Here is a 71,657-nt window from a genome sequence, read left to right on the forward strand (position 1 = left end):
TGCGTAAGTGACCCTGCTCTTGCCCCTCCCACGGACTTTTCCCAACACAAAGGAAGCCTGCCACATAATGAACTGATTTCCCAACCTCCAGTAACTTTTAAGGAACAGTTGTGCTGTTTTGTTGTTTTAATATTTTTTTCCGCTGGGCATCACCGCACACGGATGCAGTCACAGCTCCGAATATTTTGCCAGTTCCTCGTTTGGAACGGCCACCAGCGCCAAGAGCACGCTCCGTCAGAAGCCTCACCATGGTTATAAATCTTCACACCGGGAAGGTGTGTTTGATGCTTAAAATCAACCAAAAGTCATCCGAAAACAGAGCCAGGAGATACAGCAGATCAACGCGGCCGATCCTGCTTTGCTTGACAAAATGAGCCTACACAGTACTAAGCCAGTGACCTCACATCGGTCAGAAAGTTCCCCTGGAGCTCGCTCACTCGATGCTTTTTGCTTTTATATTTATTTTCTCTGGGCCAGGATACAAACCCGGAAAGCAACTCCTTGCAAAGTGAACTTGGAAGACGGACCATAGTGACGTGTGCAAAACCTCCAGCACCTCAGAGGAGGAAGGCAGAGGGCAGCCCCGGGGCAGAAGCCAACAGATGGCACAGCCATGTCGGTCTTTGCCATGGCCAATTTCAGGGCCACAGTGTTGGCTGAAATGCTTCTGTGCAGTTACTCTATGATTTCTTAATCATACTTTTTGCTTTGAAGGAGAGAAGCATTTGGTTTTTTTTTTTTAACATTTATTTATTTACTTGAAAGGCAGAGAGAGAGAGAGAGAGAGAGAGAAAGGGAGATCTTCCATCAGCTAGTTTACTCCCCAGATGGCCGCAAAGGTCAGGGCTGGGCAAGGCTGAAGCCAGGAGCCAGGAGCTTCTTTTGGGTCTCCCACGTGGGTGCAGGGACCCAAGGACTTCGGCCATCCTCCACTGCTTTGCCAGGCCATAGCAGAGAGCTGGATCGGAAGTGGAGCAGCCGGGACTCGAACCAGCAATCCTATCCGGGATGCCAGCACCGCAGGCCGCAGCTTAAACTGCAGCGCCATATTCCCGGCCCCTGCACTCAGACTTTTGAAGGAGAGGACGTGAACTTGACTTCACCCCCGAAGTCATCATAGCAGGACCGAACGATACATTGCTCTTGCCCGTGCTTTTTGACGACCTTCCTTGCCTCATAACATACTTTCAGTTACGACCCTGGGGTTTATTTTTAAGCAACAACCTCTTGGCTGCCGTGCACCAAAACCATTTAGGAAATCCCTCGTGACTTCCAAACCGTTCATCTGTTTTTCCTGGAATCCTATGGAGCACATTTATATGCATTTCCCTGCCCCAGGCATCCACGTGAACCCCTGCTTTGCTTAAGGTCCGTCTGCACCATCGACAGCACCAGCTGGCGGCGCTGCAGCAGCTGCCCAACAAGCGCCCTACTGGGAGAGACCCCACACCCTGGCCGGGAGGCAGGGGAGCCCAAGCAGCCATTGCAGGAGCCAAGGCTCAAAGGTAAAATAGGATCGCTCCAGATGGAATCCCCCCCCCCGGCCCCCTCAGAGGCCCGTGACCTCGGCAGTGGAGAGCAACTTGGGGCTTCGGGTGGCGTCCCGTCGATGGAACCTTCTACAAGCCTCTAACGCCGGGGGCTCCTCTGGAGCGTCTGGTGCACGGTGGAAAGTAGCTCCGGAGGCCTTTCCCAGGGACCTGCAGAAGGGGTAATGACCTAAGCCATCTGAGCCGTGGCAGCGGCAGGGGTGGGGACTTGTCATTTTTCATCAAAATCGTCGCTTGAATTTCTAAAGTCAACAGCAGGGAGAAGAAACAAGGAACTAATGGAGGGGCTGTGGAAATCACAGCCTTGCCGGTCGACGGGGTGAAAACTTGCACAGGGCCCCAGCCCTCCTCCCAAAAGCCAGGGCAGCAAAAAGGAATTTTAGTCATGTCAGAATTTCACCTAGACTACTGGTTTATATTTTTCTTTCACTTGCTCTATAAATATTTTACTACAACTTTCAAAGTTTATAGGATCCTTAAGACTTGTTAAAAAAAAAAAAAAAGCTGAGTAACTGGAAACCAGTGATTGATACGCAGCACAGGGGCTTTGAGCAATTTTTTCTTCCTCTCTCAGAGTCCATTGAACAGAATTCCTTCTACCCAGAACCCCTTGAAAGGTGACCTAGCGCTTCTCCCCCAGCTGAAGTTGTGGGTCTGCAGCAGGCTAAAGAAAAATGGCCCCCACCTATCAATCGCAGGTGATCAGTTTCCAGGATCCAGGATGCAAGGCATCCAGGTGGGATGCAAGCGACTGTGGGGGCTTCCTCTTCATCCCACAGACAGCCGGGGCTCCCTCACCCTGCAGCCCTCTGGGAGGGACAGACCGGCCCCTGGTGTTGAAAGCATTTCTGGCCAACTACAAGTTTAAGTGCACGCTTCAGGTATACGCACGATTGTTTTCGGCTCGCCGGTGATCCGAGTTTTATCAGCTGTTGAGCTAGTCCTGATTCTTTCAGGATGTATTCATTTATTTTCCGCTACTTGAACTACACAGCAACAAGGAGAGGGAGAGAGACAGATGGTCCATTTGCTGGTTCACTCCCCCAGATGCCCACAACAGCCAGGGTTGGGCCAGGCCAAAGCCAACAGACCGGAACTCCACCTGGGGCTCCCACAGGAGTGGCAGGGGTTCAAGCCCTTAAGCCATCATCTGCTGCCTCCCAGGTGCACTAACAGGAAGCTGGATTGGAAACAGAGCAGCCAGGACTTGCATTTGGGATGCAGGCACTGCAAGCAGCCAAGTAACTGACCACACAAGACCCGCCCCAAAGGCAGCATGATTTCTGAATCCTGCGTAAGTACACGGTGCTGTGATTCTCAGTCTAAGCAAAATCAATTCCTCTGTCTATGTGAACTTGAATGCGTGTGTTCTGATGACTTAATCGTGGGCATGCCTCTTTCCTTTGATAACTAAAGAATTTATAGATGAAATTTTGGTTCCAAGATGTTAATTTCGAGTCTCATTCACCGGCAAACCCAGGAGCTCACACGTGAAGTGAAGAGGAAAAAGTGAAATGGGACAGCCCCTTTGGTTGGTAAGCTCCCCTGAGGCCCAGCTGTGACTGTCTTCCCCCACGCGTGTCTGTGCCTTCAACACAGCCAAGAAGGAAATCAACACGACGCGGAAATGCACAGAAATTCATCCCCGCAGACCACAGGAACGATTTTCTTTGAAGCCTTTGCTTCTCCTGGTCAAATCCTGAAATGCGTCTTTTAGAAGTCCTTTTGCACACTATAAAGCAGCGGTCTGTGTGAGGTGTCTTTGAAAACTGCGGTTGCCATCCAAGTAAGTCACTCACACACAACTTTCGGAGCGCTTTGCTGCTTGCTTTGGACAAGTAATTCTGTACTGAGGGGGAAAAACACCACCCTCGCCTTGTTTTTGTTTGCATAGGGATATTTGATTACCCACTTGCATATCCTGAGTCCTGATAGCTATCTTACTCTGGAAAATGATTTGATTGTCCTCTCTCCGCTGTTATTTTAGGATCAGAGCTTCCTGAAGCTTTGGATCCAGGCCCATAGAATGTATTTTCTTAAGCTTTGCTGTCATGTTCAGTATTAAATAAAAGACACGGAGCGAGAGGGAGAAGAATCCAGCGCTCTTCTTGCCAAATCCAGGAAGGCTTCTTGGGGGAAATGGTCTTTTCTGCTTTCATTCCCTGCTTCTTATTCTTATGAACATGCCTTCTCTTGTGCATTCTATCAAAGGAGCCTTTCTCTTTTCAAAACTCTGCACTTTTTTTCGACTCCCTCGCTTTATGTGGGTGTAGGGGAAAGATAAGTTTTGAAATATGCCATGGGAAGCGACTTGGGAATGTGACTGGTAATCGTGTTTTGCTGGGTTGATTTTCTTTTTTATGTAGGCAATTCGTTTTGACCTAGCAACTAAGACGTAAATGTCTTCACATGTTTTTCCACTTGAAGTACCAACACTGGACACGGTATGTGGACGGCAGGTGCAGCCTTGCACCCAGGAGGACCTGAGAGGGGAGCCCCGGGGTGTGGCCCAGAGGCAGCCCCAGACTTCGGACCCTGCTGTCCTCTCCCAAGTCCACACAGAGTTTCCTCTGCTTTCCCCTGCCTTCACCACGCTGCCTTTGACAAACGTCCTCCTCCTGGCCCCACTGAATGTGAGCCGGTGATGTAGTGCTTCAAGATCGGCTAGGATTCGGTCATGAACATGAGAGCCGGCCTGGGGGGACAAACTCACTTTCTGTCCCTGGTGGAGCCCAGGCAGGGACGGGTGAGGGGCTGGATGTGTTCTGTGCTGCTCCCTGAGGTGGCGGTACCATCACGGTGAGGCAGAAACAGAACACAAAGATCTTCTGGAATTCAGAGGCAAAACAGTGTCCTTATTTTGTAGAATTTTTTTAAAAAATACCTTTTGCAAGCCTCAACTTTGCATCCTACTACAGCCTTAGAAGGCAAGAGCCACTGGTTGCGTGGTTTCATGGGGACGTTAGGCATTTAGGTCGCAGACATCTCACAATTTTAATCAAAAAAAGATCCCCCGACATTAACATGCCTTTGATGAAATATCTGTTTATTGTTTTTACTTATTTCTCAGTAATCGCACGACGGACTTCGTAGTCATGACTTTTCAAAAGAAAGCAAACATCTCCTCGGAGGCTGGGCCCTCCGTGGCTCTGGCAGGCTCTGGTTTGAAGACTTGCAGCTCCAGCGAGCCGGGCTCCTCATTTATCTTGCTGCCTGTCTTGTTGACGATCTGATACACAGAGGACAGCATCCAAGGTGCCCAGGCTCATCCAAGACTTCAAAAGCGCTCAAGGAGCCAGAGAGAATCTGTCCCAGGATGGTCTCTGTCCCTGACCCACAGACAGGAAAAGCAAAACTCTTGCAAAAGGTGAACACGGGGGCAGGCGTTGCAGGCAGCAGGTAGGCTGTCATTGAGACACTTGCTCCCCGTATCAGAATACCCAGGTTCAAGTTCCTGCTCCACTTCTGACCCAGCTTCCCACTAATGCGCAGCCGGGGAGGCAGCAGCTGATGGGTGCTCAAGTCTTAGGTCCTTGTCATTCATGTGGGAGCCCTAAGTGAGGTCCAGGCTCCTGGCTTTGGCCAGGCCCAGCCCTGGGAGTGAACCAACAGAGAGATGGAAGCTATCTTCACCCCCCACCTCTCTCTCTCTCTTCCTTACAAATAAATAAAAATAAATGAGTAACAATTTTTCTGTACACCCAAAGGCTATAGCACTCAGTGGTGGTAGGGCAGGAGCCCGCCATCAGATACCAATAGTAAGGCAATCAGCTGAGCAGAGCAGTTCTAGTCATTGTCCTTTGCATCTCGGAAATCTACACGCCGTGCCCTGAGAGCCTGGGCGCTGTTCATCCGTGAGTGTTCACGGGTGGGTACTGGATTTCTAGACCGTGAAGCTAAGCTCTAAGTTTCCGCCCCATCATGACCTCGCTTGCCACCACCCTGTCTAAACCCCACCACCTCGGCATCTGTCTACCACATGGCTCAGCTCACTGGCTTCGAATACGCTGGCGCAAAGGCAGGGATGAGACCAAATGACCTTTCACCCTCTCTTCTAGAACACATCCTCCTGTTTTGGTTCGTCTCTAACAAAGAGCAAACACTTAAATAAAACTCAGGCTGAGGTCAGCCCTTACACAAGGGTGCATAGTCCAAACGTGAATTACTCCAGCATTGGAAAAGTTTAACAAACCAATTAGCAAAACTCATGGAGCATTGTTAACCTTCAAAGGAAGAGGAGAGAGTTACATTCTTTTTTCCCAAGAACAAAAAAAAAAAAAAAAAAAAAAAAAAAAGCCCTAATTAGTATCCTGCCCTAATATATACCTTTTATTGAAGGCTGTGGACTTATTTTTAATTGGCTCAGCGAAGGCAAAGGCTCAGCCTTCGCCCTGGTTAGTTGCCTTCCCCAGCTGTGGAATAGTTGTAAGAAATTAGCTCCATGTCTTTGATCCTTGAAGAGCAAGGAATGCAATTTTGCGGGACTAGTGTCACTCGCCAGAGAAGGAAAAGTCTCACTACCGCCTGAAATGCCTTTAAGTAGGAAACAACACCCAGCGTCAGGCAGCGAGCCCCAGGAACAGGAAGGAAAGCACCAACCTGGTCCTCGCTCCTCAAGGGAGGAAGCTCCATGACGCTTCCCCCAAGGGGGAAAAAAAAAAAAAGTTGAAAGATTAGTTTTCTTGGGAAACCATTGACTCTCATTGTGTGCCTACTAATCTTGATCTACTGAACAGACTTAAATCTCTCTCTAAGTGCATATCCCAGGCTGTCCAAGCTGCCTCATTAAAGTGAAATAATAGCGCGATGTAAAAATTTTTGCAATAATTTTTTTCCTGTCCCAGTCAGTGACTTATTTCAAGCTGAGTGCCGTAATGGGACGCTCTGAGGATTGACTTTATTACCTCTTGGCTTGCAATTCCCGCTTTCTTATGCTTTAATTCCCTTTCTGATGTCACTAAAAAGTAAGCTTGTTCATGCATTGCTTTTTTTTTTTAAGATTCATTTCTTTATTTGGAGGCAGAGTGATAGAGAGGGGGGGGGGGGGGAGATCTTCCATCCCCTGTATCACTACCCAGATGACCACAGTAGCTGGGGCTGGTCCAAGCAAACACTGTAATCTGGAACTCCATCCAGGTCTCCCACGTGGATGGTAGAGCCTCAAGCACTTGGGTCATCTTCTGCTGCTTTCCTGGGCTCATTAGCAGGGAGCTGGATCGGAAGCAGAGCAGGTAGGACTTGAACCAGCGCTTCCATATGGGATGCTGGCTTCACAGGCAGCGGCTTAACCCGCTGTGCCACAGCAACCCCCGTGCATTTCTTAATTTACCTACTTTACTGGGTAAAAAATTGCATTAGAATGAGTTTATTTTTAAAGTCTCATCCTCCATTCTTTTCTCTACTCGAGTTTCCTTGTTTTGCTTAAAGTACGCTATCACTGGCTTGGAATGTCTCTTCTGTGATGAGATCCCTTCAAATATAAAGATATGCTTTCATATAATTTAACCTCACAGTTACATTCCAATGGTGCTAACTAAAATCTGAGAATCGCAGCACGTCCCCAGACATTAGGCCTGTCACACCCCTACAGCGGTTTGCTAAACATTTGCTCTGCGTCCTAGGTTTCCGATCTTCTGTGACCCCTGGTTTTCAGCCATATTTCTCCATCATCCTTCCCTCTGCCCTGCACGGGTTCAAAGGTCCCTTTCCCAGAATTCTTCTCCAAGCTGAACCCAGAGATCCAATTTCCACTTCTGCATAATGGGACAATCTTATGCCATCTGTAACTCTCCGTCTCATTATACAATGATATTTTAATTGTGTGTCTTATTTGCAAGATATCTGATCGTGTAGTATTAGCCAAGTTCCTCTATTTACTTTGGAGCAGTAATTCTTTCCTGGGGCTCATTTGGCTGGCTTCACACTCTGGTGTGATAATATATCATACACAAACTCGGAGAAGAAACAGAAGAAATTAGAAAAACAGTCTACTCATAAAAAGGATTTAAGAAGCCTACTGGGTTGGATGCCTTTTACTCCTCGTTGAGATCATTCTCATTTTTTCTTAAAGATGAATCCATAAATTATGTCCCAAGGAAAAACTCTGGAGTGGGCAGAGTGAGCAGCAAATCCCTATTTATGTAGCAGATGTCTCATTACCTGGAGAGAACCATGGCGCTCCTCAATTGGTAGATTCTAGAATGCCCTGCCTATCCATGGCTGGACTTTGCTTTAGGCTTTCTTCCAAATGTAACTGCAAGGACCTTGACTGGCCTCGCCAGAGAGCCCTGTTTTGTTTTCTTTTTTTCTTTAAGACTGGTTTATTTATTTGAAAGGCAGAGTTACAGAGACAGTGAGAGATCTTCCATCCACTGGTTCACTCCCCAAATGGCCACTACACCCAGGACCAAGAGCCTGGAGCTCCCTCCATTCAGGTCTCCCACGTGGGTGGCAGGGGACTAAATCCTCAGGCCATCTCCTACTGCTTTCCCAGGAACATTAACAGGGAGCTCGACTCCCTGGTTTTAATTTATCTGTGCCACTCCTGTCCGCCACCAGAGACTCGGGACGGTCACCGTTCCCGCGGTCCATTTAGAAAACCAATTCCTTTTGAAAACAGTTGGCCAGGAAACTGATGTGTATCTCTGAGTTTACAAAAACAGAATGTGCATCCCTGCAACTCTGGCTCTCACCAAGGAACTCTTGCGACAGTGCCTGTAGGTCAGTGGGCACTGCCTCTGAGTCAGGCAGCCTGAACTTGGTCTTGAAACTGAAGCCGAAGCCTCTTCTGGATCCTCAGCCTCACTTGTTTCGCTTTGCCCCAGTGTTTGTCCTGGGCACAGGCAACAGTGGTGGAACAGGTGGCACCCATGGAAAACGGAGAGTAACAAGTCACGCTGACGGCACCCCTCCCCCATCCCATTTACTCCTGCAGCAGAACAAATCACCCCCAAAATGCAGGGGCTTTTACAACCATTTCTTTATGCTCACAGAGTTGGTGGATTAGAATAGGGGCTGGTGCTGTGATAGAGTGGGTTAAAGCCCCAGCCTGCAGTGCCGGCATCCCATGTGGGTGCCGGTTCGAGTCCCAGCTGCTCTAGTTCTGATCCAGCTCTCTGCTGTGGCCTGGGAAAAGCAGTAGAAGATGGTCCAAGTCCTTGGGCCCCTGCACCCACATGGGAGACCTGGAGGAAGCTCCTGGTTCCTAGCTTCCGCTCAGCCCAGCTCTGGCTGTTGAAGTCATTTGGGGAGTGAACCAGCAGAATGGAGGACCTCTCTCTCTCTCTAAGGCTCAACCTCTGTAACTCTTTCAAATAAAATAATTCTTTAGGAAAGAAAGAAAGAAAGTAATTGGGAAACAGAACACAAGGAAAATTGCTTCTGTGTGCCCAGCAATACCTAGGACCTCAGCTGGAAAAGGTCTACCACGAGGCGGGAACAGAACAGCTGGGGACCGGATCCTCTGTGCCCTGTGGTCAGTGCCATCTCTCCATTCACGCCTCCCCCAGAGCTGGTCTGTGTTCCCTGTCCACATGCCCTGGGCTTCCTCACACAGCCGCCACCTCCCCAGTTCCAGCTGTGCGAAGCCCAGTGAACAAGGCAGAAACCGCATCATCCTTTCTAGGAGTGCCATGACCGTTGTGCAGCCTTGTACTGGCTACAGGCAACTCCCGAATCCACCAATGAGAAGGGACACCGACCACACCTCTCACAGGAAGTGACGTCAAGATATGTATAGTCTCCTTCCTTCCTCCTTTTCCATCTGTTTGAAAGTCAGAGTTACACAGAGAGAAGGAGAGGCAGAGGCTAAGAGAGAGAGAGAGAGAGAGAGAGAGAGAGAGAGGTCTTCCATCTGCTGGTTCACTCCCCAATCGGCCGCAACAGCCGGAGCTGTGCCATTCGGAAGCCAGGAGCTTCTTCCGGGTCTCCCACTTGGGTGCAGGGGCCCAAGACCTTGTGCCATCTTCTACTGCTTTCCCAGCCCATAGCAGAGAGCTGGATCAGAAGCGGAGCAGCTGGGTCTCGAACTGGCGCCCATAGAGGCTAATGGTGCTTCAGGCCAGAGTGTTAACCTACTGCGCCACAGCACCAGCCCTCCAGTGACTTTGTTTGTTTGTTTGTTTGTTTGACAGGCAGAGTGGACAGTGAGAGAGAGAGAGACAGAGAGAAAGGTCTTCCTTTTTCCGTTGGTTCAGCCCCCAATGGCTGCTGCGGCCAGCGCACTGCGCTGATCCGAAGCCAGGAGCCAGGTGTTTCCCCTGGTCTCCCATGCGGGTGCAGGGCCCAAGGATTTGGGCCATCCTCTACTGCACTCCCTGGCCACAGCAGAGAGCTGGCCTGGAAGAGGGGCAACCGGGACAGAATCCGACGCCCCGACCGGGACTAGAACCCGGTGTGCCGGCGCCGCAAGGCGGAGGATTAGCCTAGTGAGCCGCAGTGCTGGCCATCCTCCAGTGACTTTTAAACAATCACATTTAGTGTTTCCAAACCCACTCCTTCCTTAACGTCTTCCCCCACACCCACACAGGCACACCCTATAATGCTCCATACCCCAACTTTTCTCCTTTGTTATACAAAATAGTTTTTAAAAATTGAAACTGAAGGAAACTGAAGCCCAGGAGTGTGGATCCAGACTCAGGAGAACCAGGAGAGGTGGCAGGATCCGGAAACTCTAGGCTGGGCAAGGCAGCGCCCAGCTCAGATCTGCAGAGACAGCCCACTCCCTCTCACTCCCCCACCCCCACCCGACCTGCTCAGGCCTCCCCAGGATTATGTGAACCCCCGCACAGGGAGGACCCTCAGATTCTTCTCCCTCTGCCTGGTCTCCAGTGTTTCACAGGAACTGCAGCCAGGCCCTCCTGGACGGCGCCCCAAGGGATCCTCCCTCCAGGCGAAGTTTGCAGTTTGCTCCGTGCATGGCACTGGCCCTGTGTGCTGTGTGTCCTGCCTCTTCTGCGGCGTGGGGCATAAAACAGCTTCTGCCAGCAACCGGCTCTACAGCAGATTCCTGGAGAAGTGGAAAGTAGCTGCTCCACTTCCCATCCAGCTCTCTGCTATGGCCTGGGAAAGCAGTGGAAGATGGCCCAAGTCCTTGGGCCCCTGCATCCATGTGGGAGACCCGGAAGAAGCTCCTGGCTCCTGACTTCGGCCTGGGCCAACCCTGGTTATTGCAGCCAACTGGGGAGTGAGCCAATAGATGGAATATCTCTCTCTCTCTCTCTCTCTCTCTCTCTCTCATCACTTGACCATTCAAATTAATTAATTAATTAAAAAAAAAAAAGCTCCAGTGCCAAAAGTTCAGTCATTGATGGTTTAAAAAAGAGAGAGAGAGAGAGAGAGAATTTTTTTTGAAGATTTATTTATTTGAAAGAGTTATAGAAAGAGGGAGAGAGAGAGATCTTCCATCTGCTTTTTCTCTCCCTAAATGGTTCAGCAGCCAGGCTGGGTCAGGCCAAAGCCAGGAGCCTGGAACTCCATCCAGGTGTCCCACATGAGTGCTGAGACCCAAGCACTTTAGCCATCCTCTGCTGCTTTCTCAGGTGCATTAGCAGAGAGCTGGTTTAGAAGTGGAGAAGCCGGGCCTTGAACTAGGGCCCATATGGCATGCCATCATCCCAGGCAGTGGCTTAACCCACTGCACCACACGCTGGCCCCAAGATTTTTAAGAACATAACGCTATATAGTACAGTGGCCATATCTGGGGTTGGCCAAGGCCTTAAAGATTACATAAGGAACAGTCCCAATTTACAGGGGCAGCAGCTGAGGCTTGCGGAAGTGAAACACCTTCTCCCAGCTTCTCTCTCACTTGCTGCTCTCCCCACCCCCTCCACAATGCCTCCTTACCATTCAGAACAAATAAAAAAGATCATACAATCTGCATGGACCTCCATCCCGGTACACAGTACACCCTGTTCCAGCACAGAGAGATTCGGGCGTCTTCTGCATTTTCCCCACCTAGAAAAATGTCAAGGTTGCCTTCAGTGGGGGAGAGCCCCAGGCTCCTCTCTGAGTTCCCACCGGTTGTGAAGGGTCATTCAGGCATAGCGGGCTTGCGGCTTACACTCCCCTGGCCTTTACACCCTGCCCCAAGCTTCATTAAGACTTTACTGCTCCAGCAGGCACGGTCCGGGCAGCCGGGTCCAGCAGCCCAGCCTCATAGACTCGATGTCAGTTTGGAGAGCACGAGTGTGAGGCGGAAGCCAAGTTCACTTAGTTCCCTTTACAAAAGTGTCAGCTCCACTCAGGAGCCAAGCATCTCCCCCTGCCAACCAAGGAGCAGAAAGCGCTTTGTCTCATTCACTTCATCACCTCAACCCAGCGGATGGGCTTGACAGCTGCTCCTTGCTAATTACGGGGCCAGCTTCTCAGCGCCCGGTTTGTTGCATCAACAGGCGCCAAGACAATGCAGCCGTTGTTGGGGGGAAGCTTGGGCACTCGAGGTCAAGCACTTGCACGTCCGGCCGGCCGTTAGCCCCGCCGGTTGCCCTGACTTGGAGCTGCGGTGCTGGAATGAAGGGGACAGAACCAGGAGCCGCAGCTGAGATCTGCTGGTTGGCTGGGGAGAAGCTTCCGGCCGCGTCTCTGTGTCTGGCTGTTGAAGGTAAAGAGAGGGTGGGTGCCCTGCATCACACCTGCTCCCAGAAGGTGGCCCAAGGGCTCCCATCTGACAGAGTCCGGAAGTTAGAGAGAAGGGGGGGCACTTCCCAGGGAAATGCGCTTGCGTTTTTGATCTGCTGCTTGTATTTGGGGGGTTTGTCATTTCTGGAAACAGTAGCCAAAAAGTTGCAAAAAAAATGAACTCGTCTTCATTTTTATAACTTTTTTTGGAAGTTAGAGAGGAAGGTAAAAAGAAGGGGGAAGCGGACAGGGGTTTGACTTCACGGTTAAGCTGCACCTTTTTTTTTTTTTAAGAATTATTTTATTTATTTGGAAGACAGAGTTACAGAGAGAAATAGAGCCAGAGAGAGAGAGAGAGAGGGGTCTTCCATCCACTGGTTCATTCCCCAAATGACCACAACGGCCAGAGCTGAGCCGACCCGAAACCAGGAGCCAGGAGCTTCTTCCGGGTCTCCCACGTGGGTGCAGGGGCCCAAGGACTTGAGCCATCTTCTACTGCTTTCTCAGGCCAGAGCAGAGAGCTGGCTTAGAAGAGGAGCAGCAGGACTCGAACCGGCGCCCATATGGGATGCCAGCACTGCAGGCTGGAGCTTTATCCACCATGCCACAGTGCCAGCCCTAAGCTTCACCTTGGGATGTTCGGGTACGCTACCCGAGTGCCTGTTTTGGGGCCCTGCTCTGCCCCCAATTCTAACTTCCTGCTATGTGCACACTGGGAGGCAGCAAGTGATGTCTCAGTTGAATCCCTTCCACCCAACATGGGAGACCTGAATTGAGTATGTGGCTCCAGGTTTGGCCTGGCTGTGGCAGGCATCTGGGAGATGAACCAGTAGATGGAAGATCTCTCACTCACTCACTCACTCTCACTCCCTAATAAATAAAAAAAAAATATTTTTTTAAAGATTTATCTATCCATTTGAAAGAGTTACACAGAGAGATCAGGAGAGGCAGAGAGAGAGAGAGGTAGAGAGAGAGAGACAGAGAGTTCTTCCATCCACAACAGCCAGAGCTAGGCCAATCTGAAGCCAGGAGCCAAGAGCTTTCTCCAGATCTCCCACGCAGGTGCAGGGGCCCAAGCACTTGGGCCATCTTCCACTGCTTTCCCAGGCCATAGAGAGAGCTGGGTCAGAAGTGGAGCTGCAGGGACTCTAACTAGCACCCATATAGGATGCCGGCACTGCAGGCGGCGGCTTTACCCTCCACGTTACAGCACTGGCCCCATTAAAAAAAAAAATTTAAAAGGGTGGGGGAGGGAGATAGAAGAAGAGAAACAAGACACTTTCTATCTGGATATGGGGTCTTGATGATGATTGAAAGGGAAAAATATTGTAGAGAAATCTATTGAAATCCACTTTCCACCTCTTCCTGAGCACAAGACAAGACTACATTTCCCAGCACCCCTTGCAGCTGCACGGAGTCGTCCAGGGTGTGGGCCGGGAGCAGTGCCACCTGTTACACTTCCGGGCGCATGCCTGCTTCATCCCTGCCTTGACCTTCCATATTGGAAAATCAGATGAGCCGATCACCAGCACCCCCCAGGCAGATGGCAGCTTTTCCAGGGATTGAGGCAAATGACGCGGGAGGAACCAATGTCCTTAAACAACCGCGGGACAGAGCAGCCTGCATCTGGAACACGCTCCTGGAAGGGAGGAAGCCTGCAGCCACTGCCCTGTTGGGCATCTTTGTCAGCAGCTGAGCCTGTGCCCTACGTTTTGGGCCAGCGCGGTTTCTCCACGTCCCCTACTCCTTCAGCTGCCCTGCCTTAACCAGAGTTCGCCGCTCTCCCCACTAGCTGCAGCCAAGAGCTGGCCAGTGTGTGGTGCTGAGCAGGGTTGTCCAGCCCACGTCCAAGGGGTGTGAATCTCCCGCCAAGTGTGAATGCAGCAGTCTAGTGCAATCGTTGGAACCAACTGGGGAGTAAACCAGCAGATGGAAGATCCGTCTCTGTCTCTCTGTAACTCTGACTTCCAGACAAATAAAGTGTATGGGAGAAAGTGAGTCGGTTGAGTGCACTGGTTCATGTGAGGGACTTGGGCTTCAGCAGATGTTGGTATTTGCAGGGCTCCTGGAATCAGTCTCCTATAGATCCCAAACAGCCCCTTCACCAGCCTCCTCACCACACCTCCACTCTCGGTCCCACGAGCATCAGAACTCTCTGAGGACTTGACCCCGACACACCCCGGAAGCTGACGGAGAGATGCCCGGCCGGTGTCTTAGAGCCAAATCCCTGCTTTCTCACTGCCAAAGACTTGCAGATGAAAAAGGCAAATAAATCAAAAAACCTTCTTACCACAGGATAAAGACAGATCGATAGGCTCAATTTCCCAGAGCCTTGGGGAAGCCGTGTTTCCTACCTGAACCCAACCTCAAAAGCCATCGCTGGCAAGCACAGGTCGCACAGTGCCGTACAGCACAGGAGGGGTCCAGGGACAGAGAGCTGCAGCAAAGGACCAGCCAGGAGCAAACCGGAAGGGAAGCGGGACGCACAATCAGGCTTTCAACTTATTCATTTAAAAAAAAATTCTTGTAGCTCATGTTTGCACCCTCACCATTGCTATGTACTTTAGAGAAAAGCCTTCTTCTCCCTCCCCGCCCCCCAGGAGTGGCTGGTCACCATAGCCTGGGGAAGCAATGTTGATCCCAGTGGTCACTTGGCCAAGCTTGCATTGGAAATGTTTGCATCATCGGAGTGACACCCAGGGCTGATTAAAAGCAGCAGAGTTGGGAGTGGGCCAGTGGAGTCCCAGGCTCCTGGCTTTGGCCTGGTGAAGCCCTGGCTGTTGTAGCTATGTGGGGAGTGAAATAGTAGATGAAAGATCTCCCTCTCCCCTCTCCCCTCTCCCTCTCCCTCTCCCTCTCCCCTCTCCCCTCTCCCCTCTCCCTTCTCCCCTCTCTCTGTAACTGTGCATTTCAAATAAGTAATCTTTGGAGAGAAAGAATGACAGAGAGAGAAGGAAGAGCAAGCGGATGAAGTAACTTGATTTTCCCTTTTTTCTTGAAAAGAGGTTTCCCTTCATTTGGAGGAAATGAGTTCAGCATGCTTAATTAGACTGCGTAAAATTAACGTCTAGACTAATCCAGAAGCTATTACATAAGAAAATCATTTATTCTAATGGGTTTGTACACACACATACACGCACACACACACAGAGCCACAGCCTTTTCAAGCCACCCCATTTTAGCCATTAGAAACCAAACAATTCAGAATTGGTCCTTGACACAAGCTGAGAGCTTTAAACTCCATGTAGAGATGCAATACACAATTTGATTATTTACCAAAACATTAGTTTATTTAAAAAAAAAAAAAAAAAAAAAAAACAGGGCCGGTGCCGCGGCTCACTAGGCTAATCCTCTGCCTAGCGGCTCCGGCACACCGAGTTCTAGTCCCGGTCAGGGCGCCGGATTCTGTCCCGGTTGCCCCTCTTCCAGGCCAGCTCTCTGCTGTGGCCAGGGAGTGCAGTGGAGGATGGCCCAAGTGCTTGGGCCCTGCACCCCATGGGAGACCAGGAAAAGCACCTGGCTCCTGGCTCCTGCCATCGGATCAGCGCCGTGCGCCGGCCGCAGAGTGCCGGCCGCGGCGGCCATTGGAGGGTGAACCAACGGCAAAGGAAGACCTTTCTCTCTGTCTCTCTCTCTCACTGTCCACTCTGCCTGTCAAAAAATAAATTAATTAATTAATTTAAAAAAAAATCATCCTAAGGGATTTAGAGACTGACCTTTGCAAGGTCATGTTCCTGAACTTCAAAGCTCTGAAAGTCTCCAGACAGGTCCTTGAGACTCACAGGGGCCGTGTTAAGTGCTAGGAGAGGTTTAAGCGAAACACTTATTAACCGAGTTGTTGGCGGGGGGTAGACGCCATTTAAAGGGGCTCCATTTTTGTTATCCGAGTACAGACAAGGAGCACTGTAACTCCTCGGTTTCAGAAGGTAAAAGTGGCTTGCCTGTTTGCTGATGGCATTAAGTGCCCAGGGTCTTGTCAGCTAAGTGCCATTTTCTAAAGACTCAACTCGCTCAGCCTCGGGAGTGTCTCTCATAGCAAAGGATGCGCTGTTTATTTTGTATGTAGTGCGCCTGGTGTGTTTGCAGAGAGTGGAGGGACGGAGGCGGTTTGACCGAACGCCGAGTTCAATGGACACACGCTGTTCATTAACAAGAGCAGAAATCTCCCTGGAGACCGAATCTCGGTTTCAGAAATGTGATTTCTATAATCTCTCCAGCCAAAGCACAGTAGGAACGCGCATCCGTTGATAAGGGAGAAAGCAGATTTGAAATTCAAGGACTTGCCACAAACCGTTCCTGGGGACCGTGCTCAAGACTATATTACAAAGATTCAAACGATGACGGCTTGGAATCGTGTTCTTATCGGGATAGGATATCTGAGAAACATCTGACTTCAAGTGAACATTTCCATGGAAGCTCAACTCCTCTGAATCTAAGTTAACTCTGGACACACTGCTTAAAGAAAGCAGGAAGTTTTGGGAGCGCTGGTTTGAGTTGCCACCCCCTCTTAGGTTCATCCAGCACTGCTTTGTCCAACAGCACACAGAGCATTGAGGGAGGTGTGTGCATCACCCCCTCCAGGAGTTTGCCATTCATAATGGAGAACAGGACAAAGATGGATAACGAAACCTTGGAAAGATGAATGGTGCTCACCGCCCTGAGCCCCGGGAGGGAAGCCAGGATTCTTGCAACTTGTGGAGTATTTGGCACAGCATGGCCGTTAACGCCTCACCTACAACACCAGCATATTGATTGCCTAAATCTGAGTGCCGGCTCCACTCCCAATGCCGGCTTCCTGCTAACGCACACTCTGAGAAGCAGCAGGCGACAGCTCAAGACTTGGGTTCCTGGGGCCAGCGCTGTGCCGTAGCGGGTAAAGCCGCTGCCTGCAGTGCCAGCAGCCCATATGGGCACCGGTTCGAGTCCCGGCTGCTCCACTTTCAATCCGTCTCTCTGCTGTGGTCTGGGAAAGCGGTGGAGGATGGCCCAAGTCCTTGGGCCCCTGCACCCGAGTGGGAGACCCAGAAGAAGCTCCTGGCTCCTGGCTTCAGATTGGCGCAGCTCCAGCTGTTGTGGTCAATTAGGGAGTGAACCAGGAGATGGACGACCTCTCCTCTCTTCTCTCTCTCTCTCTCTCTCTCTCTCTCTCTCTGCCTCTGCCTCTCTGTAACTCTGCCTTTCCTGACACCCATGTGGGAGACCCAGATGGACTTGCTAGCTCCTGGCTTCAGCCTGGCCCCAGCCATAGCAGGCATTTGGGAGTGAACTAATGGATAGGATCTCTCTCTCTCTCTCTCTCTTCCTCTCTCTCTCTCTCAAATTTATAAATTAGCACATTGTTTGACTTTGAAGAAACTTATAGTATCACTGAAAATCACCAAGCCTACACAGCTTATTTCCATACACAGAAAATACACAAACTATTTTCCTAATCATTTAATAATAATATATCAGAAGCTCATCGTCTTGGAGGCATCTGAGAAGTAAGAGGTGTTAGGTTAACCCTTTAGCAAATGGAGCAATCAATATGAGAAGGAAGGAACAAATGTTTAGCGAATGACTACCAGAAATCAGACAGCTTGCTTCCTGCTCATGACAGCTCTGCGTGGTACAGGTGCGGGGACAGGGGACGAGAGAGTAAGGCAAAGCCACCTAACTAAGAAGAGGCAGCACAGAGCGGTCCCTGGCCCTGCCTGGTCCTCTTCCAAACCACACAAGGGCCAGCAAGTCCCAGGCCAAGCCCTTGATCATAACACACTCCTGCCCAGGTCCAGAGGAGGTTGGGTCAGGGAGGTCCTCCTGGGACAGCCGGGATCTAGACACAGCCAGACTGCATGCTGGGAACGAAGCTGACTGTGACCGAGGTCACCCCAGCTTCCGGGACTTCTCTTACCCCTGAAAGTCAAGTCCTCTTGGCACCAAGCCCGAGTCTCATTCTCTGCAGTGTTTTCAGCACCAGGCAGCCCACCCGGGAAGTGGAGCACACAAGAGGTATACGTCCAGCTAACCAGTGCAGAGAGACCAGGGTCTGACCCGAGGCACACCCACAAACTGTGTCTCACCGAACAGCTGGCAAGCTGGAAGCACTAGAAACAGACAGCTCTGTCTAGTGGAGGCATCACTTCTGCTGCCCTCTTGCCCCACCGGGACGGCTGACCCTGACCTTGAATTCTCTGGTCACGCCATCAGCCCGCAGGGTGAGGACTTTTATAATAGCTGTGATTACAGGGGCCGAGGTGGTTCTATATTTGGGGTCAATGTCATCATCTCCCCCACACACACACAGCCCACCCTGCCCAAGAGCTTGCTTTTAAGGACCGTGTTGGATTCAGGTTTACTTTACGTGTGATACCTGTGCTAGGCCGCGACTGGACTATGTGGTGCTGGCCGCAGAATTAGGAAAGGCCCCCTCTCTCTGGGTGGACCATTAGAAAGAAGCCATTTTTCAGACTGGTGCAGGCAGACAGCCAGGGCACCCCAGGGCTGCCGCATTGGGGTCCCTGGCTTGCTGCCTGGACTGAATGCCTTCATATAGGGGATACACCTTCCCTGGGGCGCCTCTTGAGGTGTATGTTAACCACCTCCTTCCCCCTCCTTCCCTCTCTTGTAAGGCACCTCAAGTTTCTGCTCACTGCACTGTCTTTTCTTCCGTCTTTCAAGCCGGTTTTGCTTTCTCATTTGCATATATTTGCATCTCTTCTGCTTCCTGTTGCCAACAGCTGGAGAAACCTCTTTTTTCATGCTTCTTTATTTTTTTTTTAATTAAAAAAAACTTGTTTTACTTATTCAACAGGCATAAAGAGAGAGACAGACACTGCGAGAGAGGGTTTTTGTTGATTGATTTACTCACCAAATGTCTAAAATAGCCTGGCTGAGCTAGGGGCCAAAGCCAGGCGCTGGCACTCAATCCAGGCCTGCAGAAACCCAGCAACTTGAGTCATCACCTCTGCGTGATTGCTAACCACTCTGAAATCTGTTTGTTTCTGGGTTGTGGGTCAGAGGTCATGCACCAAGGGCAAATGGCACCCTGGAGAATGTTCTGGAGAGACTGCAAGACAAACTCTAAGCAAACATGGGAGCCATGAGTGATGTGTGGAAAGCGTGGCTCAGCGTCCAGTGGCCATCTTTAAATCTCTCCAGGGGAAGGGACTTGTTCTCTGGGGGCTTCTTGAATACCACAGACCCAAGAAGATTCAGGAGGAAGAATATATGGGTCCCCAGAAGAAATTATTTAACACAACGATACCCAGAGAGTGGGCTTCCTAAGAGAAGCGAGTATTTATAAACTATCTTCTCGCCTTGGCTTTTGCTGTGTCCACTTCCAGGAATATTCGCCCACGCTTCCTTGGCCCACGTCATCTCTCCTCCCTCTCGGCAAAGAGAAGGGTGTTCCCCACCCCTCCGACGGCAGCTCTGTCATTTTTGCACCATCCTGTCCCTTGCCTCGTTTTCCCCAACTGCTGATTTCTCTTCCTGGTCTGATGCCAGTGTCTGCCAACACAGAGACACAAATGCCATGAGAAACAGCGCCACCTCCACCAGAGGGCTTGTCCTGTCAGTCACGTGTGGGGCCCTCCTGTTGGAGATCACTGGCGGGAGGAGGCACCGGGTGCTGGGAGTTGAGAACTCATCGGAGGGTTCAGAAAGCAGAAAGAAGTAAACGGAACCTCAGACGCTCTCTGCCGGCCCTCGGATGGAGGAAGTAGAAACGCCCAGCGAGGTGGAAGGTGTGCATGTGGGCACAGAGTTATGGGGCTGCGTGAAAGAATTCTTTTTTTTTTTTCTACTTCAAACCTTTCTACTGCTTTGTTGTTGTTGTTGTTTGTCTTCTCACAAGTGGAAAACAAGAACCCTAAAATATCCATCAGAAAATTACTGAGCTTTATATAGAAAACCCAACTTCTTCTAGGCACTCCCTGTCTGCTTATATGATATATGCACAATCAGCTATCCACTGGGGCAAGTACTTGGCTTAGTGGTTGCAATACTGCCTGAGATGCCTACATCCTGGATCAGAGAGCCTGGCTTCCATTCTGAACTCCAGCCTCTGATCCAGCCCCCTGCTAACGCGCACCCTGGAGACAGCAGGTGATGGCTCAAGTACTCGGTTCTCTGCTACCCACACGGGAGACCTGGACTGAGTTCCCAGCTCCGGCTTTGGCCTGGCCCAGCCTTGGCTGTTGAGAGCATTTGGGGTGAGAACCAGCAGATGGGAGTCCTACCTGTTCCTCTCTCTTTCTCTGTCTCTCAAATGGATAAAATAAATCAGAAAACTCTTTGAACATACATTGTAAATTGGAAAGTTTCTGGTGCATAAATGAATACGAATGGAAAACACTAACACAGCACAGTTATCATTTGTTTGGGTTTTAGATTTTTTACCTTTGTTCTTTTTTCTTGAACATGTGTGACTGTGAAATACTGCAGAAATTCAGAAAAAAATAGAAAAATGACAATGACCAAAGGACTCATCCATTGCATCTAAGAAATGTTTATCCTTAGCCACATCTTTGCTTTAGCCATCTTTTGCTTTTTTTAATTAATTAATTTGAAAAACAAAGAGAGAAACTGAGACAGAGTTTCCCCACCCACTGGTTCACTTCCCGAAATGCCTGCAACAGCCAGGGCTGGGCTTGGCCAAAACCAGGACCTGGGAGCTCAATGCAAATCTCCCATGTGGGTGGCAGGGGTCCAGGTATTTGGAGCCACCACTGTGGCCTCCCAAGGGTGCATCAGCAGAGATCTGGAATCAAGACTGGAACCCAGGCACCGGATAAGGAGCATGTGTCCCGAACAGCACGCAGAATCCAGGCCAAATGCCCACCTCCTCCTTTTCTAGTTTTAGAAATAAAATATTTTAGTGCCAGTGGGAGCAACTCTGCCTTATGACTCCGTCATCTCCATCACCAGAAATGAGACCGTGTTCTCGTGTTTTACGTGGATGCAAAAGTGGACCCAGTATGCAGATGTGGAGACTTGCATTAAAGCACGTCCTAATGCAAACCATTCTGCAATGCTGGGGTAGATATTAATCAGCTAAAAATGTATTTTTTCAGTACACTGAATTGGTCTGGTTGACTGATATCTCCTTTATTTACAATCACTGGTATCTGGGTTCACAGTTGACAATGGCCTGTCATTTTTGCTCTGTTTTATTTATTTATTTATTTATTTATTTATTTTTTGACAGGCAGAGTGGACAGTGAGAGAGAGAGACAGAGAGAAAGGTCTTCCTTTGCCGTTGGTTCACCCTCCAATGGCCGCCGCGGCCGGTGCGCTGCGGCCGGCGCACCGCGCTGATCCGATGGCAAGAGCCAGGAGCCAGGAGCCAGGTGCTTTTCCTGGTCTCCCATGGGGTGCAGGGCCCAAGCACCTGGGCCATCCTCCACTGCACTCCCTGGCCACAGCAGAGAGCTGGCCTGGAAGAGGGGCAACCGGGACAGAATCCGGCGCCCCGACCAGGACTAGAACCCGGTGTGCCGGCGCCGCTAGGTGGAGGATTAGCCTAGTGAGCCGCGGTGCCGGCCTTTTTTTTTTTTTTTTTTTTTTTTAAGATTTATTTATTTGAAAGGCAGAGTTACAGAGAGGCAGAGGCAGAGAGAGAGAGAGAGAAAGAGAGATCTTCCATCCGCTAGTTCACTCCCCAGATGGCTACAACAGCTGGAGCTGTGCCTATCTGAAGCCAGGAGCCAGGAGTTTCTTCCTGGTCTCCCACATGGGTGCAGGGGTCCAAGGACTTGGGCCGTCTTCTACTGCTTTCCCAGTCCATAGCAGAGAGATGAATGGGAAGAGGAGCAGCTGGGACTCGAACCGGCACCCATATGGGATGCCTGCCATGCAGGTGGCAGCTTTACCCACTACACCACAGCGCCGGCCCCTTTGCTCTGTTTTAAACCTCACTTGTTCATTTTGGTTGTCAAGGTTAACCATGTAAAATGTTTGGGGGAGCAGCCTTTTTTCTATCTCTTGAAAAAACCTAAACAAAGTCATGTTTATCTGTTCGTTGCAGGTTTTTATAAACTTAGCTGCATCTGGCTTTTCTTAGGATGAGAGAAGACAGTGGATTTCTTACTTAATTCACTTCTTTTATTAATAAGCGCACCTGACTTTTCTGTCTCACCTGTTTCGTCATTGATAACTTCCTAAGGAATTGTCCTGTTTCTCTCTTCGCAACTGTACTGTCAGGAACTTGACCATGGCGTTCTCTTCTAAAATCTAAAATCTCTCGGAGGCTGTGAAATCTCCATCAGTGACAATGTTCAGTCTCCTGTTTGCCTGGCTTTACCCAGCTTTCCAAGGGCAAGCTCTGAGCTTGGTGGGCTTCTGCGTTATGACCTTGTTTTCTAGCTCCTTAATGGCTCCCTTATCTTTACGACTTCCTTCCTTCTCTGCTTGTTTTTCTCCTCTGCTGTGTTGAGTACCTTGGCATGAATTTTACAAGACAGCTATGGAGACTACGGGATGCATTTACAGCAGGAGGTGGACAAACTTTTTTCTGCCCCTGGAACCATTTGGATATTGATGACGTCATTGGCTGGCCACACAAAAGGACCAACTTACAAGTGAGCCTGCTCTAGGTTTATTGACCTTGGAGTCCCACCTGCGGCTGCCTTGGCAGGGCCAGACCAAGTGATTTTGTGGGTCTTGTCCACCACAGCCCCCACCCCTGATTTAAAGTATCATGTAGGCCACACGCTATAGTTTTGTCCCTGTTTGATTTTAATTATTTCATAATACAGGTAGTGATTTATTTTGCTCTTAAGAGTTTTTCATTTTTATTATGCAGCATTGTAAACATACACAAAAGCACGTTGCACCCTTCTAGAATGTTCCTAGTTCAACATCACTGCAAATGGGCTGTTGGTCTTCTCTGGCCAGTTTTATTATAGAAATCTGTGTGTGTGTGTGAGTGAGTGTGTGTCTTACTTCTCTTCCTTGAACACAGAAACCCATCTGACCAGATTCAAAGCAGCCCGTGTTGTCAAAATGCAGCCTTTCTTTCTTAGACAGTTAAAAATAATTTTTAAAACACAATTCCCATTTTCATCACCACAGTTTCCAAATCTGGACACGTACCACGGTTCAGGGAAGCTGAACAAGCACCATTTTAGGAGTTATGAATAAAGCAGCTGCCTAGGGCACCCCCAGCCTGCCACCTCCCCTCTGCCAGCCCAGCCTCATTTCTAGAAAATTCCATGTGGCCTCCCAGGGAAGTTGCCATCCAAGCCACAGCAGCCACAGAGAGGAGCTCAAGAAAAGCAGCAACGGAGCCTCGGCGGGAAACCTAAGTTCTTGCCACACAAAGAAAAAGATTCCAAGGGCCTTAAGGCTCCCCCGCCACTGGCTCCACGGTTTCTAAGAATAGCGTGAGGTACTACGGAAATACCAGCCCCAGACGTCGGTCCTTAAAGGTCTCCAGCCTTCGAAATAGGAGCAAGTGGAACCAGAAGTGCCCCCTGGAAACCCTCCCCGACCTGGCTCGATGGGGGCCAGGCCACAGGGTGCTGATGTGTCTCCCTGGGACATTGGCTCCAGAGGCAAACTGTGCCCGGCGCCACTCCTACTGAGCCTGGTTCCCTCCACAGCCTGGCCTCTCCCAAGGCGGGGAGAGGCTGAGGACCACGGGCCTGGGTCCAAGGGTCCAGGCTTATCCTGAGGAGTCCCAGAGATTCCCCCTGGGTCTCTGGGAGAAACCACCATGGGGTGTGAGGGGTTGCCCTCCTACAAGTTCAAGTTCTTGGTCAGATGGGTCTCTTCCCACTTCATCTTCCTAATCTTCAATTTATTTCTTTTTAAAGATGGTTTTATCATTTATTTGAAAAGCTGAGTTACAGAGAGGGGGAAAGACAGAGAGAGAGAGGTCTTCTATCCACTGAGAGAGGTCTTTTAAAATTATCCTCTGACATGGGGTATGAATACGAGGTTTTCTACCAGCAACAAATTACAAACCTTGAGGATTGCTTCGGAACAGAAATATCTGTGTGTGAAATGTTCAAAGAACCCAGTTTTACATCCCACTCATTCCAATATCTCTTGTTCATTCATTTAATCCATTGGTAGACAAGGCACTTGGCCTGTGGTTAAGACACCAGCTAAGACTGCCACATTCCACATCGTAGTGCCTGGGTTCAAGGACCAGCTCCACTTCTGACTCCAGCTTCCTGCCAGTTGCTCCTTGGGAGGCAGCAGTGGGTGGCTCTGCTACCTGGTCTCCCTCACTACATGGGAGGACTGGATTGAGTTCCTGGCTCCCGGCTTTGATACAGATATTTAGGGAGTGAACCAGCAGATGAGAACTGTCTGCCTCTCTGCCTCTCAAATAAGCAAGAAATTTTTAAAAATTGAAATTAAAAAAAAAAGTGAACCTTAGGGTTCCAAAAATTGATCATTTAGGGAGAATACAGCATAGTTTTCCTGGAAAGATTTTTTTTTGATTTTACATTCTTATTTGGAATTTTCAATCCTGCACTAACAATGCAATGACATGAAGTTAATTGACACAAATTTATTTATTTATTTTAGAAGCAGAAAGACAGAATTCCCACCTGCTGGTTTTCTCTTGCAATGTCCCCACGGCCAGGGCTGGGCTCAGGCGCAGCCAGGAGCCAGGAATGCCATCCATGTCTCCCATGTCAACGCTGCATCCTGGGGCTTGCATTAACAGGAAGCTGGGGTCAGGAGCCAGCGCCAGGAATCGAACCCGGGGACTCCCGTGTGGGATTTGGCTATCTTAAACCACTAGGTGAAACGTCCACTCTCCTGCAAGACTTCCAGCATTTGTGAGATTACTTTCAGTTGGAAACCTAAGGAAAACCAACACCCAAGCTCCTGTCACCTCAATTCCTAGACAAATACATGGATACTATAGCAAAGAGATCTGAGGGCGCCAGAGATCCAGGACAATCCACTCCTAATCTGGCTCACTCTTGACCCAGGAAGGGGGGAGGGGTGGAATGGAGCTCTTTGTATCCTGTGCATAATATCCCATAATATGTAAGTCAGTGACTTCTTCACAGGAAAAAGGATGGGACTTAGCAGCATGACTGACAAGCCCAACAGGGCCCTAAACTATGACCACATGGTCCTCGCAACACAACTCTAGGTTGAGACCGCAGATACAATTGAGGGAATTCCATTGTAGAGATGCATAAAGCCAGATAACTCGAGCCCCAGTATACTCAGGCAGGTTGTCCCTCACCCGTGGAACACTTGACCTTGTCTTGGTTACCGTCATCAACACGTGCAGTCGTTCATCATCGCCCAGCCTCCACCCAGCACAGCTCTGTGAACTGTATCTGCCCACAGCAGGTGACGAGAGCCTGAATAGAGGCTGACCGTGTTTGCCCAAGTTCAACCACCAACCATCAACCAGACTTGCCTCGTGCTAGACTGTTCCTGACTCAGAAACGCTGGAGGATGTAGCGGCACACAAACAAACTGATGTTTGTTGAACTGAATGCAATCTCCATTCTCCACTGGTCTCCATGGGTCAACTCCTTCCCAGCATCCATGGGATCCCTAACATCAGCCATCACCCATCACTTGGTTCTGGTCTTGGACACGCGTTTGTCGACAAGGCTTCTGTCTCGGGACACCAGCCCATCTCACCTTGCAGGCTCTGAGCTTGCTCTGCTCTCCACGGACACGCAGCACAGCCTCTCATGAACTCAGCTCAGCTCTCTCCACTTTCTAGCATCTCTTCATCCATCCGTCCACAGCTGTGACTATGGAAGTGGGATTGAGGAGGAGTAGGGTGGTGACGGAAGAGGTAGGAGCTCTGCTTGTCTGTCCCCTTGTTGTGAACCAGGCACTGGCCCTGGCCCTTGCATATGGTAATCCCTTGTAATTTTAAGGAATGCTGGAGACCAGGGAGATGAAACCTCCACTGTCTGAGCCTTTGGGTCAGGAAATAAATTCGAGCACCAAGCTCCCAAACGTCTTCCCAAATGGAAAGCCCAAACCATGCTTTGAAATGAGTGATCTTTGGCCAGCACCGTGGCTCACTAGGCTAATCCTCTGCCTGCAGCGCCAGCACACCGGGTTCTAGCCCAGGTTGGGGCACCGGATTCTGTCCTGGTTGCCCCTCTTCCAGACCAGCTCTCTGCTGTGGCCAGGGAGTGCAGTGGAGGATGGCCCAGGTGCTTGGGCCCTGCACCCCATGGGAGACCAGGAGAAGAACCTGGCTCCTGGCTTCGGATGGGTGTGCTGCGCTGGCCACAGTGGCCATTGGGGGTTGAACCAACGGAAAAAGGAAGATCTTTCTCTCTGTCTCTCTCTCACTGTCCACTCTGCCTGTCAAAAAAAAAAAAAATGAGTGATCTTTGATTTGCAACTTTAAATTATAAGAATTAATGAATATCGGCCAGCGCCGCGGCTCACCAGGCTAATCCTCCGCCTTTCGGCGCCGGCACACTGGGTTCTAGTCCCAGTCGGGGCGCCGGATTCTGTCCCAGTTGCCCCTCTTCCAGGCCAGCTCTCTGCTATGGGCAGGGAGTGCAGTGGAGGATGGCCCAGGTGCTTGGGCCCTGCACCCCATGGGAGACCAGGAGAAGTACCTGGCTCCTGGCTTTGGATCAGCGCGGTGCACCGGCCGCAGTGCACCAGCCGCGGCGGCCATTGGAGGGTGAACCAACGGCAAAGGAAGACTTTTCTCTCTGTCTCTCTCTCACTGTCCACTCTGCCTGTCAAAAAATAAAAATAAATAAATAAATAAATAAATAAAAAAGAATTAATGAATATCCATAATAAAACTTTTACCCATCCACCACAAAGTGAGAAAAATAAGATTAATAAAATGCATTTTCCATAGTCTACTCAAAGGGCCACCCTTTGTCCGACACAATCGGGGAACCACATCTTAGAAGGCAGTGAAGCCAATTCTTCCAGCAAAAATTGCCTATAATGAAAATTACCTCAAAATCTTTTAAGAAGTTAGTAAAATTAAATGCATTATGCATTCCATTACTTCTCAAAAGTCCAATTACAGCCCATTTTTGATACAGCTTTGAAGTAGATCTGTAGTTAAATGCACCTCATCAAAGACTTGGCTCTTCCTTTAAGAATCATGTCGTAGGAAAAAGCAAACAAAAAGCCTTCTCTTACGGACTGGAGTCATGTCCACTGAAGACGGTAGAACCGTCTGGTGTGTGTGTTCATACAAAGTTGTCATACGGTAGGTTTCAGGGCTGTTGACTTTGCAATTTTTAAATTCATCTCATTAAAATCTATAAAACACACATCATGCTGATTTGTCAATGATCATGAAGACAATTCTCAATCATTCTCCCTTGTTCTTTTACAAGTGGATTTTGTTTATTTGAGAGGCATTGCTAGTCCCCTCGTCAGATGCCTGCAACAGCTAGAGCTGGGTCAAGACTAAAGCAAGGGCCCAGAACTCAGTGCAAGTCTCCCACGAGAGTGGCAGGGACACAAGTAATTGGACCGTCTATCGCTGCCTCCCAGGGTGCGTGTCAGGAGGAAGTTGGATTCAGGAGCAGAGACGGTACTCAAAGCCAAGTGCTCCGGTACGGGGTATGGGTATCCCAAGGGGTATCTTAACTGCTGTGCCAAATATCCCTTCTCACGGCTGAACTTTAACCAATAAACTTGAAATATTTTAAAGATTTATTTATTTATTTGAAAGGCAGAGTTACAGAGAGAGAGAGAGAGACTCTTCCAACAGATGGTTCACTCCCCAAATGGCTACAGCTACAATAGCCAAGACTGTTGGATCAATAGCCAATAGCCAAGCCAGGATCTCCATCCAGGGGGCAGAAGTGGAGCAGACGGGACTCAAACCTGTGCTCACGCGGGATGCCTGCGTCGCAGCAGCGGCTTAACACACTGCGCCACAACACCTGCCCCCACACACTTGAATTTTTGAGCTCTTGAGCTTTAAGCGGTCTCCTCAGTAGGAAGTGCCAAGCAAGCAGCTCCATTGTTTGAAATGTTGCATGCGAAACCAAACCCACTGATTTCAGCTCCCTAACCCTCATCTCGGAATCCATATGTGACTTAGTCGGAGCCTTCGTGAGCTAATAAGGAACGTGTTTGCTCCTTCAGTAACAGGGAGTTGGGGAAATACTATAATACATTTTAAAAATAAATCTAGAAAGCTGTATGAGTTGCTTTTTTTTTTAATATTACAGAGCGAAAAAAAAGTCTTAAATCTTCCTGATTATAGAAGGAATCGCTAGTTGGTAGTGCGTAGAATCTAGGAAATGGGCTGGCACCGCAGCTCACTAGGCTAATCCTCCGCCTTGCAGCGCCGGCACACCGGGTTCTAGTCCCAGCTGGAGCGCCGGATTCTGTCCCGGTTGCCCCTCTTCCAGGCCAGCTCTCTGCTGTGGCCCAGGAGTGCAGTGGAGGATGGCCCAAGTGCTTGGGCCCTGCACCCCATGGGAGACCAGGAGAAGTACCTGGCTCCTGCCATCAGATCAGCGCGGTGCGCCGGCCGCGGCGGCCATTGGAGGGTGAACCAACGGTAAAGGAAGACCTTTCTCTCTGTCTCTCTCTGTCACTGTCCACTCTGCCTAAAAAAAAAAAAAAAAACCACACACACAAAGAATCTAGGAAATGATACAGTAAGAAATAAGAAAGCAGTCACCATTTAATTAGTGATTAAATATGCGACTTCCTTTTCCTTCGATTCATAGTCCCCATGGAAGAGTTTATTAAATTAAGGGACTAATTGTACATTCATTAAGCCTAACTTCCCTTGACCACTTAAGCACACAATTGCTTTGGGTACGTATGTGTGTATACAGAATATGCATATATAATTATTGACAATTTCCAAAAATTTACTTATCCCCATTGCTTCTGCCAGGTTGCATTAAATGCATATATTACGCATGAAGAGATCCCTAATGGTAAATCATTTCTGCTCACAGATGCAACCTCAGTTAGGTTAAAGTAAACAAGAGGGGTTGGTGCTGTGGCAAAGCGGGTTAAGCAGCCGCATGCAGTACCGGCATCCCATATGGGCACCGGTTGGAGTTCTGGCTGCTCCACTTCTAATCCAGCTCTCTGCTATGGCCTGGGAAAGCAGTGGAAGATGGTCCAAGTCCTTGGGCCTCTGCACCCACGTGGGAGACCCGGAAGAAGCTCCTGGCTCCTGGCTTCAGATCGGCACAGCTCCGGCTGTTGTGGCCAACTAGGGAGTGAACTGGCAGATACAGCCCTCCCCCTTTCCCCTTGAACCATGGGTAATTTTCTCCAGCCTTCTGCAACAGAGTCTGCAATCCCAGCCTCACACCACTGAGCAAGCTCACACTGAGTGGTCCGCACAGGGACACAGCTGAGCAACAAAGAAACGCCCGCTGCATGATCATCACTTTGTGTCCATATTCTTGCCTCCTTCTTCCTCTTCTGGGCCACCTCCCGACAGAACACTGGGACAGATCCCCTCTGGTGGGGCTGGCATTGTGGTGCAGCAGGTTAAGCCACTTTCCTGCAATGCCAGCATTCCATAGGCGTGCAGCTTCCAGCCCAGTTCTCTTCTGTGGCCTGGGAAAGCAGCAGATGGCCCAAGTGCTTGGGCCCCTGCACTTGCGTGGGAGACCCGGATGGAGCTCTCAGCTCCAGCTTCAGCCTGGATAGTGAATAAGTGAACGAGCTTTTCTCTCTCTCTCTCTCTCTCCCTCTTTCATTCAGAATTTAGAATGTCTGATATCTGAGTTTCCAATTTTCCCCATCATACTCCTAAGAATGATTTTGCCAGAAACTCGTGTCCACCGTCATAAGATGGCCAAGAAACCGTTGGAAGCTGGAAATCCTAATGTTCTTTCTTCTGCCAACGTAACATACCATCATTATGGTTATTCTAATTGTTCAGATTCATCTCAAGAAAGTCCAATTAGCAATCACTACTCACATGCCAAGCTCTTCCATAGACTAAGCCATTCATTAACGTTTTAAATAATCTTCCAGAAACATTCTAAGTCAGTGGCACTCACTTTTGGACCATGTCCAGGCCACCTGATTCTAATCAGCTTTCAAGATGACTCCCACTTTTAGATCATAAATCTGCACCTAACTTTATGCTCTGAGGTTGAGCTCTAGCGCTTATTGTTAAAAATGAACTGTTCGACCTTGCTAAATAAAAATCCATTGCTTCTGGGGCCAGTGTGGTGGTACAGTGGGTTGGGCATCTACCTGCAGTGGTGGCATCCCAAATGAGTGCTGGTTCTATTCCCAGAGGCTCCACTTCTGACCCAGCTCCCTGCTATTGCACCTGGGAAAATAGCAGAAGATGGCCCAAGGGCTTGAGCCCCTATAACTCGCATGGGAGACCCAGATGGAGTTCCAGACTCCTGGCTTCAGCCTGGCCCAGCTCCTGCCATTATGGCATTTAGAGAGTGAATCAGCAAATTGGAAGCTCTCTTTTCTCTCTCTCTCTCTCTCTCTCTCTCTCTCTCTCTCTCTCTCTTTCTCTCTCCCCCTCTCAGTCTCTCTAACTCTGCTTTTCAAGTAAATAAATAAATATTTAAATACAAGTCTATTGCTTGTATGGGACCACAGCTGAGACTAACCACAAAGAAGAAATATCTGAACTTTTTTATGAGTAGAATAAAACATGTCCCTAAAAATCGCCAGGAGAGCAATAGCTGTTCTTTCCTACAGTCAAACAACCGGAACGCTTTCATATCATTTCACATTTAACAGTGGGAGGTAGCCGGAAGAGTGAACCTCTCACTACAAGTATGTTCAAAGCCTCCTTATAAAACAGGAGCTTGGACTTCACAGCAGAGCCAATGAAGACACTCGTCTGAGCTCCACCACGGTTCTGTCCTGAGTCCCAGTCTATCAGACATGTGGGATGTCATGCGTCTGTCTTCCTATGACTGCTGCAGTCTGGATGGGTGTCAGAGGGACTCCAGCACCGAAGGCCCCCGCGGGTCTCTGCCCAGGCCTCAGAGCCTTGCTGTTGTTGTCCGAGCAGCCGGGCAAGGCCACCGTGACATAAACCGGATTAAACCTGCAAAACAACTCCACCCTCCTTTTGATCCCTGAAGGAACGGCAGCCTAAGTATTTTGAAGTCTTATTTTTATTATCTCGAGGTCAACTTAAAGCAAAATGTGCACTGTTTTGAGAACCGCCCTCCCCAGAGCTTCCCAAGGTCACGGGCGGCCAGGGTCTCCTCGTTTTGTTTTCGTGTGGGGGTCGTTGCTTGGTGCCATGCTTTCATAATGTATCAAGAAAATAATCAGGTGAGAAGGAACCTCCAGGGAGGATCCCAGCCTCTCACGGAGGGCCTGACAAGCCTCTGGAACCTTCCAGAACAATGTCATCTACAGCAGAAATGCACCCGCAGAAAGTCATGGAGGCAGGTATTCGGGGCAGGAGTTAAGACACCGCTTGGGACCTCTGCATCCTATCCTGGAGTTCCTAGGTTCAAGTCCCAGCTCCACACTGACTCCAGCTTCCTACTGATGCCCACCCTAGGAAGCAGCAAATGGTACCCAAGTAGCTGGGTCCCTGTCACCCGTGTGGGAGAGCCAGATGGAGTTCCAGGCTCCTGGCTTCGCCCTGGCCCAGCCCCAGCTGTTGGGGAATGCACCAGCAGATGGGCAATCCCTGTGTGTCTGTCAGTCTGGGTTTCTCTGTGTGTGTGTGTCTCTGTGCCTTCAAATAGATTAAAATGATTTTTTAAAAGAGAAAAGAAAGCATAAACTGACTCCTAGGTAAGATCAAGCCGCATGGTGCAGCAGGTTAAGCCATCACATGCCATGCCAGTATTGCATAGCAGAGTGGCGGTTCAAGTCCTGGCTGCTCCACTTCTGAGCCAGCTCCCTGCTAACGCGCCTGGGAAAGAAGGCAGCAAATGATGCTTGTATTTGCCAACCCCCCGGAACCGCCACCCACGTGGGAGACCCGGATGGAGTTCCAGGCTCCTGGCTTCGGCCTGCCCCAGTGCTGGCCATTGCAGCCATTTCAAACAAATTTTAAAAATCTGAAAAAAATAAAATCAAGCGACCCAGGCACAACCAGGCATCTTTTTCCTTTCCTGATTTCTATGGGAGAGCTGATTGGCAGCAGCCTGGCAGGCAGGGGAGCGTTGTGACCCATTCCAGTGTGCCCATCTAATTGCAGGGGGGTTGCACCTGCTGTGTGGCTCCCATGTTTGCTGTGCTGGGGTCCCGACGGTGGGAGCAGGCCTCTGGGAGGGGCACAGCCACGCAGGCAGGGAAGAGGCGCAGGAGCCTACACTGAGAATGAGAGGAAATGCCTCTGTCTTATGGCTGCCCTCTTTGGGTTCCCTCTTTCCAGGAATCCATGCTTGGGGGTCCTCCCCAAGAGGCAGAATCCAAGATGCGGCATCCACTCTCCCCGGAAGGCAGGAGAAACACTGTGTGGGGAGACAGCCAGGGGGAGTATCCGCAAATGAAACAATATGACTTTATAAACCAGATTACTTAATATCATGTCCCCTCGAGATTCCAGTGTGAGCCTGAGGGTGCCAACGACTCCAGGAGCAAGCTGGCAAATCCTGCCACTTCCAGCTTCAAGAAGGGGCTGCCTTCGAGATGTCCTAGGTTAGCTGGCTGGGCTTGGTATTTCTTGCAGGAGCCAGCGCCATGCTCTCGCTCCTGAGCAGGTGCAGGAAGGGAGGAATACAGGTCAGGGCCACACTGCTCAGGTTCCCCGGGGCCCCCTGCAGACCAGGGGTGTTTGTAGACCCCTGAGCACTGCTGCTAAGCCTGGAGGTGTGTGGGACAGTCCCCACCCCTGGGGAGAAGCTGCTGGGGCTGATAACCCGCAGTGCCAGGCAGCAGCCTTCAGACGGGCTGGCAAACAGTCAAAGGCGAAGAAGGAAACCGTGGTGTGGAGGCTGAGCAGGCTGCAAAGCGAAGGCAGAAAGGTCACGCAGGTCATGGCAGTGGCCCAGACACCCAGCTGCACTGCTGAGGCCGCCCACGGCCAGGGAGGCAGCTTCGGGTGCCTGCAGAGCAGGACAAGGAGCGCAGTCCCGCCCAGCACCACCAGCACAAGGGCGCTTACCTCTCCAGAAAGATTCTCCCGCATTCCAGCGGCGAAGGCAGGCTTCGCGAAGGCAGAGCACACGTTACTTTTCTTTTTCATTTTTTTTTACATTTACTTTCTTTGTAGTTGAAAGGCAAAGAGAGGGCCGGCACCATGGCTTACTTGGCTAATCCTCCACCTGCAGCGCCGGCACACCGGGTTCTAGTCCCGGTTGGGGCACCGGATTCTGTCCCGGTTGCTCCTCTTTCAGTCCAGCTCTCTGCTGTGGCCCGGGAGGGCAGCGGAGGATGGCCCAAGTGCTTGGGTCTCTGTACCCCCATGGGAGACCAGGAGAAGCACCTGGATTGGCGCAGCGCCGGCTGTAGCGGCCATTTGGGGGGTGAACCAATGGAAGGAAGACCTTTCTCTCTGTCTCTCTCTCACTGTCTATAATTCTACCTGTCAAATAAAAGAAAGAAAGAAAGAAAGAAAGAAAGAAAGAAAGAAAGAAAGAAAGAAAGGCAAAGAGACAGAGAGATCCTCCATCTGCAGGTTCATTCCCCAAATGCCTATAACAGCCAAGGCTGGGCCAATCTGAGGGCAAGAGCTGGGAACTTCATCCAGGTCTTCCACATGGGTGGCAGAGACCCACGTACTTGAGCCATCACCTGCTGCCTCCCAGGGCCAGCGTTAGCAGGAAGTCGGATCGGAGGAGGAGGAGCTGGGACTTGAATCACATGGGACGCTCTGGGATGCTCCCATGCCTTCCCCAATGCAGGCATGAGAGAGCTGGTCATAGCACTGTCTTTGTGGCATCCTAGAGTCGTGTTGGGGACAGATCCCTCAATGCTAGCAGCTGGGTGGGTGGTTATCAACAGCACTGGGATTACAGACATTTGCTCTGCTGGTTAAAGCACCGCTTGGGATATTCACATCCCGTATCAGAGTGCCGGGTTCAAGTCCTAGCTCCACTCCCAGATCCAGTTCCCTACTGGAACACACCCTGGTAGGCAACAGATGAGGGCTCAAGTGGTTGGGCCCTGCCACCCACATGGCATGGAGTTCCTGGCTCCTGGCTCCCTCTGACCCATTTTCGGGCACTGGGGGAGTAAACCAGCAGATGGGGACTCTCTCTGTCTTTCTGTTTCTCTTTCTCTTCACCTCTCAAATAAATAGTTTTTAATACCCACACTGGAGAAAGACGAAAGCCAGTTCCTTTACTTCTGCCTGGAGACAGACAGTCAGCTCAGGAACACAGCAGAGGCGAGTGTGGAGACCATGTTGCCTGCTCTTCTCTTCCGGAGGGTCAGACAGACTGAGCCAGTCCTCAAAAAGTTCATGAGAAATGCACGTTATGCAAAACCTTGCGTGGATCTAAAAAACCCTGTATCAAAACAAACTGAGCCGACACCGCGGCTCACTAGGCTAATCCTCCACCTTGCGGCGCCGGCACACCGGGTTCTAGTCCCGGTTGGGGCGCTGGATTCTGTCCCGGTTGCCCCTCTTCCAGGCCGGCTCTCTGCTGTGGCCCGGGTGTGCAGTGGAGGATGGCCCGCGGCGGCCATTGGAGGGTGAACCAACGGCAAAGGAAGACCTTTCCCTCTCTCTCTCTCACTGTCCACTCTGCCTGTCAAAGAATAAATAAATAAATAAAAACTGACCTGCCGCCTGCAGTGCCAGCATCCCATGTGGGCACCGGTTCAAGTCCCAGCTGCTCCACTTCCAATTCAGCTCTCTGTTATAGTCTGGGAAAGCAGCGGAAGATGGCCCAAGTCCTTGGGCCCCTGCACCTGCGTGGGAGACCCGACAAAAGCTCCTGGCTCCTGGCTTCGGATCATCACAGCTCCGGCCGTTGTGGCCAATTGGGGAAAGAACCAGCAGATGGAAGACCTCTCTTTCTCTCTCTCTCTCTGCTTAACACTGACTTTCAAATAAATAAATAAATATTAAAAAAAAAATACCTGACCTTTCAATTCCGTTCTCCCACAGACTTTCTGACATCGCCTGGTGTTTGCATTTGGTACACAATGATGGCCTCACCAGTGCCACGCAGCCTCCCCTCCGCACCACTTGCTGGGGACAAATACGTTTTTTTCTAGACCAGCGAGAGAAGGATGGACGGTTGCATTTGCATTTCATGGAGTCTGGGAGGCGGGGAGCAAAATAAAAATAGACCCCGAGAGGCAAATGTTGCAATCTTGCTGCACGAAGTAGAGAACTGTCCATTCTCTTTAACAATTGCCTTACCCCTGGGTGTGCATTTACTAATTCACTTTTCAGTTCATAAAGTACCACTAGGCGCCTGGCAGAAATACAAAAATGAGACAAGGGCTTTATACTCACACGTAAAGTGAAAGTTTGATGATGTCTGATGATGCGAAACAGGATGCCTATGCACAAGGAAAACAGGATCCACACCCACCTGAGGCTTCATGGGGATTCGTTCTCCATCCCATTATCTTTTAGCAGAAATTGCTGTCTTTGGTATAAGCCCAACCCTTGTTGCCATTCATGTCTCACTCCTAAACCATACTGGGCTGCTGGAAAAAGATGAACTTGAAAGCATAGTCTCATTATAAAAAAAAAAAAAAAAAAAAAAGTCCCTCTCTACTCTCCTAGCTCCTCTCCACCCCGACACGCTGCAGTGAGCTGCTTGTGAGCACACGAAGAGAACCAAAACCTCGCATGCCGGGTCTCCCCAGTTGTGTCGTCATTTGGACTTGCTTCGACTTTCATTCCAAGGAGCTGAACAACCGCTCCAGACTGTCGGGGAATGAGGGGTTTTCCAGGACTGCGAGCTTGCAGTTTGGGGTGGTTTTTCTTTTTTTAGAAGATGTATTTGTTTGTTTTAAAGGCAGAGTTACAGGGAGAGAGAGAGAGAGAGAGAGAGAGAGAGAGAGAGAGAGAGATCTTCTATTTGCTGGTTTACTACCAAATGATCACAACACCCAGGGTTGGATCAGGCCAAAGCCAGGAGCCTGGAACTCTCTCCAGGTCTCCCCCGTGGGTGCAGGGGCCCAAGCACTCGGGCCATCCTTTGATGCTTTCCCAGGTGCATTAGCAGGGAGCTGGATCGGAAGTGGAGCAGCCGGGACTCGAACCGACACCCTTAGGGGATGCTGGGGTCACCGGCAGTGGCTTACCCTGCTGCTCAACCACACCAGCCCCAAGAGCTTCCAGGTGTAAAGCAGGAGCAGTGCCAAGCCAGGGTAGCTCAGCAGTGGCCCTTACTCAGCTGCGCGAGGTGGCGGCCCTGGCTGTCCCGGGGCTTCCTCCATAACGAAGCTGATATGAGCTCGCAGTGTCACAGTAGGAGCCGCAGCCCAGGACAACGCAGCAACCTTGTCTGCACTCCCTGGGTCCCTTCTGTCATTTGTCATTATTCCCAAAGAAATAGAACAAAAGTACCGAGCCAGGCTCCAACGGAACACTGAATCTGGCCAGATCTGAGCTGGAGGCCTCAGAGGAAAATGATTCAGAGGAAGAAATAGACAAACTCTTCGGCTGGAAGTGGAAGACGAGACAGGTAGATGCCCCTGGCCTGGACCGGGGCTATGGAGAAAGGGCCTGGGGAGACCCAGCACAGCAGGTGGCCTGAGACGGGACCTGGACCAGGAGCAACTCCCCGGCGTTAAGCCTTCTGGGATTGTCTCCTGTTGAAAACAAAATAGGAAACAGCTCCTTAGAGCCTGTGGTTTTAATGTCTTAGGAGGGATACATTAGAACTCAATAGTGGCCCATGTCGGGGTGAAAGTCCCTTTGACCTCCACGCTCACAAGGGCAGAGCTCAGGGTCGTGGGGCATGACTGGTTCTCAGCCACCTGCCACCCCTGTGCAAACAGGACTGCGACATCAGGAGAGCAGGGAGTGACAGTTGCCCTATGCTCCGTGGCACGGCATTGGTGGAACCCTCCATCCATGTGGTCCAGCCCAGCCTCTGCCAGTACTCAGTCCCATTTGGGGAGTAACCCAGTGGATGGAAGATCTGTGTGTGTGTGTGTGTGTGTGTGCCCCTTTCTCTCTAACTCTGCCTTCCAAATAAACACATCACTCTTTTTAAAAAAAAAATAAATAAATACCCATGATGGGAAAATATACGTGCATAGTTGGAGACGGCAGAAGGGTCCCAGCTTCGCGGTCTGAGTTTTTGATTCTTGCCTTTCTTCCGTGCTCTCAGAGTGACCTCCACCCTCAGCGCCCTCCCCCCCACCCCCGAGTCGGCCCCCCAACAAGGGGAGGGGGTGTCGGCCCCGAGCGAAGCCCAGCTGCTGCCACTGCTGCCGGCCCTGCCTCTCCCGGGTAGAACCTCATTAGGACACGAGGTTCCGGACGCTTCTGCGGTGTGGGTTGGCCCACGGAGGGATTTTCCATTCGATCGTTCATGGTTTTTTTTTTTTTTTCCTTCACATTTTCCACACTGCACTAAAATTACTCCCCAGCAAAGCATCTCCTTCCTCTTGCTCCCCCACAGCCCGGCCCCTTTCAGGAAGGACTCGCTGGTACCTGTAAAAATAGCCACTGGCTTTTACAAGTGGAACATCTCACACCGAAAACCCTGCTTCCTCTCCTCCCCTCCCCGCCTACCCGCGCCTGCTGCCCACTCCACTCTAAACAGAGGGAAAGGAATCCACCGTTTCTCATTCTTCTGCCCGTTGCTTTTCCCTTCTACTTGTTTTTGTCTTGTTTTGGGGAAAGACTATTTCTAGAAGCTTCGCTCCCAGTACCTGTAGCTGACTTCCAGAAATGGAAGACAGCCCGTCTGTCTCAGTATACAGAATCAGTGAGGTTGTGTGTGTGTGCAAATGCATGGTGCACACATGTGTGCATTTGCATGTGTGGTGTACATGCGTGTGTGCTGTGTGCGTATGTGCATGGGTTTTGTGTGTTTGCGTGTGTGGAGTCTGTGTATGCATGCGTGTGTGTGTGCGTAGTGTGAGAGCATGTGTGTGTGGCATGGCTCAAGAGGTGACATCAGGGACTTTCTGTTGTTTATTGTTTGCTTTTTGTTTTATTATTTGTGTACGTCAAAGAACTATTTCCTCCAAATTTTCTTAAATTTTTTCTGTGGTCAAAAAGTCACAGATTTGGGACCTATATTGTGGCGTGGCGGGTTAAGCCACTGCCTGCAATGCTGGCATCCTCTATGGACACCAGTTCAAGCCCCAGCTGATCCACTTCCAATCCAGCTCCTGCTAATGTGTCTAGGAAAGCAGAGGACAATGCCCAAGTCCTTGCATCCCTGAACTCAAGCGGGAGACTTGGGTGAAGCTCCTGGCTTCCGGTTTCATCCTGGCCCAGGCCTGGCTGTTGAGGCCATTTGGGGAGTGAACCAGCAAGTGGAAGATTCCTCTCTCTGTATCTCTCCCTTCCCCTCTGTGACTCTGCTTTTCAAATAGATAAAATAAAAATGAAAATTCACAAAGTCAGGGCTGGCATTGCAGTGCAGGTTAAGCTGTCACTTATGACGCCTGCTTTCTGTGTCAGGGCACTAGTTTGAGTCCCAGTGCTCTGCTTTCAAGCCAGCTTCCTGCTACTGCATCCTGGGAGGCAGCCGATGATGGCCTAAGTGCTTGTGTCCCTGCCATCCATGTGGGCGTAGTTACTCAGGGACCCAGCACACGGCAGTGAATACAACGAACATTATTTACGTGCACAGTCTTTGTGCCAGGGACTAAGTCTGAACAGACTCAAGGCTGGCCAGGTATGGTTGGGTGGTGAGGAAGGGCGGAGACCCGGGGGCAGAAGAGGAATGATGGAAAGGGAAGGACAGAATCCAGGAGGAACATCTGAGCTGTGCCACAGGGAGCCATGCACCGCACCGTCCCCAAATGCTGCAGAGAAATGGATTGGAGCCACCTTGCCCAAGTGGGACCAGGGGAGCCGCTGGATACTACACTGACGCTGGCTCCGACCACAGTGAGAAAGAAAAGGTGAAATAGATAAAGACTGGGGACAAATGCCCTAGCAAGGGAAGTGAAGAGGAAAGACAAACATGCCTTCCAGGTTTCTGGACTGGGGCCACAGCGGGAGGGAGCTGTGCTTTGTTGAGATGGGGAAGATGTGGTGAGAAGCAGGTGATCATCCTGGGACCTAGAAAACCTGTGGTGCCAATGGACCTGCTGCCTGCGAGGGTGCAGCAGGCCAGCGGAGGCAGTTCAGAGACACAGTCGGAGCTGGGACCGCAAATTCCGGAGCACCCAGCAGATAAAAGTCCTTGAAAGTTACAGATCCCATCTAGACCATCCGCGATGCGTGTCGCCGGAGTAGAAAGGGGTGCAGGGCCCCAGCATGTGGTGGTGGGTAGTTGGGCAGGAGCCGTGGGGGTGGAGAGGAAGGGGCACAAGGAAGCCCACGGAAGCTGACCCCCCGAGAAGACCGATGGGAGGTCACTGCTCCCCACCCCGGCAGAGAAGACACAGCCACAGAGCAGAGGTGCGGGTGGTCATGTGACCCAACAATTAAGATGTCTTCCAGGGCCGGCGCCGCAGCTCACTAGGCTAATCCTCCGCCTAGCGGCGCCGGCACACCGGGTTCTAGTCCCAGTCGGGGCGCCGGATTCTGTCCCGGTTGCCCCTCTTCCAGGCCAGCTCTCTGCTGTGGCCAGGGAGTGCAGTGGAGGATGGCCCAGGTGCTTGGGCCCTGCACCCCATGGGAGACCAGGAAAAGCACCTGGCTCCTGGCTCCTGCCATCAGATCAGGGCGGTGCGCCGGCCGCAGCGCGCCGGCCGCAGCGGCCATTGGAGGGTGAACCAATGGCAAAGGAAGACCTTTCTCTCTGTCTCTCTCTCTCACTGTCCACTCTGTCTGTAAAAAAAAAAAAAAAAAGATGTCTTCCGGGACACTTGTACCCCCTGACTGAGTGCCTGAGCTTAAGTCCCGGTTGTGCTTCTGATCCAACTTCCTGCTAGCATGCACCTTGGGAGGCAGCAGGGGATGGCTCAAGTCCTTGGGTCCCTGCCACTTAAGAGGGAAGTCACAGACACAGTTCCCGGCTCCCGACTTCCGCTTGGTCCAGCCCCAGCTACTGCAAGTGGAGAGACCCAGCAGATGGGAGTTCACTGTTTCTTTCTGTCTCTCCACCTTTCAAATAAATAAAGATCAACATGTTTTTAAAATTAAAAAAAAAAAAAACACTGGAGGAGGACATCCCACTGGTGTAGGGAAGGGGAAGGTGGCACTGTGGCTTGGATGTGGCTCGTCCCCCAAAGGTCCACGTGCCAGAAGGCTGGCCCCAGTGTAGCAGTTTTGAGCAGTGGCCAGGCCATGAAGAGATGATGAAGTCATTGGCGGGGACTGGATGGCTGGCAGTGAGCGCTAACCCTCACCGGCGTGTATTAGGCTTCTGAGCGCGTGCTGGCACGAGGGGACCCACCCTCATGCTCTTGGCTCCTCCCTCGAGAAGCACACCAGCTCCTCAGAAACCAATCAGATGCCAGCAACAGGCTTTTGGATCTCCAGAGCTGTAAGCGAAGTGAACCTTTTTTTTTTTTTTAATAAATATTTATTTATTTGAAAGGCAGAGTTACAGACAGAGACAGAGAGGTCTTCCACTCACTGGTTTATTCCTTAGATGGCTGCAACAGTCAGAACTGGGCCAGCAGGCCAAAGTCAGGAGCCAGGAACTCTATGCAGGTGTCCCAAGTGCATAGCAGGGGCTCAGGCACTTGGGCCATCTTCTGCTGCACCCAAGGCGCATTAGCAGGGAGCTGGATCAGAAGTGGAGCAGCTGGAAGACACACCAGTGGCCCATATGGGATGCCAGCTTTACCTGCTACACCACAGTGCTGGCCTCAACCTCTCTTCTTGATAATTCACCCAGCCTTGGGTATTTCAAGATGCGACAACTTTCATGGGAGGTGACACAGGCTGTGATGGAGAGAGGTGGACAGAATCCATAAATACAAGGCATTCGAAAAAAAATTCATGGAAAATGTAATTAAAGGATAAGTTTATTTTGATGCCAAAAAATGTGAAATCTATATTCACTGAGGTCTGCAAAAAGTTCGTGGAAATTAATATTACAAGGAAGAAAAAAGCTATGCATGGATTTCAAAGCTTACTTTTTAATTCATTCTTTCTCCTACACCAGAGGAGGAGTCAACAGAATTTGAATCAAAAATATAGTTCTTGAAAATTTTCTTAGACACCAAAATAGGGTAATGCTGTTTTTCCCATTTTTTAGGGCGGACAGGATCGAGGACCTTGAAGGTTTTACATCACGTGATTTCAAAATCCCAGGTGGCCACATTATCCTATGTATTAAACTTCAAGTCCTTTCTGGTATCTGACAGTAACAGCAGGCATCCCTTTATAAATGGCCAGGTTCAATCACTGGTTCAATGACTTCCTTCCTACCAAATTACGATTGTGCCTTGTTCCAGGCTTCCCCTGCAGGGGGCGCTGACCCGGAGATTTCCCAGTGTCCTGGGACTGGAACTGGGGTCACACGTAGGAGTCAAACCCCAATGATACTTTACAAGTATGTAGAAGGCAATGCATGGTTTGCTCCCGTCCACTCTGAAGTGTTGGCAAAAACGGGATTACTTTAGGTTGGTGTTAGAGATCATGCAACTGGTGAAATTAGTTCCCTACAATCCCCAAAGCAGGAAAAAGGCCAGGGCCCATAGCAAAGCCCAGGGTCTTTCAGCCTGCAGCCCCTAGTGGATCTCTCACCTTGCCCCGCGGATTGCAAGAAGCAAGACTCTTTGCTTTAGGGCCATGCCCTTGACCACCTTCCCCGGCATCGCTGTCTGTGCCTGTGCGTTCCCAGACCATGTGTTCTCATTTAAGAGCTCTCCAGCTGCACGCCTGGACCAGCTTCCAGACCTCGTGGCTCCTGGCCTGCACCCACACTGTCGGAGAGCAAGGACTCGGGGTCTTCCTGGGCCTTCTGTTCGCATCACATGGAAAGAATTTATTTTCCAGGGGTAAACCGATTCTTGCCCTCGACTTCCCCGCTGGGGTGGGTAAATCCGGGAATTATTCTGCAATTTCCATCTGCAACCTCTGACTCTGGAGCCACTCGTGCACACAGCTCCCCCAGGAAGACATCAGCAGCCCTGCCCTGCCGCCTCTCTCTGGCATTTGCTCCACTGGAGTCACACAGCCCCGGGCCCCCCAAGGTCTCTTCCCTTACCTTGATTCTCTCCTGTTTGCTTGGAAGATAATCATTGGGGTTCTCTTGTTTCTCTCCCCTTCTTCCTTGTCTGAGTGTTGGTAAGAGAAGGTTAGAGGGAGTCAGTGGAGAAAGTAGTCTTAAAATATAGTAGGGAGGCCAGCGCCGCAGCTCACTAGGCTAATCCTCCGTCTGCGGCACCAGCACCCCGGGTTCTAGTCCCGGTCAGGGCTCCGGATTCTGTCCCAGTTGCTCCTCTTCCAGGCCAGCTCTCTGCTGTGGCCCGGGAGTGCAGTGGAGGATGGCCCAGGTCCTTAGGCCCTGCACCCGCGTGGGAGACCAGGAGGAAGCACCTGGCTCCTGGCTTTGGATCAGCGCAGCACACCGGCCGTAGCGGCTGCATGGAGGGTGAACCAACGAAAAAAGGAAGACCTTTCTCTCTGTCTCTCTCTCTCTCACTGTCTAACTCTGCCTGTCAAAAAATAAATAAATAAAAATTAAAAAATAAAAAATATATAGTAGAGAAGATTGTCTCTTAAAAAATTAGCAGATTTGGGGGCCGGCGTTGTGGAGCAGAGGGTTAAGCCACCACCTGCGACACTGGCATCCCACATGAGTGCCAGTTCAAGTCCCGGCTGCTCCACTTCTGATCCAGTTCCCTGCTGATGCCTCTGGGCAAGCAGCAGATGGCCCCAGTGCTTGGGCTCCTGCCTACCCACGAGGGAGACCCAGGTGGAGTTCCTGGTTCCTGGTTTTAGCCTGGCCCAACCCCTGGAGAAAGAATCAGTGGTTCTCTCTGTCTCTCCTCTCTCTCTGTAACTCTGTCTTTCAATTTAAAAAAAAAAATCCTTTTTTAATAAATTAGCAAATTTTTCTTAGGGGAAGGGTTTAATGTAGGGTTAGGAAATGCCCAGCCCATGGGTGAAATCATTTGTCTGGCCTGCAGAGCCAACCACAGGCTGGACTCAAAATTCAACAAATCTAGGGACTTTTTATTAATAAATTTACATTAAGTGAATCATATTAATAATGTAAATGTTGAGGGACAAGCCAGGAGCTTCCATTAAGATATATATAGAACACATAGGATTACTTGGTGGGACAGATTTCATTTATTTATTTGAGAGGTAGAGTTACAGAGAGAGGGAGAGACAGAGAGAAAAGTCTTCTATCCACTGGTTCACGGCTGCAACGGCTGGAGCTAGACTGATCTGAATCCAAGAGCCAAGAGCTTCTTCCAGGTCTCCCATGCGGGTGCAGGGGCCCAAGCACTTGGGCCATCTTCCACTGCTTTTCCAGGCTATTAGCAGGGAGCCAGATCGGAAGTGGAGCAGCTGGGACAGGAACAGGCACCCGTATGGGATGCCAGTGCAGTAGTCAGAAGTGTATGCCACAGCATACACACTGTGGGACCCCTCGCCTCACCTCCGATGACCAACAACCATGTTGCCTGGCAACATCTTTGTCAATACAGACAACAGCTCCAACCCAGCCTCTATCCGCCTGTCCACGACCAACAGCTCCATCTCAAAGGACCATGAAGGAAAGTACAGCACATGGAGAAGACGTCAGGAGTTGATGACACGAGCATTGGCCGTGTTCCAAATCCAAGATTCAGGACGAGACTGAGACCAAAGCAAAATAATAGCCATTGCTGGTGAGACACACACACACACACACACACACACACACACTGGATAGTTATCAACACATCAGCGGTGTCACATCCTACAAAGGGCGACCACAAAGAAAAAAGTCGACACAGAGGGTCAACCTTTCCAAGAGAAATGGACAAAGGATTCTTTTGTTGTTGAAGCCTCAGGCAAACCCGTGTGCCTCATTTGTGTCGATGGGCTAGCAGTTAATGGAAAAACCCAACCTGGAGCATCATTATAGCTCAAAACATGCTAAACGCCATGAATAGGGAAGCCAGATGCATCTGCATGAGATCAGCTGAGTTTGGACTCATAGCATGCCACTCTCACTAGTCCTCGCGCGACAGAGACAATGGTATTGAGAGGAGCTCCACAGTGAAAAAACTCATGGCAAGGAAGCTCACAGCTCCTGTAAGAGTGAGCTTGGGAACCAGCTGTAGTGTGGTGGAATGGGAAGGCCATGCCAAGATGGCCACTGGCAAGCCAGCGTCAGTTACTCAGGAATGGCTTTGAAACCCACCTGGCAACGGAGCCTGCCTGGCAACAGGCTGTGATTGGATGGCTTTGGAAACCACACGGCAAACGGAGCCTGCCTGGCAACAGGCTGTGATTGGATGACTTCGGAGCCTGCCTGGCAACAGGCTGTGATTGGTTAGGGCATAGCCCGCCCCTTGACCGGATTGGCTGCTGTGGCTATATAAGCTGTTGTACCAACTGAAATAAACGAGTCTGCGGGCTGCCTCAAGCCTGCTTTCACCCGACTCCCGGGGTCTATGTGGTGACTCCACGCCTCTTGCCCCCACCACGCTCCTCCTCTCAGAATGAATCCATTGCAACACTGTAGGGCTGTGAGCACCACTGTAAAATGGCTTCAAAGCATTAGTTTGTCTCAGAGAACCATCTCAGATCAGATGATACTGATAGATACTGAAATATCAGGATCAGGAAGGATTCTGCAGACTTTCAGTTCTTGTCTCTGGCTTTGTGATGAGACAACACACATGACAAATACCGCCCAACTCGCCGTTGCCATTCGTGGGGTAACTGCAGAGTTTGACACACCAGAGGCACTGCTGGCACTGGAAGCCATGCACAGAACTACAAGTTTGAGAGACTGCTTTTTTATTTTTTTAAAGATTTATTTATTTATTTGAAAGTCAGAGTTACACAGAGAGAAGGAGAGACAGACAGAGAGACGTCTTCTATCTGCTGGTTCACTCCCCAGTTGGCTGCAACGGCTGGAGCTGTGCCGATCTGAAGCCAGGAGCCAGGAGCTTCCTCCGGGTCTCCCATGCAGGTGCATGGGCCCAAGGACTTGGGCCATCTTCCACTGCTTTCCCAGGCCATAGCAGAGAGCTGGATTGGAAGTGGAGCAGCTGGGACTCGAATGGATGCCCATATGGAATGCCAGCACTGCAGGCGGCGGCTTCATCCACTACACCACAGTGCCCGCCCCCGATCCACACAATTTAATTATGTGCCACAGCATCCTACACCAAGAAAGCTTCTGTGCAAGGTCATCGGAATCATTTGAAGTTAAGTTGAGGCTATGGAAAGCGCAATTAGAAAATTACACGGTGCATTTCCCCACTTGGCCAGGACAAAAACCTTTGGCAACACCTGAGGAAGCTGATGACTGTGCAGAACCAACGGAGGCATTGAACGATAGAATCAAGGACATGAACAGTGAGCAGAGTTGCACATCTTCACTACACCATTCAATGTGGAAGTAACTAACGTGCCTGATCATCTACATCACAAAATCCTCCCACTGCAAAGCTGTGAGCTAGGTACAACAGCCTCCCACGGCCGGCTCCTGTAAGTGCTACATAAGCAATGATGAATTTCCCACTATGAGGAGACACACATTGAAATATGCACCTGTGGTGTAGCGGGTAAAGCCAACGTCGGCATCCCATAGAGGCCCCTGCTTGCATCCCAGCTGATCCACTTCTGATCCAGCTCCCTACTAATGGCCTGAGAAAAGCAGCAGAGATGGCCCGAGCATTTGGGTTCCTGCCACCCACATGGGATACCTGGCTCCTAGCTCCAACCTGACTCAGCCCTGGAGTGAACCAGCAGATGTAAGGTCTCTCTGTCTGTCTCTCCTCCTCTCTCTGTAACTCTTTCAAATAAAATAAAGAAATCTTTAAAAAAAAAAAAAACATATGCATCTGTTTGGGACAGTTCCTTTCAAAATTTACCGTTGCAAAGAATCAACTGCATTTGAACCTGGAAAAGTAGCAACATCATCAACGCCAACTAACATCACAGATCTCCCCAAAGAGAACCAGCTCCACCCATGCCATCAGGGCTAATTAAATGTTTGCCCAAACATAACAGGCTAATGTTTAAGTGGATAAATGTGCATGTAATAAATATCCAAATGGGCCTTGGCAAAAAAAAATATTCCCCACCCCTGCCTTCATGAGACCAACGCCAAAACGCAGTTACACACAAGGATGTTGGAGGATCCACTATTAGAACACTCCAAGGGAGCAGAACCAGGCAAGAGGATGAGGAGGGAGAGCGGAAGGCCCAGCCAAGGAGCGGTGTCAGGGAGCGAGGAGCAAGCCAACCTACAGGGAGCCACAGCCATGGGCAGGGGCACAACAGAGGGACCCAGAATGCAGTGAGGCAGAGACCAGGGTGGGACTGACTGGGAGCAGAGCCAGGCCAGCCTGGGGGACTCCCTCCAGCCTGGGGGATGCCCTCGGAAGCCTTCCCTGACGCACCCACATTGTCGGAAGCAGGCTGACTGCTTCCCTGTGACATGGGCCTGAGCAATGGGTGTCTCTCCCGGAGATACGTCTCACGTCTCAGCCCAGGGAAAAGACATAGCAGTGCTAAGCAACACCCTGGATGTTCTGCTTAAATTCCTAACCTGCCACTCATTCTCCAGTTACGTTCCTCCTGTGTTTGGGCAAGTTAAAATGCCCCCTTTCAGGGCTGGGATTGTGGTACAGCCACCACTTAGCATGTTCTCATCGCATACCGGAGTGTTGGTTGGAGTCCCAGCTGCACCACTTCTAATCCAGCGTCCTGCTGATGCCTCCTGGGAGGCAGCAAAGGGTGGTTCAAGTGCTTGGGGCCCTGCCACCCACAAACCCACACTGTGGTCTGAAAGCTTCAAGTCCCGGCTGCTCCACTTCCCATCCAGCTCTGCTGTGGCCTTGGAAAGCAGTAGAAGATGGCCCAAGTCCTTGGGGGCCTGCATCCATGTGGGAGACCCGGAAGAAGCTCCTGGCTCCTGGCTTCAGATTGGCTCAGTTCCAGCCATTGCAGCCAATTGGGGAGTGAACCAGCGGATGGAAGACTCTCTCTCTCTCTCTCTCTCTGCCTCTCCTCCTCTCTTTGTGTAACTCTGACTTTCCAATAAATAAATAACTCTTTAAAAATAAATAAATAAAATCCATGAATAAATAAAAGTGTTTTTGGAGCTCTGGCTCTGTGCATTTGGTGCCTAGATGAAGAAAGAGAAAGATAAGCTGCCCACAGCATCCACTCTCATCTCGAGGACGGTAAGGAGCCAGGTGACTTCCAGAAACGCAAACAACTGAGCTATTGTCAAAGATATTGAATATCAAAAACGGGGGCCGAAAGATCAAAGATCTGCTATCAACAAAACTCCGTGAACACAGAAGAACGCTGTCCACAAACAGGTCTTGGAGGCTGGAAGAGAAAGTAGGGGATGAAAGAAAAGACGGGGCACAGATCCACCACTCGCTTGAATTTGGGGCGGTATCAGGCATTCCTGGGGAAGTGGCCCAGCCTGCCTGGGCACCTAATCTCAGCGCCAGACCAGCTTGATTTTGTTGTCCCTGAATTTAACAGCTTCCAAGATATAAAAATCCAGTTCCACAATAAGCAAGAAAAATCTGCGTGTGATTCCTACAACACTCATCTAACTTGGGTCAAGGAAGTGGAGTAAATGCTTACATTAAAAAGAAACATTTTGCAACTGTAATTAACTTGGATTTATCTCCAATTTAGTTTTCCTGTTCAACTTCCAGAGCATTTTAACTGTAAAAGCCCCTGAATTTGGAAAAGAATATATTTTTGTAAGAAAATCTGGTACCACTTTGTGAATCAACTTTGCAAATGGGCATAAATATTTCCATGTGTCAACGTGATTCTGCTCACTGTGGCCTGCACCCTCCTGGATTTACCCCTGGGGAACAGGTGACAGCCAGCCAACTGGAGCATCTTGTCACATGCCGGAGGCAAGCAGACAGCGAGCTGGGTTGCAAGTGTGCTGTTATTTGTACAAAATGTAGGAATAGGTGCCGAGGTTGCCTGGGCAAGGAAAGCCTCAGACCACAGTGTGGATTTGATGATTTTTTCTTACATTTATTTTATTGATTTGAAAGGCAGAGTTACAGAGAGAGAGAGAGAGAGAGAGAGAGAATCTTCCATCTGCTGGTTCATTCTCCAAAGGGCCTCAATGCCCAGCGCTGGGCCAGGCCAAAGCCAGGAGCCTGGAGCTCCACCAGGATCTCCCACACAGACCCAAGCACTTGGGCATCTTCCGCTGCTTTCGCAGGCCCATCAGCAGGGAGCTGGATCGGAAGTGCGGCAGGCAGGACCTCAAAGAGCGCCCATCAAGGATGTAGCTTTACCCACCGCGCTTCAGTTCTGGTCCCAGAATTGACCCTTAGCGAAGGGAAAAAGGTGGGAAACGACGAATGAGAGAGAGCTTGGAGGCTGGAGGGCCTGACGAAGGTTTGGCCAAGCCAATGGACTGACACGGCCTCTGCAGGAGCCCTTTGTGGTGAGACAGGCAAAGCCACGGGACCACCCTCATCCTCCACAGTTGGCTGGAGCTGCTCTGGGGAATGGTGTGGTCTTGGTGGAAAAGGTGGGGCAGACCCCACAGAGGCTGCAGCTGGAGGCGGCCACGTGAACGCTGTCATTGGCTCCTAGCTTCATCATTGTCCCAGACACGACTACTATGGGTAGTCATTCTCTCTCTCTCACTCGCTCTCACTCTCGCTCTTTCTCTCTGCCTCTCAAAGAAATAAAAAATTTAAATCTGCTTTTTAAACCTTGTTTTTTCCAGATGTCAAAGCCCACCATTAGCAGCAATGTATGACTTCTAGAATATTTGTCCATTGGCTTTTCTTTCAATGCAGATCGATCAGCTACCTCCTACCCTCAAATAAGAGCAACACATTCTGGAAATGTAGGTGTTATGTTACTACGCCAAAAGGTCTATTTTTAACAGGAAAACAGTATCAGTGTGAGTTTTAAAGTCTTGCCAAGTGCCATTCCTGAAAAACAGAGTCTGCTAAACCCTTTATAGAGCTTTGTGTAATAATTAGATTCACGCCTACTGAAATTTTAACAATACAATTTATTTGAAACCTAATATTTCCACTTCATTATGCCATACACACTATGTGATGTGTGAACAACACCAACGCTGATTGAGAATATTTAAGTGTTGGAGCCAGAGCCGTGGTGCAGTGGGCTCAGCCGCCATCTGCAGTGCCGGCATCCCATATGGACACTGGTTCAAGTCCCAGGTGCGCCCCTTCCCGGCCAGCTCCCTGCTATTGTGCCTGGGAAAGCACAAAAGATGGCCCAAATGCTTGGGCCCCTGCCACCCACGTGGGACACTCAGATAAAGCTCCTGGCTTCTGGCTTCAGCCTGGCCCAGCCATGGCTGTTGTGGCCATCTGGGGAGTGAACCAATGGATAGAAGATACCTCTCTCTCTCTCTCTCTCTCTCTCTCTCTCTCTCTCCTCCTGTAACTGTGACTTTCAAATAAATAAATTTTTAAAGGTATCTTAAAGTATTACAGACACAAGGTGCAGTCAGAGTTGCACACAGTAGCATCTCCATGACAAGCACCCCTACAGAGCACTGAGGGCCACATCTCACAGGAGGTAATGCATGGGAAGTAGCACCAAGTCTTATAATTCCTCTTAAGCTTTTCTGGAATCCCCTCTATGATTGCCAGTAGCTACGTTTCCTTAAGGCTTCTATCTGGAGGAATGTATTATCAGCAATTTTGACAACGCAGTCATCTCAAGATTGGACATCTGTTTGCTTTGACTAAGGTCAGCAATGCAAGCACACCAAGTTACGGTAAGAATGTGAACGAGAACACCCCAGGGCTAAGGGCTGATAGGAGCACGCAAAGCCGGAGACAACAAAAGAGCAACACTTAAATTCCCGCCGTCAACCACTGCGGTGCTCTCGAGGGGTAAAAAAATGACCTGATCACTAAGGCAAAAACACACCAAAGTAAAGTAGGTAAATAATGTCCACTTTAACCCAATAAATTCTACCCCGGTCTCAGCAGAAGGCACTGAAGACTCCAATTCTCCCCAACTTTTGAAGCAAAGGGTCACTGGCATTTTAAATCCCATCTTATATGGAGCAAAGATCATGGATCTGGAAGAGTGCATTTAAAAATCAGCCACAAGATGCAGTTTCTCAAATCCATTGGTTATTGGGAAAGGAACTGCTACATGACACACTGAACAGGACATGGAGGATTTTTATGTATAGATTGACATTCGAGAACACATTTCCAAATGGAAACTTTGGATCATGGACATCTACTAGGGGACGTTAAAAAGTTTGTGGAGGGGCGAGCATTGTGGCACTGTGGGTTAAGTCGATGCCTGGCCTTCAATCCCAGCATCCCATATGAGCACCGGTTTGAGTCCCAGCTGCTCCACTTCCAATCCAGCTCCTTGCTAATGCACCTGGGAAAGCAGCAGAAGGTGGCCCAAGTGGCTTGGGTTCCTGCTATCTACATGGGAGACCTGGATGGAGTTCTTAACTCCTGGCTTTGGCCTTGCCCAGTCCTGGCTGTTGAAGCTAGTTGGGGATGGAAGATCTCTCTGTTTCTATCTCTCCCTCTCTCTCTCTCTCTCTCTCTGCCTTTCAAATAAATAAATCTTAAAAAAAAAAAAAAAGTTAATGGAAAATGAGATGAAAACCAAAAATGTGGAAAATCCATTCTGAAGACAAAGGGTCTTCAAAAAGTTCATGGAAAATGCATATTATGAAAAAACAAGGCAGGGATTTCAAAATGTCTTGCACTAAAATAGACTTCATCGTCTAATTCCATGCTTCCATGAACTTTGACATGGTGGTCTTCCCTGTGCCACCTTAAGATGGGGCCCAGAACACTTGGCAAGGGTGCACAGCACAGAGAAAGGGCTCTGGGATGTTGCTTTGAACTTGAATAAAATGGACAGATAAGGAAGAATCCCTCTTAGCAACAATAAACTAATCAACCTTGGTCCAAGTCCCAGCTGCTCCATTTCTGATCCAGCTCCCTGCTAATGCACCTGGGAAAGCAGTGGAGGATGGTCCAAGTGCTTGGGCCCCGGCCACTCACATGGAGACCTGGAAGAAGCTCCTAGCTCCTAGCTTCAGCCTGGCCCAGCCCTGGCCATCACAGCCAATTTAGGGAGTGAAACAGCAGATGGAAGATCTCTCTGTGTGTGTGTGTCTCTCTCTGTAACTCTGCCTTTCAGATAAATACTAAATAAGTTAAAAAAAAAAAAAAAAAACATCAAAACACCTGCCATTCCTCAAAGACCCAGAGTTTCCAAAACCAAACTCACTAATTGTTCCAAAATGGATTTTTGTCAATAGACAGTCTGGAATAAAATGACAACACATAGCTGAGAAGTAGAAGAAAAATCTAATCTTTTCAGTCTTCATGGCATAAGACAAGGCAGGTGCCAAGATTTCTGCTGTCTTCATGAATTTATTATTCTCTTGTAGACAGCTGGAGGAAGCAGAGCACCTAGGTCTAGAACCAGTGCCCGTATGGGGTGCTGGCATCACAGGCAGCAACTTAACCTGCTACACCACAGCACTGGCCCCTTGATGGTTATTTTAACAGCAAGTTTGGGTGTGACCACCATTCGGTTCTGGTGAGAAGCCACAACACTCTCAAGAAAGTGGTTATTAAAGAAAATGGCAAGCAACTTGGTTGTTGGCTCTCCCCACATGGCTTCAGATTACCAGGAGTAAACCCTATTGTGCATTTGGGCCAAAGACTGCATGTCAGTGTTAGCTCCTCAAATGTAATCTGAAATCCATGGGGGAGGATGCAGCCTTGGTGTAAGGAAGTTGTTATCTGTAAGAAGAGCAGTTGTTGACCTTAGAAATGTTTCCCTAAGAAGGGAAGCTTAATAAAAAGAAAACAAAATGAATCAAGGAAGAGAGGAGTAAACAACACAGCAAAGCAGACACAGATGTGATGGCAAATAGCAGCCAACAGGCAAATGCCAGGCTCCTACCTTTCACATGGGTCACCAGTGGCTTCTAGGAGCAAAACACAGCCCTGAATTTACAGCAGGAAAATGGGTTCTTCCACTCAAGGCTCTTGCCATGCACGACCCCTGTTCATAGCTCCCTGAGCACCCCTTGGGTTGGTGTCTAGAGATCTTTGGCTAGATTTCCACATCACCCGCCTTCTTGGTGTCACTGTCCCCTCCTCAGATGTTCCCCAGGGGCTCCACTCAGTCACTGGATGATGTGCCTTTAAACACAGGGTCTTCAATAAGTCACCACTTTGCAGGCCCCCATTCCACATCTCAATGCTGATTTGAGTCTTGGCTCCTCTGCTTCCTCTCCTATGCCTGGGGAAGCAGCAGAAATTCACCCAAGGGCTTGGGCCCTTGCACCCATGTGGGAGACCCAGATGGAACTCTGGGCTCCTGGCTTTCACCTGGCCCAGCCCTAACTGTTACAGGCATCTGGGGAGTGAAAAACCAGATGAAATATTTTTCTCTTGGGAAGAGAAGGACTGACCTGGACATCCACAAAGATTGACTCAGTTTCCTGGATCTATGTCTTCAGTAACCCAGAAATTCTTCTCACTGAAGGATTCTCAGCTAAAAGCAAGTGTTTCTTCACAACTTGCCATGGTCTTCTTTTATTTATTTATATGAAAGGCAGAGTGATGGAGAGAGAAGGGGAGGCAGAAAGAGGAGAGAGAGATTGATTTCATCTTCTGGTTTAATCCTCAAATGGTCAGAACAGACAGGGCTGGGCCAGGAGCCAAGAGCTTCACCTGGGTCTCCCATGTGGGTGGCAGGGCCCCAAACTCTTGGGCCATCTTCCACTGGTTTTCCCAGGCCATTAGGAGGCAATTGGGTAAGAAGTGGAGCAGCCAGGACTCAAACCAGTGCTCAAATGGGATGCTGGCATCACAGGCAGTGGTTTTACTCACTATGCCACATTGCCAGCCCCTAACGCACATTCATAAGAAATTACTGGACTCTTCAAATGTTTATTTCTTCTATTATAGTAGTTTTAAAATTTATACTGTTCTAAGAATCTTTCCATTTCATCCCAGTTTTTTATTTATTTTTTTTATTTGACAGATAGAGTTAAACAGTGAGAGAGATACAGAGAGAAAGGTCTTCCTTCCGTTGGTTCACCCCCCAAATGCCCAGCACAGCCGGTGCTGGGCCGATCCGAAGCCAGGAGCCAGGTGCTTCCTCCTGGTCTCCCATGCGGGTGCAGGGCCCAAGCACTTGGGCCATCCTCCACTGCTTTTCCGGGCCACAGCAGAGAGCTGGACTGGAAGAGGAGCAACTGGGACTAGAACCCGGCTCCCATATGGGATGCTGGCGCCGCAGGCGGAGGATTAACCAAGTGAGCCACGGCGCCGGCTCCTCACCCTGCTTTTAAAGGGCATCAGGTTAATGATAATAGCCTTCACAATCTCATCTGTTACACCAATAGCTGTTCATCCTGACATCATTTGTAATCTCTCTTTTCCCTTGATCTGTATCACTAGAAACTTCTCATTTTATGCAACCTAGACCTTCATAATTTTGTGTCTTTTTAATCTATTTCATTTCTTTCTGCTTACTCTTTTTTTCTCTCTTCTTCTGGCAGACACATTGCCTTATTTGTCCAATACAAGCAAATTTCACTCTAAGATACAACTTTAGCTGTGTCGACCTGGTTCTAGAAAAACCCCTACCATACTTTCATCTTTGAGTCAAAGGTTCTATTTCAATTTTCAATTGGCTAATTAATTTTACTTGTTTGAAAGAGACTTACAGACAGAGAACTCTCCCATCTACTGCACTGGCTCACTACCCAAGTACCCTCAGTAGCTGAGGTTGGGCCAGGCCAAAGCCAGGAGAACCAGAAATCAATCTCTGCTTCCCATGTGGATGGTAGAAACGTAACTAGTTGAGTCACCAGCTGCCACTGTCCAGGGTGCACCATTAGCAGGACGCTGGCATTGAGAACAGAGCCAGCCACTCAGACCTGGGCCCTCCAATAGGGATGTGGCATCCCAAGCAGCACTCTCTCTCCTGGGCCCTTTTTCACTTGTGATTTCCAAGTATGAGGTTGATTTTATCTTTTGCCGTTGATGTCTAGTTTATTTATAATGTAGGTAAGGACTTGGAAATGTGTAAAGTCACTTTAGGATCAATGAAGTAATCAATTTTTAATTAGCTCACTTGTTCATAAACAGAATGTGTATTTTCTGCTAACTAGGTGCCATTTATACACACACAGGTGCACACATCCATACACACATATGTGTGTATGTTTGTGTATTTCTCATAGACACACACTGACAATCGAGCTATTTAAAACATTTGTGTTCCTGATGATATTTTTAGAGAATCTATCAATTACGAAGAGAAGTATGTTTTTAAAGATGTATTTACTTATTTGAAAGACAGAGTTACAGTATCGGGGTGGGGGATCGTCTATCCGTTTGTTCACTCTCCAAACAGATTCAATGGCCAAGGCTGGGCCAGGCAAAACCTGGAGCCTGGAACTCCACCCAGGATTCCCCAGGTGGATGGCAAGAGCTCTAGCACTTGGGCCATCTTCCACTGCTTTTCCCAGGTGCATTAGCAGGGAGCTGGATCAGAAATGGAGCAGCTGGGATTTGAACCGGCGCCCACATGGGATGTCAGTGTGGCAGGTAACCCCTTAGCCTGCCATGCCACAAGGCCAGCCCTGAGAAGTATGTTTTAAAACATTACCAACAAACTTGAAGCCTCTTATTGGGTAGGGCTGGTCTGCAGCTTGATCACACCATGTCCCTTTTATTTTTTACCTGGATGGAGTTCTTGGCTCCTGCCTTTGTCCTGGCTGTCATGGGCATTTCGAATACTTGAGATTTAAGAAATGATAAACACCAGGTTTTCAGATTCTGTGTGCCTTAAGGTTATAGACCTAAGGGGAGGGGTGGAGACAGAGAGACAAAGAGACAAAGGAGTTAACAGAAAAGGGAAATCGAGGGTGGGATGGGGGTCCGGCATAGAGCGGGAGGGACCCAGGGAGAGAGGAAGAGAGAAGTACAGAGAATGCAGAGGCAGAGCCTACAGAGGAAGGGAAGAGAAGCCCTAAACTACTGAGGTTTGTTTGCTGTAGTTTTTAAGTCCTGGAAGGAGCAGATAAGGAGGTAACCGGGCAACTGGGCGAGCAGGAGAGGGGAAAGGAAGTTGTAAAACTTCTGAAGACATTCGGCGCAGGGCGGATTCAATGCTGGTGCTGGGGGTCCTCTCACTGATTAAGACCAGCTCCCTCGGGCCTCCTCAGTGTCCCCTGCAGCTCCCCCGGAAAGCAGACACTCAGCAGAGCCCAGAGTGCGCACACAGATGCCGTCCACACACACCTCCTCCCGGGCCCAGCCAAGCACACATCCCCGTCCTGCTCCTCTAGATGTAGGCCGGTCCTGTGTGCCCCTGGCTTTGAACACCCAGCCTCTGGGGGCCGCTGCCTCCCTCACTGCCTCCTCCAGACCTGGATGTCAGTGCTGAGACTCCATCAATTTAGTTGCAAATGGAATCTCAGGCAGGTGAGAGGTCACACAGCTCATTAGCAGGCAAGCTGAGGGCCTTGGGGACCCCACTCCCCAGCTCTTTCACCTCGACCACGCCCCTCTCACTCAGAAGGCGTTCTCCTTCCATCAGACAGCAAAAGCGTGCACCTGCGTGGCTTGTATCCACGGGGCAAGGAGCCCGCATCTTCCTACTTCCTTCTTGTAGGGCTCACAGTCCTCTTTTTCTTTTTTAAGGTTGATTTACTTATTTTGAAAGTCAGAGTTCCAGAGCACGAGAGACAGAGAGAGCTCTTCCATCAACTGGTTCACTCCCCCAGATGGCCACAACGGCCAGGTTGAAGGCAGGAGCTTCTTCTGGGTCTCCCATGTGGATGCAGAGGTCCAAGCCTTTGGGCCATCCTCTGCTGCTTTCCCAGGCGCATTAGGAGGGAGCTGGATGGGAAGTAGAGCAGCCAGGATTCGAACCGGTGCCCATATAGGATGCCGGCACCACAGACTGGGGCTTTAACTCACGGTGCCACAACACCTGGCCTCACCTCACTCTGGCTTTTGCAGACATTTAAGGAGTGAACCAACAGATGGGAGAGCTCTTTCTATCTCTGTCTCTAACTGTGCCTTTCAAAAAGTTACACAAATAAACAAAATTCAATTACATTTTAAAAAGATGATTCTGACTTAAGATCCAAAGACGGGGACAAGCACTCCAGGCAGAGGGAATAGAAGTGCTGAAATCCAGAGGTCAGAAAGGCCCAACGTTCTGGGAAATCAGGGAGAGACCAGAGCTGGAACAGAGGGAGACCGAGGAGAGGAGGTGGGAAGAGTCACAAAGTCCTTGGAAGTCCTGCCGGGTTTGAACAATCAGTAATAAGATCTGACTTTATCACAGCCCCGCTGACTGCAGGGGCGGGGGCCTTAGGAGAAGCTGGAACATTGTCACAACAAAAGGATGAGAGGTGCTGGTGTTGGGGGGCCAGCAAGTCTCCGTTGGTGGCCGTGGACTGTGGGGGGGGGGGTGGGGGTCCAGAGTGGATTTTGGGAGGAGAGCCGACAAGGTTTTCTGGGTAGGATGTGGATGTGCTGACACTGCCCTCAGGCAGACTCTGCCCCCTGCAGCCTAGGACCTTAACTTCCTGATCAGTCTCTGCAGAAAGTTATACCTGGGGGCCGGCACTGTGGTACAGCGGATAAAGCGGCCACCTGCAGTGCCGGCATCCCATATGGGCGCCAGTTCGAGTCCTGGCTGCTCCACTTCCGATCTAGCTCTGCTAATGCACCTGGGAAATCATCAGAAATGGCCCAGATCCTTGGGTCCCTGCACCCATGTGGGAGAAGCTCCTGGCTCCTGGCTTCAGCCAAGCCCAGCCCCAGCCATTGCAGCCATTTGGGGAGTGAATCAGCAGGTGGAAGGTCTCTCCCTCTGTCTCCCCCTCTCTCTGTAACTCTGCCTTTCAAATAAATAAGTATTTTGAAACAAGAAAAAAGAAAAAGGTTATAGTCTAGCCTGCTTAGGTCTCTTGCCCATCCTGTGCTGGGAGTAGTGTTGGATGCATGCCTTTAACTGACCCAAGAACACAAGAGCAGTACTTTTTTTTTTTTTAATTTTTATTTATTTGAAAGGCAGAGTTACAGAGAGGCAGAGGCAGAGAGAGAAAGGTCTTCCATTGCTGGTTCACTCCCCAGATGGCCACAATGGCCAGAGCTGGGCTTATCCAAAGCCAGGAGCCAGGAGCTTCTTCTGGGTCTCCCACACAGGTACAGGGGTCCAAGGACTTGGGCCATCTTCTACTGCTTTCCCAGGCCATAGCAGAGAGCTGGATTGGAAGTGGAGCACCGGTCCCAAGCAGTACATTTTAAAAAGATAGAATAGGACCCCAACGGGGGCTGGCATTCTGGTACAACAGGTAAAGCCACTGCCTACAGAGTCAGCATTCCATATGGGCACTGGTTTGAGTCCTTGCTTCTCCATTTCTGGTCCAGCTCCCTGGTACTGCACTTGGAAGGCAACAGAAGATGGTCCAAGTGCTTGGGCCTCCGTCACCCACATGGGAGACCCAGATGGAGTTCCAGGCTCCTGGCTTTGGTCTGGCCCAGCCCTAGCCATTGTAGCCATTTAGGGAGTGAACAAGCAGATGGGAGAACTCTCTCTCTCTCTCTCTCCTACCTCTCTCTCTCTCTCTAACTCTGCCTTTCAAATAAATAAATGCATCTTTTAAAAAAAATGCATTGGAGAGGGTATTGAGTAAGCATTTTCCCAGGGAAAGTAAATCGAGTGGCCCAATGGGGTAGCAGATGAGCTAAGTCTTTGTGTTTTAATGGCTCGGTGGAAGAAACACTTCGGGCTGCCTAGTGCAGAGAGGGGAGTTTGTTTAGGTGCTCTCTGGCCCTGGGTCTTTTCTTCAACACTGGACTCTTTCTTGTGCTTGGAAAGCAGAAGCCGAGGCTTCGAGGGATGAGAGAAGTACAGACGAATTTCCTGTGAGTGAGGGGTGGAGGTGGAAGCCTGCGGGTTTTGATATACAGTGTGGAGAGTCCGGGTCAGGAGGCACAGACAGGGGTCATCTAAACTGAGAGACCCAGGAGGCCTGCAAACAAGTCTCATTTCGTGGCACTGACGCGTGGGGAGAGGGGAGAGGTGGGGGTACTGATTTATGCCCCAGGCCACCCAATGGGACTCCATGCCCCCTTTTCTTTCTTGTTCTTTTCAGAGGGACAGCAGTGGTTAGCTTTGAAGGAGAGGGAAAACCACCTGGCTGGTTTTTGGATCAAGGCGACCAAGCCCTCCTCCCGCCCTGAGCCTGGCACAGTTCTGTGGGTCCCTGAGTGGACCCCAGGAGAGGAAGGAATGTCAAGGTCAAACGTCCCAGGTTGAGGGTGGAGACGAATGTCATCGTCACCACCCTGGTCTTTCCACTGCTTTGGAGATCAGTGTTTTCGTTTCAGAAGGTTTTTGCTATATTTATTTTTATTTCCTTTTTTTTTTTTTTTTACAGATGTGTTTATTTGAAAGGCAGAGAGAGAAAGAGAAAGAGTTCTCTTCCATCCACTGGTTCACTCCCCAAATGGGTGCAACAAACAGGGCTGGGCCATGCTGAAGCCAGGGGCCAGGAACTTCATCCAGAGCTCTCACATGGGTACAGGGGCCCACGGACTCAGGGCCGTCCTCTGCTGCCTGCCGGGTGCATTAGTAGGGAGCTGGATCAGAAGCACAGAATAGGGGCTGGCGCTGTGGCGTAGCAGGTAGGGCCTCCGCCTGCAGTGACAGCATCCCATATGGGTGCCGGTTCAAGTCCCACCTGCTCCACTTCCGATCCAGCTCTCTGCTATGACCTGGAAAAGCAATAGAAGATGGCCCAAGTCCACTGCTTTCCCAGGCCATAGCAGAGAGCTGGATCGGAAGTGGAGCAGCTGGGACTTGAACCAGTGCCCATATGGGATGCCGGCACTGCAGGCAGAGGCCCTACTTGCTATGCCACAGCACCAGCCCCTACACATACTCTTTCACATCAAAATATGTCTTATGAAACTTTCCATGTCAGTACCAGTATGTATATCTTAATCTCTTTTTCTACTCTATATTTTTATGTCCTACTAAATATACCACAATTTACTTGTATTTCCCTAGTGATGAACATTTAAATTGTTTCTCAGTTTTTGAAATTACAAAGAATTCTGCAATGGAGCCAGCATTGTGGTGCAGCAGGTTAAACCACCACCTGCTATGCGGCAATCTATATCAGCGCTGGTTCTAGTCCCAGCTGCTCCACTTCTGATCCAGTTCCCTGCTTATGTGCCTGGGGAAGCAGCAGAAGATGGCCCAAGTGCTTGGGTCCCCACCACCCGTGTGGGAGACCCAGGTGAAGCTCCTGGCTCCTGGCTTTGGGTTGTTGCAGCTCCGGCCATTGTAGCCAACTGGGGAGTGAACCAGTGGATGGAAGACCTTTCTCTCTCTGTCTCTCTTCCTCTCCTTCTCTCTCTGTGTAACTCTGACTTTCAAATAAATAAATAAATCTTTTAAAAAAAAAAAGAGAGATGGGATTCTGGAGGTTTTCATGAAGAAATGTTAACTGAAGAGATAGAAATACTGACTCGATGGGACATTAAATAAGGTATGCATATATTCAAGCATAACACGGTACCCCGTATGTGGACGGCTTTCATATGTCCCCTGAAGTTTTTTAAATAAATAAACAAAGCCAACACAGGACAAATGTCTTTACTACGGAATAGAAGGGAAGATTCCACCCATCCAATTACCACCCCCTTTTTTCTTTTTCTTTTCTCTTCTTTTTTTTTTTTTTTTTTTTTTTTTTTTTGCTATAAAGTTCAGAGTTCACTTGCCTGGTCAACCACAGCATGTGTGTAGCTGATAACCTATATTCTGTTTTGTTGTGTGTTGCAATTGCGTTTCCTACCAGTTGCCTGAACACCAGGGGAGTGAGGCAAGGGTTCTAAGGACCTGGGAGACTCCCCAGATTGCCAAGGGCAAGGCCGCTCAGCTCTGCACCCACCAGGGTCCAGCGGGAGGTGGTGTGTGGTATGGACCAGCACTTCCTGCTCGGAGCTGTCCCCTCTCCCCATGTCACCTGACAAATCCTCACCCAGCCGGGAGCACTCCCTGGCATTTCTCTCTACTTCTCTGAACCTCGGCAAGCAGCAAAGGGAAGGAACCTTCCTCCCAGGCCCACAGCAAGTCTAAAAGTGGCAAACCACTGTTCTCACTCTGCTTAGGAGTTTCTGCTCCCTGCAGAGAGGTAAAGGACTCAGAGTCTCTCCAGAAAAGGATGGGGCCTGGGGGCACCCGCAGGGGAGGCCACGGCTGCAAGTCACAGGCTGTTCCTACCTGGAGGCAGAAATGAGATGAACTAAAAAGGAAAAAAAAAAAAAAAAAACAACAATCCGAGAAGCTGCGGGTTTGCATTCTCCCTTAGCCTGGCATTCTCTTCCCGTCTCCTCCGGTCAGCCCCTACCCTCCGTAGCTTTTCTGTTGCAAATGCTGGCTTCCCAGAGAGGATTCGAATGCAAGCAGAAGCTATTTCCTCCGCCCCAGCCTTGGCCTTGCAGACGACTGCATCACAATTTGAGCGATGGTGCACACTGCACCTCCAGTTGGGGAGCAAACAAGCTTATCTGATTTCTGCCCTTGGAGTAAAAAGAAAACTACAAAATAATAGGTTTAAAAAAATAAAGTGGTTTATTGTTCTGCTGGGAAGGCCATCTCTCGATAAACAACCAGTCTTTGGAGCTTTGGTTATTAGGCCTAGCAGAGGGCTTATACACACACACACACACACACACACACACAAGTGATCAGGACAACTTGGCAAGTGATTTTTGACCCTTGAATCTCCTTCAGAAGCCAAGACCTGCTAGAGCTACATTCCATCGGAGGCAGAGAGCAAAGGGTTGTTTCAGTACAAGAATTTCCAAAAGAATCAACTCACGCATTCTCAGTCCAATAGCTACTAGGGAGTGGCCCAAGGAGTTTACGGAACAGCAGGGACTGTTACTGAATACACCCTCCCGGGTTTGGGTCTGATTGCAGGGTAGTGCGGGTTTGTTTTTTTTTAAAAAATGATGACATGCCACGGGGCTAAGGAAGGGAGAAACCCTCCCAATCATTTTCATAACTATCTATATTTATACATTTTCATAATCGTCTATATTTACACTCTCACCAGAAGCAGTCCCTTCCTCTCTCATCAGCATCATCGTTCTTTGTTTTATTCTTGTTACTTATTTTCATATCATTCAGCACACAGAGAGACAGAGACAGAGCAAGTCCATCTGCTGGTTCACGCTCCAAATGCCCGCGACAGCAGGTGCTGGGCCAAGGCCAGGCCAGGAGCCTGGAACGTGCTCCGTGTCTCCGACGTGGATGGCAGAGACTTAAGAACTTGGGCCATCCTCTGATGCCTTCCCAGGAAGCTGGAACTCATACTGGTGCTCCCATTTGGGATGCAGACACCCCAAATACTGGCTTAACCCACGGGCCACACGACAGCCGCCATGCAGACTCTAACTTAATTCAACCCAAGGGAATATTTCTACCTTTGAAACCAGTACTCCTAAGGTAGCATAAGCCTGATGGGAAAAAATGACAGCAAACTATTTAAACACTTACGGGGCAGGTTGGCTAACCTAGAAGCTAGTGCGTTACTAACACAGCTAACTTCTCACTGGCTTGGTGGACATGCACACAGCCCACCAAAATGGAGCAAATTCTCTCTTGAACCTTAAACGTGTATTTCTTATGCAAGCGCTCCTTTGAGGGACTGTGTCATGGCTCTCTATGGTGCTGGCATCCTGTATTGGAGTACTGGTTCCAGTCCCAGCTGCTCCACTTCTGATCCAGCTTCCTGCTACTGCACCTGGGAAGGTGGCAGAGGATGGCGCAGGTGCTTGGGCCCCTGCAGCCCACGTGGGAGACCCAGATGGAGTTCCAGGTTCCTGGCTCTGGCCTGAACCAGTCTTGGCTATTGCAACCCTTTGGGGAGTGAATCAACGCATGGAGGCTCTCTGGCTCTCTCTCTCTCTCTGTCACCCTGATTTTTAAATCAATCCATCGAGCCAGTTCTCCTGAACTTTTACAGCCTTTTCATCTTGGAGCTGCTGCATTTTTCCCCTTCCTCCCAGTTCCTCCTGGGCCTGTTTCTCTCCTCAACAACCCTGATCTGATCTGGTCTGCTCCCGCTGTCTTCTGTTATCTTAAACAAACCCCTTTGATCTCTGCTCCCGGTACCTAGGGAGCCCCCCAACAGCAGGCACTGAGCAAATATTTGAGCCTGGAGCCTGGTGCCTTTAGGTCCCTCACAAACCAGAGCCCACAAAGCTGTGGCAAGGTCAAATGCACCCAAGAAGGCGCTTTCAAAGTTTGAGTAATAGAAAGCGAGGTTAATTCCCGGTGGGGGTCATTCAGAAGAAAGGACGTTATCTCCCAGGGACCTCGCTGAGATGGACACACTCGTGCTAATGGTGAACAAAGCCATTCTTTGCCAAAGACAGCGCAGAAGAGCCTGGAGCCCCAGCCCAGAAACCGTGTGCCTGTACGTGGCGTTGGTGGCCGCAGAAAACCCCGTCTTACTGTGGGGTTGCCTTTAGTCTGCGTGCCTATCAGGTGAGACCCAGGAACATCCAGGAGTTGCTCCAAGGTGCGTCCTACCATGATGTTTGTGATGGGCTTCCTAGGAGCCGGGTCCCCCCGGGGGTGCTCATGGGGACGTGCGTTCAACCAGGAAGAGAGCGCGAGCCTGCAAGTCCCCGGCGCTGAGCTTCAAGCCGACTCATTTAAGTTGATCAGAGGAAACAGGCTGACACTGAGCTGATTAGAGACCTCTTGGGGGCCCTTCTTGGAAGAGGCCAAGGAGCTCTTAAGTTGTTTTTTATTTTTTTTTCCCATCCGCTTGGCAGAGGGACCGGGGAGGAGTTATAAGGAGAATCGGGGTGGGAGTGCAGGGGCAGCGCAGAAGGGACTTTTTTTTTAAGAACGAGAATAAAAAAAAAAAGGCCAAGCGCCTGGCCAGCCCTCTGCCAGCCTTCCTGTTCATGTCCTGGGCTGGGCTTTGCTGGACCGTTTGCAGATAACAGGAAAAGAGATAATGGAACCAGGCGCTGCACTTGGAGAGACGCGTGCAAGCTGTTTCCTTTCTCTTTTTTCAAAAAATTATTTGAAAGGCAGAGTTACAGAGAGATAGAGAGAGAAGGCAAGAGAGATCATGCATCCACTGGTTCAATCCCCCAATGGCTGCAACAGAGCTGTGCCAATCCAAAGCTCCAGGAGCCAGAAGCTTCTTCCAGGTCTCCCGCATGGGTGCAGGGGCCCAAGCACTTGGGCCATCTTCCAGTGCTTTCGCAGGCCATCAGCAGGGAGCTGGATCAGAAGTGGAGCAGCCGGGTCTGTAACCACATAGGATGCCGGCGCCACAGTAGCTTTGCCCGGTTATGCCACAACACAGCCCCGCCAGCTGTATTCTTGATCCAGATTCATATCAAAGCTGCCAAAGTATCACCCTCACTGACAGGAGACCCAGAAACAGGTTAGGAGCATCAGCATAAAACCCCGCTCTTGCACATACAGTGACACATGACTTCATTTAAAGCTGTGGCCTGCGATGCTGGCATATCATATGGGCGCCGGTTCCAGTCCTGGCTGCTCCACTTCCAATCCAGCTCCCTGCTGATGGCCTGGGAAAGCAGCAGAAAATGGCCCAAGTGCTTGGGCCCCTGCACCCACACATGGGAGACCTGGATGGAGCTCCTGGCTCCTGGCTTTGGCCTGGCCCAGCCCTGACTGTTGCAGCCATCTGAGGAGTGAACCAGCAGGTGGGAGATCTCTCTATCTCTCTCTCTCTCTCCCTGTGTAACTCTGACTTTCAAATAAATTAATCAATTAAAAGAAAAAAAAAAAAAAGAGAGAGCAGCCTCTTACCAGGCTTACAGCCAGGTGTATGCTTTTGGTCTCTCCACACCTGACCGGTACAGGTGACTCACTGTGTACTGGGAGCGAGGAGCTGCATCCGGGGAGTGCTCTGGGCAGGCTGCTGTACCCAGGGAGCATTCAGAAGCTGCTGGGGATCGGGGTCATGCACCAGGAGCAGGGCACACACCCCCCCTCGGATCTCCGTGAAGGAGCGGGCTGCCCGCCTGGCCAGCAGTGGGGCTCAGCTTGCCCGGCGCAGAGCCCACAGTTTAGCCGGGGCAGGGTGGGGGCCCGGAGGGAGAACACAGTCCCTAGACACCCGCCTTCCTTCTTGAAATCAGCAGCAGTTTAGATCCAGCCCTCCCGCTGAAGATGCAGTTTACAAATTAGCTTCGAATAAATATTATCCTTCCCGGGGCCAAGAATGAGCTGCAGCCCCAGGGAAGCCAAGTGAGAGAAAAGATGCAATTCGGGTCAGAAATAGCAGGAGCCAAACCTATGCCAACCCAGCCCGGCACCAACCTCCCACGCTGCCAGAATCACGGGGTGACGTCACACTTCTCGGCCACCCGCCCCTCCTGAAATGAACTTCATCAGTTCAGAATGGAGGCAAAGTATAAAGAAAAAAGCGTTCATTTAAACCATCAGCAATAAAAGCCAATCCTTTCTTTCCTGTTTACTCTGTCTCCCTGTGTGCGCGTACATGTGTGTGTGCGTGCATGTGTGTTCACACGAGTGTGTACTGTGCACACACGTGTGTGTATTGTGTTTTGGCACGTGTTCGCATGCATGAGTGTGTGTGCGTGCAATCATATGCACATGTTTTGTGCACAAGCATATGAGTATGTGTGTATGTGCATGTATGTGTGTGTACATGTTTGTATGTGTTTGCCTGTTTCCCTAAATCCCCTCCGAAAATCATACAAAAGAAAAATCTTTTCCAAAATAATTTTACTGAGGTCGCCTTAATTCCAGAGTCTTCTTGGGGCTTTTTGGGCTTTGTTTTTTAGGGTTTTTCTTTTGGTACATTTTCCCTTTGTTCTTCAGGAGTGAATGCCCTGGAGGTGGGTTAACCACATTCTGGGTTCTGTAGGGAGGAGACTGCGTGGCATCCGGCACTTGGAACGGTGGTCCTGGGTACTGTCAGAGCCCGGGTATCTGTGTTGTTCAGAAGGATCTCCGGAGACCCTGACACTCACTCTGCACTGAGAACCTCGGAGCAGGCTGGGGATGAAGACCTGGGTGGCGAAGGAAGCTCAGGGGTCCCTTCGTCCCCACCCCCACCCCGGAGTGTGCCGCCCCCCAGCATCCCCTCTCCCACTTCCTGTGTCTCTGGTAAAAACGGATACGGGCTGCCTTTGATCTCGGAGTGGAGCTCCTGTAAAAAGAGGCCAAAGCAACCGAGATAAAGAAAAACTTTACCCAGAAATCCAGTAAAAGGCGAGTTCAGAGGGCGCCTGCCAGAGCTGGGGAGGTTTGCTCTGATAAGTCGCCACGGGGGCTGAGCTGGAGGGAGGGCACTGGAGGTCACTCCTTGGGGCCAAATTCACCCTCCAGGAAGTGGGGAAGACTGAGGTCACTGACCCGGGGCTGTGTTGGAGAAAAACCAAGTCCCCATAAAAGTCGTTTCTAATCATAAAAAATCTCTCAACTTTGTCAAAGTCCCTCCTCACCCATTATCAGCTTTTACAACACATTCCTTAACAAACCACGCCAGATCTATTAATCAATACTTCTGTCATCTCCCAGCTCAAGGAAGGGAAACATGGGAAAAGTCTCTCGTGGGGTTATGAAATGGATTTCTCAATCTGTGTATCTTTATAATGCCTTGAAACTTAATTTTCACTTTTTCAAGTCAAATATCTGAGTTAATTTACAAGAACCGAAGGCTGGGAATACAGTCAGACCATGTGGTTGGGACATGTTTGGAAATTTCTTTTTTTTTTCTGTTGATTTTTAAAATTTGTGTTTACTTATTTATTTGAAAGGCAGAATGACAGAGAGAGGAGAGCTAAAGAAAGAGCCATCTTCCATCCACTGGTTCATTCCCCCAAATGTCTGCGACAGCCAGGGCTGAACCAGGCTGAAGTCAGGAGCTTCTTCCAGGGTCTCCCACGTGGGTGCATGGGCCCAAGCACTTGGGCCATCTTCCACTGCCTTCCCAGGTGCATTAGCAGGGAGCTGGATGCGAGGTGGAGCAGCCAGGATTCATGAATCCTGTATTCCTATACGGGATGCCAGAGTCACAGGCAGAGGCATAACCCACCGAGCCACAGTGCGGGGTCCCAGGTGTTGTGTTTTCAAATTCCTGTCTTTGGTCAGTGCCTCTCCCGAATCTCCACTGACAAATGAGGGCTTCACCAGCCTTAAGGATGCCACACAGAAAAGGAATGTCTCTGCCCTCTGGCAAGTCCCCTCCACACTCCTGTACACGCTGTCACTGAAGACTTCATTGTCACATTGTCACGCAGACAGATCTGTGCAAACACCTTCCCCTTGGTCTCCTGCAAATGCAGGATCTCCCCTCCCTCTGAATGGGAGCAGAAGAGGGTCCCTGCCACCTATGTGGGGGACCCTGATAGAGCTCCAGGCTCCTGACTTCAGCCTGGCCCCGACCAACAGAGACAGGAAGTCAGCCCTGCTCAGAGCCCCAGGAGCTGGATGGTTTGCCCTGTGCATCAGCGGTTGCTTTTGCGTTGCGGAGACGGTGCTGGAGGTGGGGTCGGGATCAGCGGTCCTGGGCAGCAGAGGCCCTGCCCAGCAAGCAGATGTGCTTGTGTCTCTGAAGTGCAGACGGGAGATCCTGGTCTCCGTCCATGCAGGCATTTCCGACGCAGGGTTACAGACCCAGAAAGTGGAAATAAGCCCGATTTCATAAGTACATGATAGACAATGGGGGTGGGGTGGGGGCTGGGCTCAGCAGAGTTCCTGGAAAAGGCCCTTTAGCTTCTAATTCTACTTTCCCACAAACTTTGAAAGCTCCTAGGATGTGTGATATGCACATGTGTATAGGAATACATGCCCATATGCATATATGCAAATGACACTATGGTAATTAAGACTGCACAATATGCATAGGAACACCTGCCCATATACATACATGCAAATCACTCTAAGGTAATTAAAACTACCAAATAATTAATAAATCCATATGCATATGTGCAAATGAGTCTGTGGTAATTAAGATGATCAAAGAGTTAACACGTGCACAATTTAGTTTGGCAGACAGACAATGCAGACAGAAAGCCTTCCCTTTGATTTAGTTACTTATGACAAAAATTAACCTTGGGCCCCTGAGAAGAAGCAGCCTGGGTGCAGAAAGGGGTGCACTGGTAAATAGCACCCCCTTTTTTCGTTGTTTAAGGAATTTTTATTAAAACAAGAATTTTATAATCCAAATTACGTTTCCTCGCTCAGTTACCAGTTCTGCTCCTTAAAGCAGAGCTGACATTTTGAGCTATTCCACAGTAAAGATCGACAAATTTAAAGAAAGGAATGCTTTGCATTTTGTATTTTGCTAAAAATTCCTTTTTCCAGGGTCTATAGAACATTGATTTGTTTTTATATTTTACTATTTTTTGGGCATTTTTTTGTTGTCTTTAAATCAATATGTAGGACTAGCATTATGCTTCTTAGACCTGGCATTTGCTCGGTACATAAGGTTCAAATTTCCTTTCCTTTTTTTTTTTTTTTTAATTTATTTTCTATTTTGCAACGCTTTTTCCATACTATTTCAGTTTCTTGATGTTGATTTTTTTTTCCCGTGAAACACAAGTTTCTTTCCGTGGTCCCTGATCAATTCTGAACAGCTGGAACAGCAGAGGCACTGTTCCCCGCTCCCTCCGGGCAGCCTCTCTAGCTTGGTGTGCAAGTACAGTTCAAGTCTCATCAGCTTTAGAACAGAGAGACTCTAGAGAGTCCCGCATAGGAAGAAGTATCTGCAACAACATGCCAGAGATTTTACCAGCAAGAGTAGGGAGCCAGGGTTGAACGAGAGGAAACAGCCATTCATCCAATCTTTGCTTTTGCTCCTGGGGCTTGGGGGCAGATGCCAACATGGAAGCAGTCACAGGTTCCTGACCTTGGACCTGAACAGCAGGCTGTGGCTTGGTCACCTGCAGCTGCGCATAAGATGTTGCTGAGGACTGTGAACATCTGTAGTGTAGTTGTACCGTGGAACGGAGCAGCGCCGCCTTTCTGTGAAGATGCCCACCTCCCCCCAGACACCAGTAACCACAAGACCGTCCACTGGCAGGATAAGCTTTCCCAGCCTGGGGTGTTTTCACGCAAAACAGGCAAACCTTGGTTGCCTCTGCACAGGTCTGGGCCAGGTCCCTGAAGGGCAAGCCCCCTCCATCCCCAGGATTCCTGGGGATCCGACGCTGCCCCTGGACCAAAGACCAGGCTTGGACAAGCTGCAGATCTCTCACCAGTGGGCCTTAGAAGAACTTCCCCTGGGAAGGGACAGGGTGGCTGGCATGGACTCCGGGTGCACACAGGGCCTGCAGCTGACAGGGCTGGAGCTGTGGCCCGGAAGGGCGCAGTGAAAAGGGTTGGTTATGTTTTAGTAAGTGCAAACCTAGAGATGCAAAGGCAATCAACAAAACCACAGGGTTGAGACCCCTGAAACGGAGAAGGGCTGTCCACAGAGAAAGACGCGGGCTGCCCTCTGAACCCCAACCCTGGAGGCGGCCGGGCAGCAGGTGCATTCTCAGCACACGGCCAGGGTCCACGAGACGGGGGCACAGACGCACAAGCCGACACAGGGAGTGACAGACGGGGCAGGGCGCACCTGACCGGGGGGGGGGGGGGGGGGGGGGGGGGGCAGGGAGCCAAGGGTGGAAAATGGAGGGAGGGGAGGGAGGAAGGAGGGAAGGGAGGAAGGGATGGGGGGGCAGGAGGGAGAGAGGGAGGGGAGGGGAGGAGTGGGGGGGGGAAGCAACAGCAAGGATGGAAGGAATTCTGGAAGGGAGTGGAATGGACTCACCCCAGCAGTGTGCCGTGCGAAAAATGAGGGGAATTTGGTGAGGGCATCCCTTTAAATACCTTGGAGACACCAACAAAATCCCAGAGATGTCTGGTCAGGTGGTTTTTTTTTACAAAGAAATCCAACTGGAGAAGTCACCCAAAACATACATGGCGTGGATGAGTTTTTATATTTTTTCAACCACCCCCAAAGTCTAGCTTACAAGAGAAGCAGCACAATGGAACCGGGGGGAAAAAAAGGAAGGAAGAACATAATGCAAAATCCAAGTGAAACAAAAAAAAAAGCCCTCAGTGGCGAGGCCCGGGTGTCAGCGTTCAATCTGGAACACATCTTTTTATAGCAACAAACATCAAGAAGAGCGCAAAGTACTTAGAAAGCAGTCGTGTGTGCAGTCCCTGCCTTAGGTCCCCTCCTCCACACACACACACACAGTCCAAGGCCACCGCCGGGCCACGTGTGAGCCCTCAGTCCCCGAGACAGACAGGTGAGCCCGCCACACAGCCGACCTCGGCCAGCAGCCGCTCGTCCCAGAATTAGACCTGGGCGGACACTGCTGTGATTGTGGCCGCCCTGCCCCAGGTTGGCGGAGAACAAGACACATTTGTCCTTTTGTGACAGAGGGCCACAGAAAGAAGGAGCCAGGGTGTGGAGGGGATGGGCGCAAATTACAGGCTGGGGAAGCAGCAGGAACGCACATGAAAGGTAGCAGGAAAGAGAAGAATACCAATCTAGAGTTTCTGAATTACCCCTGGCTCGAGCATCTGGTTTACCACCGAAGCGGCGTAATTATAAAGTTGGCATAAAACAGACGGAGGATCTAGTTACTAATTTCTTACCAGCGAGAGCATCAAAACCTTGCCTGCAAGTAGCCAGGCTCTTGACGAAAACCGTGTGTCCCAGACATGGCCTGACCTCTACAGAGAGCTCGTTTTAATCAGCCCCATCTCTCAAGCGGTATGCAGTTGCGGTCTCGCTTCTCAGATGTTCATTCAAGCCGCCGCAGAGAGACGGGGGGGGGGCTGGGATTGTCCAAGAGATGGGGGGGGGGACACAAACATTAATGTGCCCTTGTCTCGGAGATGCAATGTATGGGCTGAGCGTGTCCGAAAATCTACCCGCTGGTGGAAGTGACCAGAAACATCCCTGTTGTGTTTGTGTATGTTTGGCTCGATACTGCCCAGCCTCCACAGGAGAGTCTGGTCTGGGTGCAGCCTGAAATGGGTGCTCCCATTCTCTCAACACGTGCTGCCGAAATGCTTGCATTCTTTTTTTTAATATGTATTTATTTATTGGAAAGAGTTATATAGAGAGAAGGTGAGGCAGAGAGAGAGGTTCACTCCCCAACTGCCTGAAACGGCTGGAGCTGCACCGATCTGAAGCCAGGAGCCAGGAGCTTCCTCTGGGTCTCCCATGTGGGTGCAGGGGCTCAAGGACTTGGGCCATCTTCCACTGCTTTCCCAGGCACATAGGCAGGGAGCTGGATCAGAAGTGGAGCAGCCGGGACTCAAACCAGCGCCCATATGGGGTGCAGGCACTGCAGGCAGTGGCTTCACACACTATGCCCCAGCGCCGGCCCCCAAATGCTTGCATTCCTACCCAAAGCATCACAGGCACATCCCGGCTTTACCCTCATCTGCCTTGGCTGCTGCATAGCCAGGGTTCCAGAGAAGATGGCTCAAGTCGTCAGCCCCAACATTCTCATTTTTTTTTAAAAAAAAGTTACAGCATTTATTCAGGGAAGATATTTTTCTCTATCTAATTATTACTTTTGTTTCCTGGGAAGATGCTAAATGGCAGGCATAGATTTTTTTTTTCAATTTGTATTTGTTTATTTTATTTACCTGAAAGGCAGAAAAACACAGAGGGAGAGCACAGACAGGGACATCCTAATAATTGGTCCACTCCCCGAATGCTAACAACCTGGGCAGATTCAGGATAGAGCCAGGAGCCAGAACTGAATCTGGTTCTCCCACTTGAGTGGCAGGGACCCAGGTACTTGCGCCATCACGGCTGCCTCCCAGGGTGAGCACTAGCAGGGAGCTGGGACTTGAACCAGGCATTCTGACACAGGACGTGGGTGTCCCAACCTCTAGGCCAAATGCCCACCCCACAGATTTTGAAAAATCAGACAAAAACTCCGAAATGCAAACCCTCTTCAGCAAGCAAACCCTTTGTGCTTTTGCAATGTGACCAACCCAGCAGGGGTTCCTCTGGGTTGGGGATCACCTCTTGGTCTTCCCTGGGAGGGTTGAGGCTCTGAGCCCATCTGAAATTGGAATGCGGACAGCAAAGCTGTGGATGACCCGGGGCACAGGGCAGTGGACAGCGTGAGTGTGACTGCTGGGGCCATAGCATGGGTGTCCCCCCAAAAAAACAAGAACGGGGCGGGGCTTGGTTCCTAAGGTCGTATGTCAACGGTTGATGGATGAGGATGGTGGCTTGATCCAATTAGGAAGCCTGAAGGGGGGCGTTTGGGAAGGGACTATCAAGTGGGGGAGGCAGGGCCTGATTTTTTAATCCCAGAGCAGTGCCTTCTACTTAGAAGCATTCTAAG

The sequence above is a fragment of the Oryctolagus cuniculus genome, chromosome 13 (assembly GCF_964237555.1).
Source record: "Oryctolagus cuniculus chromosome 13, mOryCun1.1, whole genome shotgun sequence".
In the NCBI taxonomy this organism is placed as follows: domain Eukaryota; kingdom Metazoa; phylum Chordata; class Mammalia; order Lagomorpha; family Leporidae; genus Oryctolagus; species Oryctolagus cuniculus.